The sequence below is a fragment of the Ascaphus truei genome, chromosome 2 (assembly GCF_040206685.1).
Source record: "Ascaphus truei isolate aAscTru1 chromosome 2, aAscTru1.hap1, whole genome shotgun sequence".
NCBI lineage: Eukaryota > Metazoa > Chordata > Amphibia > Anura > Ascaphidae > Ascaphus > Ascaphus truei.
In genome coordinates, this window is record NC_134484.1 from 75624820 (window position 1) to 75696908 (window position 72089).

The following is a 72089-nucleotide window of genomic DNA, read 5'->3' on the forward strand; positions in this document are numbered from 1 at the left end:
GGAATGCTCTATCTCAGTTGTTTGTATTGCGAATGTCACCCATTTTCAGGCACGCACTTGTTTGTTGCTGGAGCAAAGACAGTACAACTTTGGGGACCGTTCAGCTTTCGGATTCCACATCATACAGCTGAGTGTTACCTGGGGAACTCCCCATATTTGTGTAATCTCTAAGGAGTCATAATCTATTTACATCAGAGTTGAAACTGCAACACCCGGGTTTTTGCCTACTGGTTTAATTATTTATTGTAAAGAGTCATTTTACACAACTCTTTGGCTGCTAAGAAACCTTCCTGCCTCACAGCTTGATTCCATTTACAGGACTCAGAGTGGTAACGTTAAACAATTGCCATCAACCTCTTATTCACAATTGAGTATTTTTATCTTGTCTCTGTTTTTATCACTGTAATTATATATATTGTGCTGTGGAGCATGCACTTCTTTTTTCTTTTCTTGCTAACTACGTTTGTGGCACCGTTTGGTTCTACCTGAAGCTGCTACATCTCCATTTGATCTATATATTTTTCCTACAAGTCAATTTATATATCCTAAACAGTATATTGACTATTTGGATGCTACTCTTATTTTTTATTTTTATTTAATTTGTATGTACTGTATATATTTCAATTTGTTTTGTTATTAGATTGTTATTTTACACCATTTATTTGCACTTTATCATTACAATTCATACACATTTAATATATTTAAGAGTTAGTAATTCATTATAGTTACACACTAATTGACACATAATATTATTATATTAGCGAGCACACTGGATCACTGATTATTTTCTTCTGTTTGTGTGTGTGTATGTGTATATATATATACACATACACACACACAAAAGAAAATAATCAGCGATCCAGTGTGTGTGTATATATATTTATATATTCCTTGATAAAGGACATTCGTCTCTGAATCACGTAGGAGGGGTTTTCACCTCCTTTGGTGATGTTTGTACCTGTACTGAATAAATTGAATTTTATTTTTACACCACCTGACTCCCTGACAGTACGCTGCTTTCCTCTATTTCCTACTATTGATTCAGGTGGAAGGAAAACAAAAAAACCCAGTGTTATATCATCCAATGATATCTCATAAGGGGAAAAAAATAATTCCTTCCTGACTCCAAGAATTGGCAATCAGATTAATCCCTGGATCACCATCCTTCCCATGTTTACTTATTTGGTATATCCCTGTATAACTTTCCTTTCTAAAAAGATGACCAGCCTTTTTTGAACAGATCTACAGTATTAGAATATTAACATCCTCCACTATCCCTTAACCTGTGCTCCCCTTTCTTTTCTGTATTTCAATCAAAGTTTCCATGGCTGATGAATTCCACATTTTAAATGCCTTTATCATCACCTTTGTTGCTGGTGAAATCTCCTTTCCTCCAACCTAAAGGGATGACCTCATGTCCTTTGTACTGCCCTTGGGATAAACAGTTATTTTGAAAGCTCCTTGTACAGTCCCTGAATTTATTTGTATATAGTTATCATATCCCCTCTTAGACCCCTCTTTATAATGTAAACAAATCCAATTTAGCTCTCTTCTCCTCATAATTCAGATTATCCATCCCTTATATTAATTTGGTGTCTCTCTCTGCGCTTTCTCTAGTTCATAATGTATTTTCCAAGGAGTGGTGTTCAACATTGTACTCCATATTCAAGGTGTGGTCCTACTAATGCTTTATAAAGGGTCATGTTATGTGTTACTGAAGGAGTGGCTCAGTGAGTAATGACACTGACTTTGGCACTGAGTTCGAAGCAGGAACCTGGTTCAATTCCCGGTGACCTTGGGCAGGTCACTTTATCTTCTTTTACCTCAGGCACCAAAAAACAAACATTGTAAGCTCTACGGGGCAGGGACTGTGTCTGCAAAATGTTTCTGTACAGCGCTACGTAAAACTAGCAGCGCTATACAAGAACAAGAGATCTGGTTACCGTCGCGCTCTAGTTGTATGCTCATAAACAATGTAGTGTTAATAAATCTTGCTAGCTGTCATATAGATGGAGAGAGACAATGGAGGGGGAGAGAAAAACGCACTGCCTCAATTGAATGACCGAGGCTCTGAGGTATATTATATATTTCTTATCTCTAGAACCTGTCTTCCGATCTAGGCACAAAAAAACACAGTGTCAGTGCTTCCTTAATCCACGTAGTTGTAGGCAAGCGACTCAACCCTTGTAAAAAGAGGACTTTCTCTCCTGACAGGCATCCTGGATCAAATGGTTAAGCAGATAGAGAAGGTAGAAGAATCTGGAGCCACTGCAAGGCAACGAAAATCAGCATAAATGAACCCAAGTATATAGAGAAAAGGCTTGATTGCTGCACACACATCAATAGGTATAGCCGTGTCCTCCCTCTACGCATTTCACGCCACCAAGGGCGCTTCGTCTCAGACACCTAAATCCTTCTCATTCAAGGATTCCCCCAATTTATCCCCATGTAATTTGTAAATCGCCTGTTTATTCTTGTTTCCGAAATGCATAACCTTACATTTATCTGTATTAAACCTCATCTTCCATTTACCTGCCCATGCTTCCAGTCTCTCCAAGTACTTCTGGAGAGAAATTACACCCTGCTCTGATTCTACTACCTTACACAATTTAGTGTCGTCAGCAAAGATCGAGACTTTGCTCTCTATGCCAACCTCAAGGTCATTAAGGTCTGGGTCAACCTCAAGGTCTCTGGGTCTGGGTCTGGATTAGTGTCCATTGAGGGGCCAGCCTCTGGCAGGTTCCCTGGTTTGCTGCACCCTGGGAGAGAGGTCTGGTGCCCTTGTGCCTTGATGTCAGCACACAGTCCTCTGTGTACTCAAGAGTCTCTGTAAGCAGTTTCCAAAAGGACGCCTTTCTTCAGGGCTGATTAGCCAGGTGGAGGCTGGTTAATTGTCTTTAGCTGCAATTAACAAGCTCCCTGCTAAATTCCTCCGACCACTGAGGCTTTCTATTTAAGCCTCATTGAAACAGGGTTAATTCCCTGTTACAGTCATTGTAACAGGGACTTATCACTGTTGAGAAAAACTGTCTCTAAATCGAGCAGTGTGATGGTTAATTTCACAGGTAATCAACCAGACTCCACCTGGCTGATTATGACTGTGTTAGAAAAAGCCTGTTCTGAGAAACAGGAAGAAGATTTCTTTAGCCCACAACTATGGCTGACCAGAGAAACAGATGTCTTGAGCTGTATGCTGACAGCAAGATAAAGGGACCAGATCTCTATACATGGACACAGACATTGTCATAGCACACAAGGGGGCTGACCCAGGAGAACAGAGAAGCCTTCCCCTACAGCTACAACAAACAGATAACAAACTTTCTTCTTGGACTGTTGTTTATCTATTTGAATATATGTGTGGGGGTGGTAAGCAGCTTAGCTACCCACCAAGTTAGATAGGGCTGGAGTAAAATGTGTAATGATTTCTCCATAGGGGAATAGGTTTTTATTTATGTTTGTGTTTGAAGTGTTTAAAGGAACAAGCACAATATAGTCTTATTTTAATTTCACCTTACAAACGGTCTCCATTGCATACCTCTGCACACATCTCTTACAGTCCTATATTTTATTTTCTCATTTTTTTATTAAGGTACTTAAAGAACTTTTTAGGATTGCTCATTTGCTTGCCCTTTTGTAACATTTTTTTACATTCCTTATAATTCTAATATGATGCTTCCAACCCTTCTGACTACAAGAATCTAAACGCCTGCCTCTTCTTTTCCATTTCCTCCCTACCTGTTTATTTAGCCATATTGGTTTAGTGTTATTTCTTTTATATTTATTACACACGGGTATGCATTGATAAGTGTGCTTTTCTAACAATGTTTTAAGGACTGGCCATTCATCTCCCACATTTTTCCAGCAGAAACATCCTCCTAATTTATTCCTTGTAGATTAGTCCTCAGTTTATTAAAATCTACCTTTCTAAAGTTTAAGGTCTTTGTTGAATCCAAATAATCTGTTTTTTTTTTTATAATTTATTTAAAATGAGACCATGTTATGATCACTGTTACCAAAATGTTCCTGGACTTGAATATTTGTTATGACTTCTACATTGTTTGATATTACCAAATCCTGTATCCTCTCCTGGTTGGTTCCTTGATAATTTGGGTCATGTAATTTTCTATAAGAACCACCAAAAACCTGTTTCCTTTTGTTGTAAAGCTAATCTCATTGCCCCAGTCTATGTCTTGATAATTAAAATCAACATTATGCACCTAGTTTTGATGCCTTCTCCATTTTACCTTCCTCAATCTCACAGATATTTGGTGGTTTATAGCATATCTCTACAAACATTTTCTTTGTACTTTTACCTCCAATGCTAATTTCTATCCACAAAATCTCTACATTTTCATCATTCCCATGATCTGTTATTTGTTATTTATATGATTTTCACATGTATTACTGCTGTGAAGCGCTATGTTCATTAATGGCGCTATATGTGTAAGGAATCAGGGAACACGTCCTTTGCGACGTGTTCCGTCCTTACCTGTCATATCTCAGACCTCTGCTATGACACCAGCACGTGCGCGCACCCCTGCCTGCTTACAGAGCGTGCGCGCAGCTCTTCTAGTGGGCCACGGAGCTTAGCTCTGCCCCCCTAGACGAGCCACGCTTCTCTCACACGTGGCGCACATGTGACGATGTGCACTGCTCCCCAGCTGCATGGCAAGTACTCATTTAGCCCACTTGTCTCCTGCAGCCAATCCTTGCCTCGCGTAGGCCGCACCTCCACTCCACCTCTCTTGCTACTGGTTCCTCTTACTGTTAAATACCCTGGAGTTCCTTTCCCACATTGCTGAGCATAACTTGTTGTAGCATGAGCTCCTGCATCTGTTGTGCCTTGCTTCCTGTCCTGTGTTCTCTTGCAGTTAACTCTTCGTGTATCAACCCGGCTTGACTTTGGAACCCCTCTGGATACTGACCCCGGCTTACCCTCGACTGTGCGGATATCTCCAACCCAGACCACGGCTATACGGACTACCATGATTCTAACCTCTCCAACCCTAGACCATGGCTATATGGACTTCCACGATTTTGACCTCTCCAACCCCAGACCATGGCTAACGGACTTGACTATTCTGAACTCTCCATACCAAGACCTTGGCAAGTATCAACTAACCCACTCTCTTCAACCAAGACCCGGCTATGTTTGACAATCTGGCAGCCAGGCACGCTTCCGCTGGTGTGGGTGCATGGTTTACTACTTCCCCACCTCAGTACCGGGGTCCTGTCTTGCTCGTGGGCAGCGCATGCGTTACATTGTCAGCTATTGCTTCACACGGTCAAACGAAAGTCTTAGGAAAAATATTCAGATCGGACACTCGAGTATATATCCATGGTCACTCACCACAGTAGATCTAAGATGGCGGGGGGGTGAGCGGGGGTTGGGGGGAAGGATATGTGACATAGTCCCAGGATATTAGGTAGCTTTCTGTCTGATTTAGATCAGAAAGTGCAGCCATAGTGTTAATGTGATCCATCCCAAAGCTTCACAGTTACTGAGACCGGTGGATGGGAAAAACAGACCAGAGTTCACAATGGTTCTAATTTCTCTCACCTGCTATACTTGGTGTATTTCTATGTATGTGTTGCAGTCCCCTGCTTGGACAGAATCTAACAGGCAGACACCTGAGTAACTGAAATGTATTTCAAAGTGTTGCAGTCCCACTGCTTGGGACTAATCTGAGAGGCACAAGCCTGAGTACCTCAATGTATTTCAGTTAAAGTTGCAGTCCCCTTCTGAGATGTAATAAAGCAGGCAGAAGCCTGAATGTAACAATATTGTGCTACGTGTTCTCTTTGTTTACCCTAAAAGACTGTGTCATAAAAAGCCCGGACAAACAGCAGCGCCACACAAGGGAGCCGTTTGTCACAATATATATACAGACTGTCCTCGGTATCCATTATTTCGCTTTCACTTTACAATGAATGGCTTGTCCAACGCGTCACAATTCAATTCGCGGAACAGATTATCCGATGGTGGAATGGATTATGTGACACTTGCTGCTGTCACAGATTAACATGGGATTTGCATTGAGATGTTTCAATATCAGATGCAAGTTTCCGGAACTGTTGTATATTTGAGGTCACTTACAGATGCAGTGGCCGTTATCAGATAATTTGCCTGGGTGAATCACGCATTATAGTGCGTCGTGGTCCGATATAGTCCTCTGCAGACTAAATGGCCCATCGGATTAACACAGCAAGTGTCCCTGCTGTGTTTATCCTATCGGGTTCTACCTGTCTGTAATTGACATGCAGTAAGAGAGTGGTTGAATCAGTCACTCTACTTGCGCGCCTCTAACAGGCGATCTCGGGGGTTTTATTTAAATTTTAACACTACAGTATTGTGTCACTGTGTCCGGAGCTGAACTGCATTGATTTCATTTTCTGGAGACCCCTACTTCCCAAGTTACAGGCCCCGTTATGGGGTGCCAGTATCCCTGCCATGTAAAAATCCTGTGGGTCACGTGACCGTGGGATTTTTATACTGAAGGAGATACCGGCACCACATAATGGGGCCTGTATCTCGGGAAGTAGGGGTCCCGAGGCTGAAATCAAGTTTGTTCAGCTCAAAAGACCCCCTGCTCCCACACATTAGTATCAAACACCCCCCCCCCCATTCCCCAAAGAAAAACGAATTACCTTAGCAGATAGCTTCTAAGGTAATGAAGCTGCTTACATTTAATTTTTATTCATACTGTAGTGTGCGTGAGAAGTTGATTCCAGCCTTGGGGTGCCCCCTGCTTCCTGAAATACAGGTCCTGGTATGGGTTGGAAAAAAACAAACAAACAGCGCAAAGAGTGTCAATTAACTGCCACAAATAAAAGTGCTAAGCAATAAATGTGATGAGTGCAAAAATTAATATTAAGGGACACAATTAATCCACTTAGTTGATATAAAACATAAAAAGGTTACAGTGAGGAATCGACTTCTATCCACAAAAAGATGTCTCACATCTCAGAAAACTGGGAAGAGAAAATGCGCACAACTCATGGTGTAGTATTTAAAATATTATATTGATACAAATAAGGCCTGGGACATAGTAATTGGAAGCTCGCTGAGCCGCTCTCCTGCTCTGCCTCGCCTGCTGAAAATGGGGCTTTTTTCTGTCCTTCCAGACGAGGCAGTGAGCGCGCTCTGGGGCAGGGACGGAGGCGGGGCGGAGGCGTGTCAGGAGGCGGAGCGGGAGGCGGGGCCAGTCCCCCGCTCCCATTGGATTGGAGCGTTCACGTAACCGCTCCTCCTCTTCCTCGAGTGGCAAATTTCAAACTTCCCTGTCTGTTCCAAGTTTCTCAGCCTCCGCACGCATCAGCGCGCATGCGGAGGGGGAAACTATAGCCGCAATGATGACACATGCAGGGGCTTTGTGCATCTGCTCAGCGCGGCTCAGCCCGCCTCAGCGAGTTTAAACTTACTATGTCCCAGGCCTAAGGGTGGTTATCACATGTACAAAAATGTAGTTCTTTTAGTCATGTAATGCAATAACCAGCATAATGATACTGCCAATGTTGAGAGACTCTCGCAGGTGGGCTACGTGGTCATCGCTATCCACATCCCTTGTCTCTATATTTCTACCCCTCCCCTAGTCTTTCCCTCTCTTTCCATTCTCTCTCCCGTCCACCAATATTGCTCCCTCCCCCTCCCCCAGTGTCTCTCACCCCCCTCCCCCAAGTTTCTTTCTCTATTCCCTCCCCTAATCTCCCCCCCCTCTCCCCAGACTCTCCCTTTCTCTCTACACCTCCCCAAGTCTCACTCACTCTCTCCCCCCAGTCTCTAATTTCCTACCCAGTTTCTCTCTTTCCACCCCCCCCCAGTTTCTATCTACTTCTCTCTCTATCCCTCCCTCCCCCAAGCTTCTTTCTCTCTCCTTTTCTCCAGTCTCTCTTCTTTCCCTCAGTCTCTCTCTTTTTCCATACCCATAGGGGGCTATGCACTAAGCTCAATGCTATTGTGCCCGGATGAAAGAAAAAAGCACGTCCGTTAAAAAGTGAGGCCGGAGACGCGATTCACTAAGGCCTTGAGCCCATTTTTTAACGTACATGCTCAAAATAGCCACAGCGTGCGTGTTGCTTTTTTTCCCCCTGCTAGCGTTCTTAACCTTCACGTACGCTAGCTGATAGAAAAAAAGCTGCTTGTAACATTTGCATAGAGATTCTGTATCTCCATGCAAGGCTGTTACAGGCGATCGTACACTAAATAAATACATTTTAATAATCGTGTACATGAGCAGGGGATCTCCGGAGCTGAACCATATTGGTTTCAGGTCCGGGGGCCCCCTACTTCAGGAGATACAGGCCCTGTTATGGTGTGCTGGTATCCCCTGCACGTTCAAGCTCCCACGTCACGTGACCGGGATATTTCCATTCTGCAGGGGATACCGGCACCCCATAACGGGGCCTGTATCTCCTGAAGTAGGGGTCCCTGAGGCTGAAACCAATGCTGTTCAGCTCTGGAGACCCCCTACACATCTAAACTACTGTCAAAACACACATAACAATAAACAATAATTCCTTAGCGTAGCGGCTATCCGCTATGGTAATGAAGCTGCATTCATGTACATTTTAATAATAGTGTGCGGGAGCAGGGGGTCCCCTGAGCTTAACCGCATTGATTTCTGCCTCAGAGACCCCCTGCTTCCCGAGTTTCAGGCCCCGGTATGGGGCATCGGAGGGCAATGTCGCCGCCATCTTTATAGCATCCAAGATGCGACGTGGGCTCTATAAAGATGGCGGCGACACTGGCACCGATGCCCCAAACCGGGGCCTGTAACTCAGGAAGCAGGGGGTCCCTGAGGCAGAAATCAATGCGGTTTAGCTCAGGGGACCCCCTGCTCTCGCACACTATTAATAAAAATACATTAAAGCAGCTTCATTACCTTAGCGGCTATCCGCTAAGGTAATGAAGCATGCACAATAGCATGTTTATTGGGGACAATTGCCCCCAATAAACATAGCAATATACAACACACATCCCTCCCAACCCCTAACACATACAGTACAGTAATGGGCAAAATTACTATTATCCAGATATGGATAATAGATTATTTGCCCATTATCAAAAACATAAAACATGCATAAATCAAAACATGAATTTTTAATCTTAAAATCACCACATTGCATGTTACAATTAATTTAGCAGGACTTTTAAAAAATAAACCAACAAACCAGCAGCTACACAAATATATATGAAATGTCACACAATTGCATTGAGTGTGTACATGATGCAATTAATCTGTGCATCATGTAACACTATGCAAAATATATGTAAAAATAGAATACACTATGAACAATGTCCCCTAACCACCAATGCCATCATGAAAATCAAATAGAAACTAAGCAACATAAATACATTTACCATCAATCAATTAATCAATTTCCTAAACCAATTACAATACAATATAAATCAATTATACAATTCCCTATTCAATTCCTAAAGCCAAACCATTGCCAAAAGAATTCTAAGTGAAAGTAACCACCATCATTCCAATGTAACTACCAGAAAGAAGCCATTAAAAATAACCTGCAACTAAATACAAATTACATTATTCACACCAATGTATAAATAAATAAATGTATAAATAAAGCTGCTAAATACATTAGACATACATGAAAAGAACATAAACATTAGCAAAACAATCAATTATTATCCCTGTATAGATAGATATACATAACATACAGGGGCAATAATAGAGCATAAAAAACAATGCATTCACATCCAAAAATCACATAGAATACACCCATTCAGTGTCCGTGAATGTATGTATATCCATAGGGACATAGATACATTCAGGGGCATTAAATGGGAATGAAAAAATAAAAGACATGAATAAAAAATCACAAAAACCTGTAAAAGTAAAAATAATAAACTTTTCTTTTGTTTACTTACCATTAGATGCCCACTCACCGAAATCCAGGCGACCCGGAAGCACTGGAACCAATCCAAAGGTAACCATAAACTAATAAACCCTTACAATCCACAACGAGTCTTCTTTCTTCTATTTGTAATCCTTTACGTCAGTCTTGGGGTCATCTTTTCTTCTTTGGGGTTTTCTCCATCATCTTCCATCTTCTTACGCCACGCCCTTTTTTTTTTCTTAGGAGGGGAGGTGTTCCCTCTTCGGCGTCTGGTTTTTTTTAGTGGCTTCTTTCCGGTAGTTAGATTGGAATGATGGTGGTTACTTTCAATTAGAATTCTTTTGGCAATGGTTTGGCTTTAGAAATTGAATAGAGAATTGTATAATTGATTTGTATTGTATTGTAATTGGTTTAGGAAATTGATTAATTGATTGATGGTAAATGTATTTATGTTGCTTAGTTTCGATTTGATTTTCATGATGGCATTGGTGGTTAGGGGACATTGTTCATAGTGTATTTTATTTTTACATATATTTTGCATAGTGTTACATGATGCACAGATTAATTGCATCATGTGCACACTTAATGCAATTGTGTGACATTTCATATATATTTGTGTAGCTGCTGGTTTGTTGGTTTATTTTTAAAAGTGCTGCTGGATTAATTGTAACATGCAATGTGGTGATTTTAAGATTAAGAATTCATGTTTTGATTTATGCATGTTTTATGTGTTTCATAATGGCCAAATAATCTATTATCCATATCTGGATAATAGTTATTTTGCACATTATTGTACTGTATGTGTTGGGGGTGGGGGGGATTGATGTATTTAATGTATAGGTCAGGTTTATTTTTTTTACATACAGGGTTGGTTCCTTTTGGTCTGCGGGAGACTTCTGGAGACCACCTGAGGTCTCCTCGGGCTTTCTACAGGTAGCAGGCTGGAGGTGTCCATGGGGGATACCTGTGGGGAAGATCCGGTGGCCCCACCTGGGGGCACCGCGGATCCATAGGGACCAACCGTGGGCCCACAGACCCCCGTGGGAACCACTCGAGGCCCCTCAGACACCTGTGGGTCTGACCTTGGGCCCCCCAGACAGCCACGGGCCTACCCATGGACACCACATTGTGGACCATGGTGACCCGCGGAGACCACCTGGTGGACCAAGGCGCCTGGCGGGGACCACCCATAGGCCTCCAGACCCTGTTTGAAACCTGGTGCTGGGCTACTGTAGGTCTGTGAGGTGACCCGTCAAGCCCACAGAGACTCCCGTGGGCCTGGGGTATTAACCCTGTATGTAAAATAATAAATCATGTAATTATGGGGGGGCACGGGGCGTGGGTTATGTATAGAATAAATATAATGATGTTTATTGTAGGGCTGTGTATTGTTTTCCTTGTGTGTACTGGGGGTGGGGGAAGGGGGTATTGGCCCCAAGGGTATGTGGGAAGGCCTCCTGTCTGGGTTAGTGGGTTAGTGGGTGAGGGTGCTTAGGCCTCACGGGATGGGAAGTGGGGGAGGGTATTTACTGTAGGCCTCCCGCCTGGGTTAGTGGGTGAGGGTGGGTTACCCCTTAATGACTGTAGCGGTTAATGACCGCTAAGGTGATTAAAGGGTTAGGGGCTATTTTTATTCTTGTGTACAGTATGTTTTGCAGCACCGGAGGGACATGGGCAGGATGAAGATGAGGATGAAGATGGCCTTCATCGTGGGTACCTGGAAAACGTAAGTGTAATATGCATTTACTGTATTTATTGTAATTTCACCCCTGAAGAAGGGCGCGCATGCGCACATTGGGAAGTTATTCTTTTATTTTAAAGCTGTCTTTGGTGAAGGAGGACACTGTCTAGCAGCCGATCCAGGTCTTAGGGGAAGAAAAGAGAGGGGAGCATCGTTCTAGGATGTCCTGCGGTGTGTGATGTCACACCCGTCCGGAAGTTCCGCCTTCCAGTGACGTCATCATCCACGCTGAGCACGAGGGGACGCACGGAAAGGAGCTCCGGTCACTTCCAGACTACCAGTGCAATTTTTATCTCCATTGCCTTCTTTCAATCATTGTTTTGTAAGTAGGGTCTCAATTTTACCCCTCTGGACCTGCTGCAATTCCTTGTTAGCCTCCGGAACTCAGCATTATGTGTTGTTATTAAATAGCTTTGTGTTTATCTCCAGCCTTACGAGTGTTTGTCTTGTTTGTCTGTTATGTTTATTTAGTGTTGTTAGTATTCACTGTTTTTAGTCAACATTGATTGGCATACTGCACCATAATTTGTTTTGTTTTCTTCTCTCCACATATTGCACTGCTGCATGGTGAGAGTTATCTATCCACCCCATCTCTGCCCATTCATCTTAAGAGCATTATTGGGACTTTCCAAGGATTGGTTTGATTCTTATTGATATTCATTTATTGGACTTTATAGGCGCCGGTAATCCCTTTTTTTTCTATGCTTGTTGTTTGACTGTACTGTCATTATTTGCCAGGCTGCCTGTTTCCACTGCTATCTAGGTACACTATTTATGTGTTATTTTTCATTTATTTTATTTTATTAGCGTTGTTTTACACCGTCTTTTTTTGTTGTGGTTATTGTAATTTATATGTATTTTAAATGGACAAATGCATTATTATCCATATGTTGGATAATAGTAATTTTGCCCATTACTGTATTGTATGTGTTAGGGGGTGTATTTAGTTATAAATATTGTTTATTATTTTTGGAGGCACACCATTGGTACCGCAGGCCCGCGGGTACCCCGGGACTCCCGTGGAGACCTCAGGACCCTCTGGGACCCCCGCAGGGTCAGTCGGGGACACCCGCTGGCCTGTTGTATGGGTTTTGCGCATGCAAAAATGTAAAGCAAGACATTTTTCTAAGTCCAGCTTTTTTTGCGGCTTTCTTGAGTTGACATGTTTTCTTGAACGCAACTTTCACGTACGCTAAGGTTGCGTAGCTTAGTGCATCCCGCTTAAGGGCAGAATTTCACGCAAACAGGGTAACGAACGAGCAAAGTTAGACTTAGAAAAATTTCCAGAAAAAAAGTCACTTTTAGAACGCAAAGTGCCTCTTTGCATGGCTTAGTGAATCATGTTCAGTGCAACATCACGTTGTAAGAGCACATTGCGTTCTAAAAATGACCTATCGGAGCTTAGTGCATGACCCCCATAGTCTCCCTCTCGCTCTCTCCCAAGTCTCTCGCTCTCTCCCAAGTCTCTCGCTCTCTCGCAAGTCTCTCACTCTCTCCCAAGTCTCTCTCTCTCTCCCTCCTCCATGTTTCTCACTCTCCCCCTCCTCCATGTTTCTCACTCTCCCCCTCCTCCATATTTCTCACTCTTCCCCTTCTCCATGTTTCTCGCTGTCCCCCTCCTCCATGTTTTTCGCTCTCCCCCTCCTCCATGTTTCCCTCTCTCCCCCAAATATGTATCTCCCCACTCCCCAGTCGTATAAATGGAAACACACACTCTATCGACTTTCCTTCTCCCTCAGTCTCCATCTCCCCCCTCGTTCCAGTGTCTTTCTCCACCTCCCCGCATGCTCTTTCTAACCCTCCCCCCAATATCTCTCCCTCACTTCTCCAAGTCTTTCTCTCCTCCAATCCTCCTAGTCTTTCTCTCCCCCAGCCTTTCTCTCCCCTTCCCCCCCAGTCTTTTTCTCTCCCCCTTCCCCCCCATGTTTCCCTACTCCATCCTCCCCAATGTATGTTTCTCCCCCCTCCCCCACCCCCTTTGGGCACACACTTTCTCTTTCTCTCTTTCTTTTTCTTTCTCTCTCCTTCTCAGTGAGAGTACACTGCAGCTGGGAGAACAAGAGCTGCACAACACCCGTAATGGCCAGAGGAGACATTGTGTGCTGTAGCCCCTGCTACTCTCTGCAAAACCAGGACATTTAAAAAAATGGAATTGTTCTGGCAAAAGTGGGATATCTGGTCACCCTACATATACAGTAGGCCTAGTCTGTGGGCTGTAAGGTATCTTCCGTTGTTGGAAGGTGTTTCATGGCAGAAGTCTGCTTATTAAATATGGGTTACAGTATAATGCTTAAACCTTTCTAATTTCTACAAATTAATTTTTTGAAAGAAATTTCCAAAAAATACTAATATAAAAATGTAACATGCTTTAAGTATTAATCCCAAGAGTACCTAGCCTCTAATGCCCTGCAAAATAATGTAAAGGCTTAGTCGGGGTCCTTTGCCCAGCTAGGACATGCTCAGTCATTTATTCACATTCCTATAATGTGCTAAATTTGATTTCATTAATTTGTATTTTACCATTTATTTAAATGAAAGCTGCTGTAATTACTTCACATTTAAGAGCATTACTAGACCATTAATACCAAATATTTTAACTAAAATCTTGCTTTCTGACTGTTATCAAATATTTAATGTTTGACAATATATGTATCCATATTGAAGAATAAAAACATTTAAGTTTTTGTCAGCTTTAGCTTCTCCAGCACTCTGGACTATGATAATTCCATACCTGAAATCATCAATAGCTGAAAATATTGCAGTAGGATGACACAGAGGAAAAAACAAAGGTGTAGAAAGGCTGTAATTAAAAAGAAATGTTCCCACCTGCTTTTCCATATGAAGCTCATATTTTCCTTACCCTTTCAGGTGTAGAGCGAGCAAAGCAGCATGCGAGAGCTGACACTAATGGACTTCTTGAGTCATACATCTGGGGGGTGCCCATCAGTGATCCATCCTGCATCCAGTCAAGCCCCAGGTGGCTGAATGTATCGCTTAGATGATTTTGTTAGTCTCCACTGGTTTCAAATATGTAAATCCTACTCAATTTCCTTCTGCTCAATTAATTTATAAAAGTCAGCTACACAAAATAAAATGTTATTAACTGTAAAGTTTGTTTAAATTAAATGTACACATTCTCCCTCACACTCAGGATGTCATTTGATTGTAAACTCTTTCGGGGTAGGGATATATTGCAATTTGTTTTTTTAAACCAACATATGTAATGCTATAAACACACACACCTACACAAACAATCTTATATAGAGATATGCATGCACTTGTACAGTTAGTAGTGCTTGTCCTCTTGCAATCTGAAATCTCAGGGTTTAATTTGTATCTCCTGGTGCTGGTTCTTTCACTATCAGGTGAAGCATTCATTTAAATCTCTAATAATGACATTTCATTCCTTTAATTGGTATAAGTATACATCTGTTAATCTTCATAAAACAATATAATCAATTGATTATCATTTTGTTCATTTGTATCATGCAGCATCTCTATAACTAACTTGACTTGACAAAGATGCAGAAACTACAATACCGGTAAGTAAACAATTCTATTTATCTCTGAAAATAAACTATATATCATGCTATTTTACTTGAACTAATGCCATAGGGTTTATATGAAGCCTCCAAGATAGATACAATTAAGCCAGCAACTTTTTTGGTTCAGAAATGACCAGATTTCCCTTGTTCATGTCTCTAGAAAGAAGTCCAGCAGGGTTTTCAATAGAAGTAACTTGTCTAATGCTATCGGTAGCCACTTTTCTTCCAGTTTGTCAGATAGTTTAGTTGGGCAGGCTTGTTGTTTGCCATCATTGCAATTAAGTATATCTGTAGGCACTAACAAACACTCAGAAGTAGAAATGGGCAAATCTTTCGGCAACAAACGTATTAGCCGCAAATTTGGTTATTTTTCAAAGCTGCAGATATTCGCGGCCTTTGCCTACCTTCATGGAAATAAATAAATGTTCCGCTTCACAGTAGTAATATACGTGACAATCATATAAATAACAAATAATACAAATAACAGATCATGGGAATAAGTGCTTCAGACATAAATGTAACATTTTGGAAGAGGAGTCACTGCACTGAAGAGCTTACAATCTAATTGGTAGGAAGAATGTACAGAAACAGTAGGAGGGCATTCTGGTGAATGCGTATGCAGGGGGCCAAGCTTGATGTATCATATGTATAGTATTAGCCACAGTGCTATTCATATGTTTCTTTAAGCAAGTGTGTCTTACAGTAAGGTGGGTCTTAAAGGTGGATAGAGAGGGTGCTAGTCGGGTATTGAGGGGAAGGTCATTCCAGAGGTGTGGGGCAGTCATTGAGAAAGGTTTAAGGCGGCAGAGGGCTTTAGATACAAAGGGGGTAGAAAGAAGATATCCTTGAGCAGAACGCAAGAGTCGGGATGGTGCATTGCGAGAAATTAGGGCTGAAATGTAACAAAGGGCTAGTGAACTGCGGAAAAAACTTGCAGTAATCAAAATCAAGTGCATAACAGAGGGGAATTGTCCATCAGCATTAACACAGCAGGGATCCCTTCTTCTGAATGGGAATCCCAATGTGTTAATCCTACCAGGTCACACGAGTCTGGAAGAGCTGTGCAGTGAGAGCAGACAGAAACGGTCCCTCTCCTTGCGTATCTCTAACAGGCGATCGTGCTGCTTTTATTATTATGTAAATTACATATTATTGAAGCAGGGGGTTTCTGGAGTTGAACCACATTAATTTCAGCCCCGGTGACCCCCTGCTTCATGAGATACAGGCCCCAGTATGGAGTTACTGGTATCTCCTGCAAGTTTAATTCTCCCACGTCACGTGACCGGGACATTTAAACATGCAGGAGATACAGGAACCCCATACCGGGGCCTATAGCTCAGAAGCACGGGGTCCCCGGGGCTGAAATTAATGCAGTTCAATTCCAGAGACCCCCTGCTTCCATAACATGTAATTAAAATAAAATACAAACATTGGGATCACATGTTAGAGATGCGCAGAGAGAGGGACTGCTTCTGTCTGCTCTCACTGTGCAGCTCTTCTAGATTGGTGTGGCCGGTAGGATAAACACAGCGAGAGTCCCATTCAGAAGCAAGGACTCCCGCTGCATTAATCCTGATGGGCAATTAGTCTGGCCATGAGGAAGCCGCGAGCGGGCAGTGGTCAGGCAGCTTTCTTCTGTGGTTTTGCTGTCTGCCTTGATCTTCTGCCTGCCATCCAACTACATTAACTCTAAAGAGGACTCTGTCCCTTGGCTCTGGTAGGTTAATATTAACCCCTCCCCTAGCCCTGCGGGTTTGCTTCCTGATCTGAGGTGAGCACATTATAGTTTACTTGGCCCAAAACATAGACTCCGCTGAGGTAGGGAGGGACGTTTCTCTCCACGGACATTTAATCGGAGAACACAAAAAATGTCTCACTGTAACGTGTGCTCACCACAAACTGGACTAGACCGTGATGCTGAGGTGGGGATGTGTATAACCACCGCCCTACAACCACGAGACCAGGTCCAGATTGCAGAGTCAGGGTTCTGTAGTCGGGTCAGGATAGGAGAGTACAGGTAGGTCGTTGTACTTGCCATAGTCAGGGATTGGAGAGAGAACAGTGGTGCTGTGTGTGCTGTGTGTGCTGTGTGTGCTGTGTGTGCTGGTGCTGTGTGGTGTGCTGTGTGTGTGTGTGCAGTGTTTGCTGTGTGCTGTGTGTGCTGGTGCAGTGTGCAATGTGTGCTAGTGTGTTGTGTGTGCATTGTGCAGTGTGTGTTGGTGCTGTGTGGTGTGCGTGGTGTGTGCAGTGTGCAGTGTATGTGCAGTGTGTGTGCAAAAAATATTACATTCGGGGTCCACGCTTAAACCACGTTATAAGCAGATCCGCATTATAGCGATCGGGGTTGAGCTGTACAATGTATCTGTGATGTTTAACCTAGCTATGAAATAAAAAGTTATACAATTATTAAAAGGAAGACTGAATTGAATAATAAAAGAAAATAAGTTATAAAAAGCACAAGATCAAACCACAATGTGTACTGGTCCTAGTAGTGAGACCTACTACTTAGTAGTAATTTGAACAAAATGATAAGCAATGAACAAAGCCTGTATATTTATAGTTACTGAACAAAAGACTCCTGATTTAGAACTTGATTGAGAATGCAGATTGAAAAATTAAAAGAGCAATCAGAGTGACTTGGGCCCCAACCCTTACGGGTGAGGAAGAGGAAAGTCCCGGTCTCATAAACACCCCAGGACGGTCTCGGCCGAATGCAGCAAGCAGCAGGAAAGCGTCTTCTTGGCGTGGTGGGGAGCGTTCAGAGTCCAGAGCTTCCGCTTCCACCCCCACCAGGGACGAGTCAGTCTCCAGAGCAGGGATGGCCGGGTCATCAGAAGCAAAAACGTTGGAGATGTCGCACTCATATTGAACTGCTGGGATGATGTACCTTCAGTTCACTCGTGAAGATCCCCCGCATCCTCAGATGGGTTCCGCTCGGCCAGGGCTACCAAGGAGGTCGGTGATGTTTCCTGCAGAAGCATCTCTGCACCCCACTTGATGTTGCTGGCCAAAGAGAGGGGACCTCCAACTTTGATATCCCCTCCAGATAAAACAACTCCGGAAGCAGGGCTTGCCTCGTAATATTTTCCACACAGGTCGGCCTCCTGAGCTCTCAGAGTCAGGTGGAAAATATCGTAGATCATGTCCATGTATACTTGCTCCGCAGTGGCAGGAGCATTGTCCATCAACATTTATAGTCACCGGAGCAATGGGTAAGAGCTTGACCCACCATCCGGGTTTAAGGCAAACATAGGCTGATTCCAGGCTTCCCGTACCGGCCGAAGGTAGGGCACATCACATCGCCGACAGAGACGTGACATCCAGCTTCCATTCGGGTCCATGGCACCACGGACACAGGAGCTGTAATGAATCTTGACCATGAAGCTGGGTCAGCAAGAGCACTCCCGGCAGCTCAAAAAATTGGACCAGTGGTTCCGCCATAGGAACGGTCGAAGTAACCAGGAGCCAATTAGACACAGCTCTTGCCTGGGTGGTTACAACGTGTGTCTGCTGGGCATGGTAGCTGCATCCAGCTACACAACACGTGGCAGCAGTTAGGTCTTCGTCTCCTTCCCCTGGTGGATCCAGTAGTCCCAGGCATTGTAAAAGTGCGCAGCTATGGCTTTAGCGTCAAGCCATGTTTTGTAATTGCAGGGCTTGCATTCTGCAAACCATGCACCCAGTTCAGCCGATGTTGGCTGGAACCGTGCTCCGACTTCAGGATCCTCCTTAGGGACTCTAAATTCTCCTCTGTGCATGCTTGGAGTTCAATCTTGGGGGTGCTATATTGCAAGCGGCCACACCTGTTGGCATACTCTACATGCACTGTTATCTCCCCCAACTGCAGGTCGGTAGTCCCATCTTGGGGATTTTGTCTTTCAAGCTGCCACAATGTTGAGCATACTACTGCCCCCTGCGCATTCTAAGACATTATTTGAGCACACGCTGCAGTCCCATTCTCGGGGGTGCTATCTTTCAAGCGGTCCACACCATGGGCAGCCTGCAACATGTACTCGGCAGATACCATGGGTTTCAAGCTCATCTCAACCCTGGAACATGTAACAATAAGAGTACCCCGCAGATAATTCGAAGTTGGGAGGTGATGTCTTTCAAACAATCCCCACTGTAGGCATATTATCCACGTGCACTCGGCTGATACCATCGGTTTCAAGCACATCTCAGCCTCTGAAAGTTCAGGGACCCGGCTCTGAAATAGTGAGTTCAAGCACCTTTCAGAAATGCAAATTTTCCCAGACCAGGTAACGAATGGCCCTGATACAGTGAGTGCCCACATTCACTTCTCAGTCAGGCAGCGGTAGGCTTGCAGTCATGAGCGGGATACTTCCCTCTGAGAGAGCACCCACACTTGCAGTTGGAATACTTGGCCTGGTTACAGTGACTGGCCCTCACTTCTCTTTCAGAATATATTCCCTTCTTGACTGTCCCAGTTGCTGATCTCAGCAGCGCCTCCAAATGTAACACCCTTTCCCCCCTCCCTCACCCCTTACAGGAGATCTGCATGTTACGTGTACTGTAGTCTTCTGCTGTGTAGCTCACCTGCTATAGGCCAGGAAGCCTGAGTCTCCGCGGTTGTAGTGAGAATAGCAACAGGACATATCGGTACTTCCTCGGTACAGTGCCTCCATTCTGCAGTGTAGCTGCCGGAGGCTGGTAGTATCTCCTGCAGGAACCCCCTTTTCCAGTAATGACACAGAGAAGTGGAACCATTTACCTTTTATTTGGTGGGCCAGCACCCACACCCACTCCTGACAAACACTCCCTTTCGTCACAGTATTATTGTTGCAAATACAGCAGCATACATCCGTGTCTGAGTTGCATTCACTAAAACTCAGTGATTAATGGTGGAAACATTTACCAAGACAGCATTATATGTCATATAACATCAAATATAGGCTCTCTGCCATAGTGTTGCAATATATAATGGAGGAACTACTATAATAGACATGTTATAAATTAGTACGCATAGATCAGTCACTAGACAAAGAACTAGAAAAATCAGAAACGGCTGCTAATTATATCCAATATAGCCATGATGTGCGTTAGCGGAAAATGTGATAGACATTATGTACAGTAGAAAAGAACGAGGATTTAGAAGTGCCACAGAATAGAAGAGGAAATTACTAAATTTACTTTTTTACTAAAAGAATAATCAAGAAAATTGTGTCATAATTAAAACTGTTTCCAACAGAATTGAATTTTTGTTAATCTAGCTCTCTAAATACTGAGGGCTTGTTTCAGGGATGTCCAACTACAAATAAATCAGAAAATCCAAGTAATATGGAAACATTACAGCAATTAGTAAAAAAAAAGATCTGTTATATATTTCAGTCAATGAAAAAAAAATGGCATCAAACCCACTGTGTTTCATTGTCATGAATATTGTATGATAGAGGATAGCGATGGCAAACTTGTGGTATATTGTATGTGCCACTTCTGGTATGTAAAGGCATCTGAACTAACACATTGGCTGTCCAACCTTCCCACTCCTGTTCTATCCATCCTGGAAAAAGAGACCCAGTGGTGGATTCTGGGTAAAGTAATTATTTGTGAATGATGGGTGAAATGGGTGATGAAACAACTCAGTGAGGAAACCACAGTAGGTTTAGCGTGTACAGTATTTAAGTAATAATCCCAGAAGAACAGGGCATTACTGGCCAATAATGCCATGGCTGGAAGTGTTGAAGGCCCGAGGCGAAGCTTAGGGACTTTAACCAGCCAGGGCATTATTGGCTAGTAATACCCTGTTCTGAGGGGATTATTACTATAGGCTAAATGTAGGCTTATTTAATAAATAATAGACACTTTTGGATAGTTATATAGATTTTTATTAAAATAAAATGGTAAATACTTTAAAGCACCTCTATATACACTTACACTGCAGCTATCTATATCCACACACTGCTGCCCCCTCTGTTTTACGCACACACACACACTCTGTAGCTACATCCAAACTCTGCTGCTACACACACACAACACAACAGCACCACACACACTGCAGCTCTACACACACACACACACACGCTGCTGCTACACACACAATTAGGCACAAACTCTGCAGCTACATACATACACACAAACTGCAGCTACACGCACACACACACACAAACTGCAGCTGCACACACACTGCAGCTACACACACACACACACACACTGCAGATACACACACACGCACATACACAAACTGCAGTTACACACACCACACACACACACACACACACTGCAGCTACACACACACACACACACACACACTGCAGTTATACACACACACTGTAGTTACACACACACACACTTCAGCTACACACACACACACACTGCAGCTACACACACACACAATCTGCAGCTACACACACACACACAAACTGCAGCTACACACACACACACACACACTGCAGCTACACACGCTGCAGCTACACACACATACAAACTGCAGCTACACACATATTCAACACACAAACTACACCTACACAAACATCAGCTACACACACACACACACTCACAAACTGCAGCTACACACACACTAGACAGACAGAAACTGCAGCTACACACACAGTGCAGACACACTTACTTTGCAGCTACACACACACTGCAGACACACTTAGGCCGTGCGTATAGTGGCCTCGACGGCAAAGCGACGTCGCCCAAAAAACAAATACATTGCCGCCGCGTGCGCTTCTAGTAAGCGCGACAGCGACAATGCGACGGAGCAACGTCGCGTCGCCAAATTTGGAAGCAGCCAATATTTGATATTTCATGGGCTGTCGTCTCATGTGACAGCCCCTGAACCAATCAAATGCCAGAAAGTCTGCGACGCCGCTGAAAAGCAAAATATAACTTTCGCTAGCAGCGACGGCGATGGGTGATGCCACCAGTCCCGTCGCGTTGCCCATTGCGGGCACTATACACGTGGCCTTACTTTGCAGCTACACACACACTGTAGACACACTTACTTTGCAGCTACAAACATTCTCTCCCTCCCTCCTTAACTCAACTAAGTCTGTCAGCTCTGTTCACGGAGGAAGGGCGAGGAGTCACAGCATGCTGCTTCTTCCTGACCAATCCCCTGCCCTGTCTCAGAGATGTTCTGAAAGCTGATTGGCTGGAAATAAAAACATTGGCAATAAACACATTGCAAGCTGCAAACATTCTGGGCATTACTGATTAGATAATGCTCGGAATTCTTTTTTTTTTTATAACTTAAATTTTATTAAATATTTCAAACAGGAGATACAATATACAATACAGGCAATTCTGAAAGTGTTCTCAGCTGTAAACAGTAATATAAATCATAAGATGATTCCCGACCTTTCGGGCCCTACTTAGCCGGGTTATTCCGGATGGAATAGAAATAATAATAATAACGTAAATAAAAAAATAAAAAAGAGGGGAGGAGGGAGAGATAGGGTGGGGACTGGATATGGAGAGGACATCAATCCGGGTAACAGATCGACGCTTGTCTCGCATCTTGCTGGACAGATCGCCTCTGTGGTATTCCTATTTGTGTATCTGTATACTCAACCTACTTTGTGTTCCCGCTCCTAAAGGAGAACGCATCTATATCTATCATAGCCAGACTGTGTTACTCTCAACCCCGGGGATATCTGTCTGCGCTAACCAAGGTGTCCAGACGTTTAAGAAATTGGTGCCAGTGTTGTTAACTAAACTCGTCAACTTTTCCATCTGGCAGATAAACCACATTTGATTCCGAATCTTTGGGATGCTTGGAATATGAGGGTGTTTCCATAATGCTGCGATCTCGCTCCGCGTTGCTATTGCAAAATGTGCTATTAATTTATTGTGTGCTTTGGACAGACCCGTTAATGGTCTGTTCAAGAGGAACAGCCATGGGTCCGGGGGAATAGTGAGGTCAAATATCCTCTGTATCCAATTTCTAATTTCGTCCCACAGTGGGGAGATCCGCGGGCAGGACCACAGCATATGTAACAGGTCGGCCGATCCCCCGCACTGCCTAGGGCATAGCGGGGAGGATCCCGGCACGAACTTGGCTAATTTCATTGGGGTGAGGTACCACCGCATTAAAACCTTATATGCGTTCTCCTTTAGTGTGGTGCATATAGAGCTTTTTGCTGTAGCTAGGTATATGGCTTTCCATTCCTTATCTTCTAGGGTCTCTCCCAGATACTTCTCCCATTGGGTCCTAAATGACGGAGGTTGCCGTCTAGAGCCTGCAGAATCGATCACCTCTCTGTACAGCTGTGATGTGAGTCCCCTAGTGTCGGTCTCTGCCAAACAGAGCTTTTTAAAAGTCGTCAAGGGGGGATATGGGGCAAATTTATTGTAGAATGCTCGGAGCTGGAGGTATCTAAAAAATTCCGAATGGGGCATATCTTTTTCTAACCTGACGTGGTCAAATGTTTTAATCTTTCTATTGTAACCCTCCAGGTCTTTGATCCGTATAAATCCTTTTTGTTTCCAAATTGATGCATCTCCCCCTAGCAGGCCCGGAGCGAATTTGGGATTATTCCATAATTAATAAGTCTAATTACCTGTTGTGAGGGAGTATTTGATTTTAGCGGCCTCCTAGACAGACAACGAGTTGGTCATCGAGGAGAGCGGCGTGTCAGCGAATTGTCGCGTTGTTTTAGGTAGCCAAATCAAGCTGCTGAGTTTTAATGGAGCACAAGCAGCACTCTCTAGCTCCACCCATCTTTTCAATTGCGGATTGTATTGCCAGTGTATAATTTGGCTTAATTGAGCCGCTTTGTAGTATGAAAGCAGGCAGGGTACTGCTAGGCCACCCGCCAGGACAGGTCTTTTCATATTTAATTTGTTGATTCTCGGCTTTTTCCCTCCCCAGAAAAAAGTGGAGATTTCAGACTGAAGTGAGAGCAGATCCTTCAGTCTGAGTGGCACTGGTAACGTCTGGAAAAGGTATAGGATACGGGGGAGTAGATTCATTTTGACGCTATATATCCTACCTATCCAGGATATCCGTATGGCAGACCACTTATGTAGGTCAGATATCAATGTCCGAATTAGGTTGGGGTTATTTGCATTATAGATGTCTTTGGAGTCTTTGGTTATGTAGACTCTTATATATTTTATGTATTTCTGTTGCCAATTGAATTTAAAGTTTAGTTGTATCATCTTCTCTACATGTCTAGGGAGATTGATGTTGAGGGCTTCATATTTAGATTGATTTATTTTGAATCCCGAAATGACAGAGAATCTGTTTAATAAGTCTAAGAGGTTTGGGAGGGATGTGAGAGGTTTTGAGATAATTAAAAGGATATCATCTGCGTACAGGGCCGCTTTATGTGATTGAGAATATGCGTTTAACCCTGAGATGTCCGGATTTCCTCTAATTTGCGCCGTCAGTGGTTCAATACACAGGGCGAACAGAAGAGGGGATAATGGTCACCCCTGTCTCGTGCCGCTTTTAATTTGAAAGGGAAGTGACGGGAAGCCCTGATGTATCACACTGGCGGTAGGTCCTGAGTATAGCGATAGAATCGCCCTACTCACCCAATCCCCAAAGCCAAATGCCGCAAGCGTCTCCCTCAGGTACGGCCAGTCTATCCTGTCAAAAGCCTTTAATGCATCCAGACTTAACAGCATACTTTGTGTGTTATTTGTATTAGCTAATTCTACCAGATCAATAAATCGCCGGGTATTGTCCGCTGCTTGTCTTCCCTTAATGAATCCGACCTGATCTGGGTGTATAAGTCTGGGTAGGATTAGACATAATCTATTAGCCAATACTTTAGCATATATTTTAATATCAGTATTAATTAGGGATATGGGACTATAACTTTTGCAATCCAGCGGATCCTTACCGGGTTTATGAATGAATGATATAGACGCCTGTAACATCTCTCTGGGGATGGGGGCTCCTGCTAATATCGCATTAAACACATGGAGCAACCTAGGGGCTAGTAATTTGGCAAATTTCTTATAATATAGCCCTGAAAAGCCATCTGGCCCCCGGGGCCTTTGAGGGCTTGAGTTCATTGATGGCCTGAGACACTTCTTCGATAGAGAAATCAGCGCCCATAGCCTCCCTCTCCACTTTCGTCAATCTCCCCAGGTTTGAGCTGGCTAAGTAATCTCTCAGCGACTCGCTCGTTTTAACAGTGTGTGCCACTTTCTCTCCATTGTATAATGTTTCGTAAAACGAACCAAATTCCTCCACTCTTTTCTTAGGGTTGGCTGTGGGTGTGCCTGATTTTAAGCGTATAGCTTGGATGTTAAACTTCGCTTGCCTATCTCTTAGTGCTCGGGCTAGCATAGTATCCGGCCTGTTTGCTTTTTCGTAAAATTTCCTCTTAGACCAACTCAGTGAATTATCTGCCCTGGAGGTCAACAGTATATTCAGTTCAATTTTGGTACCCTTCAATCCTTGCAGTAATTGAGAGTCTGGATTACTCTTATGTTTTGATGTGAGGGAATGTAATTTCGTTTGGAGCGCAACAATTTTGGAGTCTCTTTCGTGTTTTCTCCTAGCTGTGGTGCTGATTAAAATGCCCCTCAGCGTTGCTTTGTGAGCCTCCCATAATACAAACTGGGATTCCACAGAGCCTGTGTTTGTGTGGAAGAATTGGTCAATTTTATTGCCTATAGCCTCACAAATCTCAGGGACTTTTAGGATTGATTCGTTGAGCTTCCAGTTTGCCCCTGGTCTGCCCGTTCGGATGTGTTCACACCTTAGCTCTATCGGTGCATGGTCAGAACATGAAATGTCATGGATCCCAGCTCAGGAGACCACAGGGACCAGTTGGCAGGAGACAAAAAAGTAATCGATTCTGCTGTAGGAGCTATGAGGGTGGGAATAGAACGTATAGTCCCTATCCGTCGAATGCCCGGAATTCTAACCAATCAGAGAGCAGGGATCTAAATAATGCCCGGAATTTTACTGCTTTAGCCTATAATGTGATTTATAATATGGCATACTCTTCAGGAGAACTTAAAACAATACAGCAGATAAATGAAATAAGCAACTAACCCACAAGAAAAAAAGTTTAACAAACTCATCTGGCACACAACTTAAGATAATCTTAACTTTTCTCCACACATCATTTAAAAAGTTGCTTCCAGAGGCATAGGATGCGATTATACACTAATTCTAATTCAGAAGGGCAGCTTTGGTAGCTCAAATATAGTGAGGTTGAATATGAACTACAGTAGTTATTGCACCACTGTGCATATAATCTTACAGTAACAGTACCTGCTATCATAGGGACAGATTCATCAAGCTCTGATGTGTGCTATCGCACCCTGTTCCAGTGTTAACTGTAATTGAAATCTTTGGTAGTTAATACTTGTTCTGGGTGTAATACCCTGCATCTGAGGTTAACGAATGTGGGTGCATTTTTGGTGCCCAAGGCCAGGGAGATAAAGTTATTTGCACAAGGTCACAGGGTGCTGACACCAGGATTTGAATGAGACTTCTCTGCTTCTTAAGTCAGTGTCACTATTATAAGAGGGATTGCCTTTACTTACAGAGCCACTCCTTCAGCACTGAGGAATACATTTGGTAGAAGGCGGATAATAACATAGCAAGGAATAAAGTTACTGTACCGTTATTTGAATGTTCATGTGAACAGCTGAGATACCCATAACCCAGCATGACGACTGGACCTATCTAATATTCAGTATTCTAACACTCCAGCATACAAAAGGTTGATTTGAGCTAGCAGTTACTGTACATCTTAAAATACATGTTTTGTTTTATGAGGGTCAGGTCACAATGACTCAGCCTGTTTTCTGTGCTTATGTGTAGAAGTGGGGTTATCTGACGTGGTGTGGAATTGCGGGGGGATTAAAACCATAGACCCACAACCCTTCTTGACAGTGAAAGTAACCATGACCTATTGAAGAGAATTCAAGGGGATCCCAATATGTTCTGGGCAGGGTGTGGCCAAGAGAGAATGCCCAGGCCCTTACACATTTACTAAACATGAAATAATTGGGCATACACAGTTATGTATGTATATCTTTATTTATATATTGCCATCCAGGTACAAAGCGTTTTACAATACAGGTGACATAATATAACACAACTGGAATAAGCGTCTAAGACAAAACAATAGAAAAAGGTGTACCTGCCCCAAAGAGCTGACAATCTAAGTGGTAATTTGGGTGAACTTACAGAAACAGTAGGAGGGTATTCTGTGAGTGTCAGTGGATGTTTGAACTGGGGCGCTCCCTGGAATGTGTGGCTAAAAAATGCTACAACGCCTTTGATATATTAAAATATATAAAAAAATAAAAAATTGTGTTTTGTGGTGTAAAAGAGTATAAAAATATATACTGGCCCTTTTGATGATTTTTGGTTGCTGCTTGACCTTGAAGAAGGGAACCCCGTGTCCTTCTTAACGTGGCAATGGGAGTGTGAAGACGGTCAGCGCAAAACTCATGGACCTCACGATGTTGATGGAACAGGATGAAGTTGAATAAAAATGGAATAAAACACAGTATTAGTGCATGACATCCACATATGTGGGGGATGAGGGGGTGGGGGGGGGGTGGGTGTGGATGAAGGATACGATGGAAGGGGTGATGGTGATAAACAATCAATGAAACATAAACATATAGTTTCAGTGACTCACACGGGCTTGTGTGAGACTTCGCCCTCAACGCAGACTGTAGTGGGTAAATGCAGACTCCTATTATGCTTGTTTATGCTCATGTCTTAACTGTTACCAAATAAAGACCTGTTATATTGCTAACCCTGGTTTGCACACATTTTTTGGTCTTTTGGGCAACGGGGAGAGGAGACACTCACACACTATACCTATTGGGGGATATTTTGCTGAGACGACTCCACACCACCTATACAGGCTGACATCACCCTCTGAGGGCAAGAACTCACATTAGGCCGTGTGAGTTTTATGTTTATTTGGACTCCACCATAGGAGTCTGCATTTACCCACTACAGTCTGCGTTGAGGGCGAAGTCTCACACAAGCCCGTGTGAGTCACTGAAACTATATGTTTATGTTTCATTGATTGTCTATTTAGTGGAATTCCACCATCAACCCTTCCATCGTATCCTCCATCCACACCTCATCCCCCACATATGTGGATGTCATGCACTAATACTGTGTTTTATTCCATTTTTATTCAACTTCATCCTGTTCCATCAACATCGTGAGGTCCATGAGTTTTGCGCTGACCTTATTCTGTAAGTGTGTCTGCAAGAGGTCAAGGTCAGTGCATATGAGATGTATTGTATCAGCCAGTGGAGCTACCTATATGCTTCATTAAAGAGGTGTGTTTTAGGAAAGGTGATAAAGGTTGAAAGAGAGTGTGCAAGTCGGATATTGAGGCGAAGGGCATTAGTTTACAAGAAGATGAAAGATATATTTCTGACAGCACGTTCAGCTGTTCCTTGAGAGGGCGCAGCTAGGTGTGAAACGTGTAGGGGGATTTTCTATGTTTTTCGGTTATCAACGATGTTTTCAATAAAGTAATTTTCATAATTTCATAAGTCTATCGAGTTCCCATGCAATCCTTCATTTGCTGTGACTTCACTTACCTTTAATTTTTGTTTGTTTAGCTGTTTCAATTAAGTTCAAAGATTCTAAACTAGTAAGGTTGCATAGGGAAGATATCAATTTGTCCATCAAATATGGAAATAGGCTTACCAAAATAAGGTAGATGTCCAAATGTACATCTTGATCAGCCAAACACATTAACACAGGTCCCATAATTGTAGGAAATATGAGAAAAGAGCTATATGACCTTTTATTCTCGTAGGCATTTTCAATTAGAAAAACAATTGTTTCCATCGTAAATTTCACAGGAGATGGATGAATGGAATTAAGGACACACCCACAAAGGTAGGGATCATCTTTGTGACAGAGGCAAAGTTAGGCTAAAAACCATTCATTTGTATTATGAACCTAGAATTCAACAAGACGTGTGTTTTTATGTCAACAAATCACATGAATTCTCATATTCCAAACTCAAACAACTTCTGTTGGGAGGGAACTGATGTTGTGCATTGGTAACATATAAGTTCTCTGTGTTACTCTGTTATTTTATTGAACTGTCTGCATTAACTATATTGTATGTTGTTGTAATATTTTTTTTTCTGTAACCAAGCGCTGTACTATTTTACTATATTAAATCTAAAATGTTATAAGTACTATTTTGGGGATCTAAATGAATCTAACGCTTTTGGAGAGATTAACCTCTATTTTAGGACATTTTGCTACATTGGGTTTTGGGTTAATTACATATTCTTTCTTAATTAATAGGGGGCTGAGGACTCTGGAGGTAAGTCTTAAACTATCCTTGGTGGTGGCAGTGAATTGAGGTATAGTATAAAGGATTAGGGGGAGATATCGCTCCTTTCAGGCACCCTGTGGTAAGTGAATCAGCTGGATAGCTGGGGGTTTTAACTCATTTTGCATACACAAGTCACGTGTTCACAGATGTGCCATTCGTGACACCCAGTATAACTACTGTAATATCACAACTTGTCTGAAGAAATTAATAATGTGTTGGAGCACAATATCACAACATATCTCAAAATATCACACCAGACAGAACAATGAAGTTTACTTTATCTGTAGGTAATTATTCAACAAGATCCGAGACCACAATGTCCAACTCAATTCCTTCTATTCTTTCAGTAGACATGCTTAAGACAAAAAAACTATTCTATCCTCCTTCTTGAGCTTTCAGCAATCTTGAAGGAAAGTAACATGGGGAGTTATCCAATCTAGTTCTAACTCTGGCTTTTGAAATTCCAGCTCATTTAATACGGTATATGGATGCCTCTTATTAATTATTCTGGTCCATCCTCAACCATTTTTAGTGATTCCAAAAAGTGAATTGATCCTTCATCCATTGGCTACCCTTTATCTGTCTCCTGTATCACCAACTGTTAATTGCCACTTCGATCTCAATACAATTTCTCCACTTCATTTTGTTTTCAATACAGCCTAATGCAGTTGTGCAGACCTCTGGCCCTCCTGCAGCACTGCTTCTTTAGACACACTATCAAAACTACAGTGTCTGCGCCTGTCCCACAAATGAAGAATCTCAGAGGCAATCTGTCTAGATTTTCTCAGTTGAAATCCTCTGGAAGTTGTAAAGACTGGGATGGTACTATAGTTAGTTAAGTCTCCTGATTATTACTTACAGAGTGAAGTAGACACAAGTATTGCTTTATTTCAAATCTTTCATGGTAGTCAGCATATGTAAAACGTTCAAAGATCCATGCTAATTTTTGTTTATCCTTCTAAGCACCACCAGGTTCTTCCTTGAAGGAGGTTTATCCATAAGCTCCTTATACAGGGTCTATACTGCTTGGCGTTTCACACATTTTTGGAATACAGAGACAGGCAGTTCAAAGTTGAATACTTCTGACAAGGTTGGCAATATAGTGGTTCTGGATAAGGCTACTAATGCTAAAGTATTGTTCGCTTTCTATTAGATGCCAAATGTTATAACATTTTAAAGTCTGACCTTAAATGGAGTTTCAGAAAGATCTAAAGATCTAAGAAACAAGGAGTTTCAGAAAGATCTAACATTGATTCTGTAGGAGGGCCTCGAACAGAAGGTTATTTAAAAAAATAAATGTAATTTTACTTCAATTAAAACACCAATAACAGCCACTTTCCATCAGCTGCCAAAAATTCATAAGGGGGGTTCTCCCCCTCCTGGCAGGCCGATAGTGGCAGGAATTGATAACCTTACTTCTAAGGCCAGTGTTTATCTTCATAAATTCCATTCGTTACATCTTTGCCCTCTTACCTCAGAGATACAGAGGACATCTCCTTAAAAACCTACCTCTACTCATCCCCCTTCTGCCTTTCTCTCTCACTTTGAATCCTGGCTCTCGTTCTTTCTCTCCTCAGACTCCCCTGTTCTTCTCCTTTTGGGACATCAACTGCCACATTGATGACCACTCTCTCCCTTGGGCTTCCCGCTTTCTCTTTCTAACCTCTTCATTTGGACTTCAACAGTGGACTGCAGCCAGTACCCACAAAGATAGCCACTACCTATATAAAACACCTTATTTGGAGTTGGTACTTATTTAGTTATCACTCTCGGATTTCACAGTGGTTTATATTTAGATTGACCATGTACAGTATATCAGGATGGTTATGGAAGGTGACTATACATCCTAAATCCCAATACAGCTCAACCCCGTTATAGCGCGATCCGCTATAACGCGGATCCGCTTATAACGCGGATCCGCTTATAACGCGGTTTGAGCGTGGACCCCGAAATAAAAAAATAAAAAAATTAAGTTTTTTTTTTGCACACACACTGCACACACTCACAGCACACTGCACACACTCACAGCACACTGCACACACACACACTGAGACACACACAGCACACTGCACAGCACACTGCATACACTCACAGCACACTGCCCACACTCACAGCACACTGCACACACTGCAAAAAAAAAAAAATATATATATATATTTTGCCGGCCATTTTTTTCCCGCGACCCCGTTTATAACGCGGTGGTCGTGGGTGGCCCCCGAGGACCGCGATATAATGGGGTTAAGCTGTATATATTAAAGGGGTATTTATTTTTCACTATTGGTCATTGTACCAGAGGTTGTTAAGTATTTATAAATAATAACAACCCTCATTTACTTAAAAATCCTAACACCCACAACAGGTGTTGAAGGATACAGCTTTGCATCGTTATTTCACCATGTATATATTATAAGGATTCATTTAATAAAGTTATTTTTAATAATGCCATAATAGGGGAAAGAGTACCCAAAACTGGGTTTACTTTAATTCATACAGTATAATGGCCACTACCTAGACCTGGTTTTCACTAATAACTTTTCGCTCTCTGATTTCTTCTTTTTCCCCCTTTCCTCTCTCTGACCATCACCTCATCTCATTTTCTCTCCCTCGCTTCTCCCCTTCTCCATCTCCACCTGCTCCTCATTTCTGCAGAGGCCTGCGCTCTATTAACCTATCAGCTTTTGATTCCACTTTACGCTCCTCCCTCTCCTCTCTCAGCCCTTCTCCAGACTGACAACCTGGTCAGCAACTCTGCCCTGTCCTCCTCTCTTGATCTACATGCCACGCTTTCTCTCTGCCGTTCTCGCCCTTCTAACACCAGACCCTGGCTAAATTCCCACATGTGCATGCTGTGTTACTGCACTCGTTTCTCTGAGTGCCTCTGGAGAAAATCTCACACTCTCGCAGGCTTCCTTCACTACAAATGGATGCTATCCTGTTTCAACTCCGCCCTCTCTCAGGCTAGACAAACCTACTTTTCTTCACTAATCCACACGCACAAGTCTAAGTCACGCCGACTCTTCTCTGTCTTTGACTCTCTACTCAAACTACCGTCAACTGCCTCTTCTTTTTCCTCCATCTCACCTCAGGACTTTGCTGACTATTTTAAGGAAAGGTAGACTCCATACGTCAGAACATCCCCTCTGTTTCCTCCTCCCACCCTGCACTACTTCCTAACTCTCCTCCTGCCTTCCTTTACTCTTTTTCTGCTGTCAAAGAGGAGGTTGTGTCACTATTGATCTCATTTTCTCCTTCTACCATTTGCCCTCTTGACCCCATTCCCTCCCATCTCCTAAAACCTCTTGCTCCTACTATAATCCTTATGCTCACACAGATTTTTAGCTCCTCCCTCTACTCGGGTACCTTTCCCTCCTCCTTCAAACATGCAACTGTCATACCATTACTCAAAAACAGCAAGCTTGACCCTACTTGTCTTTCTAACTATCGACCTGTCTCCCTCCTGCCTTTTGCCAGTTTAGAACTCCTTGAATGTCTTGTAGTCTCTCGCCTGCTCCCTTTTCTCAACACCTATTCTCTCCTAGACCCTCTACAATCTGGCTTCCGCACTGCTCACTCCACTGAAACAGCCCTCACTAAAATAACTAATGACCTCCATGCTGCCAAAGACAAAGGTCAAATTACTCAATCTCTCTGCAGCATTTGATACTGTGGACCACCCTCTCCTCCTTCACATTCTCCATACACTTGGTATTCGTAACAAAGCTCTATTCTGGATCTCCTCTTAACTCTCCCATCGTACTTTCAGTGTCTCTTCTGCTAACACTTCCTCCTCCTCTATCCATTTCTCTGTGGGGTACCCCAGGGCTCGGTGCTGGGACCTCTCCTCTTTTCTCTGTACACACTCTCTCTAGGTGACCTAATCACATCTCTTGGGTTCAAAAATCATGTATATGCTGACGACACACATTTACTTATAAACCCCTGACCTTACACCTGCTGTACAGACCAAAGTTTCTGTCTCTCTGCTATTATCATCCTGGATGGCCCTCCGCCGACTTAAACTCAACCAGTCAAAAAAAGAGTTCCTCATATTTCATCCTAGACCTGGCCCCACTACCACCTTCCCCATTACTGTTGGAGGTTCTGTCATACACCCAGTAGCGCAAGCACGCTGCCTAGGGCTCACACTCGACTCCTCTCTCACATTATCCTCTCACATTCAAAACGTATCTAAAACCTGTTGCTTTTTCCTCTGCAATATTAACAAGATACGTCCTTTCCTCTGTTGCTCCAATGCTAAAACTCTGACACAGGCCCTCATTCTCTCCCGTCTTGATTAGTGTAACCTCCTGCTGTCTGGCCTTCCTGCCTCTCACCAGTCTCCCCTATAATCTATCCTAACCACTGCTGCCAGAATCACTCTACTCCTTCCTAAATCTGTCTCAGCGCCTCTCCTGCTGAAATCACTTTCCTGGCTTCCTATCAAATCCTGCATCTCAAACTCAATTCTTCTCACTTTTAAAGCTTTACACTCTTCTGCCCCTCCTTACATTGCAGCCCTAATTTCTCGCCATGCACCAAACCGACTCTTGCGTTCCACTCAAGGATGTCTTCTCTCTATCCCCTTTGTATCTAAAGCCCTCGCCCGCCTTAAACCTTTCTCACTGACTGCTCCACACCTCTGGAATGCCCTTCCCCTCAATACCCAACTTGCACCCTCTCTATCCACCTTTAAGACCCACCTTAATACAGACCTGCTTAACGAAGTATATGAGTAGCTCCACGGCTAATGCTATACACCTGATACATAAATCTTGGCTCCTTGCAGACGCACTTACCAGAATGCCCTCCTACTGTCTCCATATGTTCTTTCTACCTACAAATTAGATTGTAAGCTCTTCTGAGCAGGGACTCCTCTTCCTAAATGTTAATATTTATGTCTGAAGCACTTATTCCCATGTTCTGTTATTTGTATTATTTATTTGATTGTTGCGTGTATTACTACTGTGAAGCGCTATGTATATTAATGGCGCTATATAAATAAAGACATACATACATACAAATTAGAGGACGTCTTTATCGACAATGAAACTCATATGGCAGGCCTGAATGTAGAAAATCTATACACCAGCATACCCCATGACATAAGTATGCTGGTAGGAAAACATTTTCTATGGTCAAGGAATGACCACTCTTAAATTCGCAATGACTTTCTACTTAACCTATTGAACTTTACTCTCACCAGGAATTACTTCCTATTTAACTGTAAATATTACCATCAGGTCCAAGGGACCGCCATGGGGACCACGGTTGCACCCACCTATACCAATCTCTACCTGGGTTGGTGGGAGGAGACCATGGTCTTCATGGAGGAAATGGAATCCTATACCACATGTGGAATTGTGGATTCATTAAATAGATTATATTTTCCTTTTGTGGAGAGGCACCTAAGTTCTATTGAATTAATGTATCCAAATTCTAAATACTAATCAGCACTACCTGAGATTGACACATCAATCAAACTCCATAAGTATGGACTTTCGAAATGTGACTATCACAAAAAACATATATAGATTGGAGAATGAACTCCAAAAAACGATGCTCTAAAGTATGCAAAGGGAACTGTAGATAGCAATGAATAAAGTCTAAATCCTGCCACTGATCTAGCCAAGTTAGCCATAAAAGCATATAAGAAAGGTTCACTGTGTGCGTAATGGACTTAACATCAGGACGGGGGCTAGAATGTGGTAGGGAGATGCAGGTGAACCGGTGAGCCCACTAGATAAATAGTGTGACCCACGGTATCCAAACTATGAACTCCACAAGAAAAATTGGTGTATATAGCGCTAAAAATCAAGTGCAGTGACAGTTATAGTAATGTAATGTGACAGTGCAAATATTAATAATAATATTATATACTGTAGTGATAAACATAGGCTGACAGGTGACACCAACTCCAGGACATAGTTGGAAAAACAAGACAAATATAAACTATACAGACCGGCGCCAATTAGTCCAAGGTGGAAATATGTCCAGCAATGAAAGAGTCTTTAAATTGCAGATAGCTGCAGAGGTATCTTCACAGCTTTACTTCAGTTAGTAGAACTCCGTGGACATAATGCATGGAAGAAAAAACAAACAAAGAGAACAGATCATAGTGCAGTTGCAAAATACTATACATACAAGACTAACAGGACAAGACAGACACTACAGGCATCCAATTTAAAATCAAGGCTGGCACCTAGTTGTCCCCTGGATCATGGTGAATCTGTGTCAGCAAATGTAATAAAAGTTTTTTTTAAATGTACCAGGTGTACCACTTGTTCTTATAGTGATAATGCTAAAACATTTAGATCCAATGTGATTTTAAAAACGTATAACATCAAGTCTCAAATTAATTGTCACACTTCATTTGTGATCTATCTACTCGAGTGCCCCTGCGGCCTTCAGTATGTAGGCCGCACAGGGAGGTGCTATCAGAGGAGAGTATATGAGCATATATATATAATATAAAGAGAGGTCTCATTACACATAGTGTTTCACACCATTTTTTAATTCATCATAATAAAAATCCGGTTGGGCTTAAGTGCAAGGCCATCGAAAAGGAGCTGGCCAGTTGGAGGGGGGGGGGGCGATAAGCTCAATCAGATCAGTAGATGGGAGTCATACTGGATCTATGAGCTGAAAACCCTCTCTCCGAATGGCTTGAACATTGATTTTGACCTGGGAGCTTTTTTAAAATTAATATTAATTGTCTTTTATATCAGTATCTGTCTTAGAATTAAATTATCTATTTATATTTTTAATCTTATATTTATGCATCAGTATTTTTTAATGTGTAATTATGTGATAATATCTGTTTGATTGATATGTTGTGTCTAGTTTAGGATTTGTGCTTATTTAAGTAGTTAACATCTTCTACTGCAGTTTTAATATATATTAGGTTTGTTGTCATTGTTAGTTTTGTATGTATTAGTGAGGCTGATTGTTTTTAAAGGGCATGACTGACAATAGCTTTGACCAATCATGTATTAGGTTTTAACATCCAATTGAAACAGTTGTGTCAGTATTTAAGTACTCCATGTCCAGTATCCATTACCCCTGAAGAAGTGCGCATGCGCACGAAACGCGTTGGGCCGATTTGTCATTTGAGAGTAGCAGAGGACTGGCAAGCACTGCGTGAGTTGTTTGGTGCAGAGAGAGGACACTCGGCGATTTCACCCGCCCCCTGTCAGCGTATTTCCGGATCCGGCTTGACAGACAGCTCTAGGAGCTCCACGAGGGCCGTCAAGCCGCGCGGTGTGACGCGCTTCCGGACACGGAGCAGAAGAAAGCCCTGGAGGTTTGAAGAACCGACGGAGCTGTGGCCGGTCACCTCATATCCCTGCACCCCTGCTTATGTTCTGTGGCAGTCCTGTAAGTAGGATTCCGGTTTTACCCACCGGATCCCACGTTTGCTACCTCATTTTATATTGTGATTAATAAATACAGTTTTAAGGAATAGTCAGCCTTGCCTGTTACATGTAGTGTCTGTCTTGTCCTGTTAGTCTTGTATGTATAGTATTTTGCAACTGCACTATGATCTGTTCTCTTTGTTTGTTTTTTCTTCCATGCATTATGTCCACGGAGTTCTACTAACTGAAGTAAAGCTGTGAAGATACCTCTGCAGCTATCTGCAATTTAAAGACTCTTTCATTGCTGGACATATTTCCACCTTGGACTAATTGGCGCCGGTCTGTATTGTTTATATCAAACTATGAACTCCGCCACTACCCTCACTAAATCCTAGCGTCCTAAGCACAATCAGAAAGCCCCTGAAGGCATCGTACTCACAAACTTGACACGTCGGTAACGCCATTCAGCGCTGTATCCGGAGGCTTGTAATCAGAGTGCAGCATCTGCGTGCTCCAGCCCGGGATCCGTGTAGAAAAAAATGCTGAAATGGCGGTTCACAGCTATCCGTAGGGAGAAAATCGAAAACCAAGCACAATTAGTAAAAAAAAAGTAAATTTTAATGTGCACTAGAAGACTATAAACATGCCACAAAGTAGCTCTGATGAATTTTGTCCCGCCCAACTTCTCCCCACGGATGCCTGTGAACCGCCATTTCAGCATTTTTTTCCTATCACAAAGAACAGCGAGGGTAGGCTTGAAACAACAATATATAGAAAAGTCACATCTACCAATAGTTTATTAATGGCCGATAGTAATCGTCCACGCTACATAATTGACAACATCGTTATACTGTTGGTCAGTATCTCAGACTGAGAAGAAACTGCTCAACAGTCAGAGAATATAAAGCAGAAGCTGCTGACATGACCCATCGCTTTCGAGAACGAGGACACAGTCAGAGAAATATCCAAAAATGCTTATCATAGAGCTTTAGTCACCCCAAGACCTAAACTTCTGACTCCCACCAGTACAATAAAAGATTCCAATGACAGTATGATCAGATTCATTTGGACATACAGTAACCAATGGAGCGCTATTCGTGACATACTAAACAAACATTGGCACATACTAATGGATGATGATGATTTGAAACAGGTTCCCCCGGATGGTCCCCGTGGGTGTCAGGGGTCCTCGGGTTGCTCCCGTGGGCATCCTGGAGTCCTCAGTTGTTCCCTGTGTGTGTCCGGGGGTCCTCGGGTGGTCCCCGTAAGCATCCAGGGGTCCTCAGGTGGTTCCCGTGGGCCTCAGGGGTCCTCGGTTGGTCCCCGTGTGTGTCCGGGGACCGATTGGTTTTAGTAGACATGTGACAGAGTCAACTTTTGGTAAGGATGTGACGTCATCCAAAGGGAGTTGTGTTTACTGTTTATTTTTGTTTATTTGGTGATTGTTTGAATTGCATTGGATATTGTTGGTGACTGATATTTTTCTAGGTTGACCATTGACTGGCATAGTGTTAAATCATGCACACATTATATGGGCATGATGTACCCACTGTGCCAATCAATTGGTTTATTGGCATTTGTAATGTGTTGATTTTTATATGAAATGTGCTTTATTTTGGGCCTGTTTTTTTAGCTACACCATTTATTGCTATAGTGTTAAAATATTGCCCATATTATATGGGCATGATATACCCACTGTATCAATGAATGGTGGAAGGTGGTGGTAGGTGCCTGGGGAGGGTGGTTAAGCCTCCTGGGTGGGTAATGGGGGAGGGTGGATTAACCCCTTAATTACTATAGCTGTTATTAACCGCTAAGATGATTAAGGTGTTAGGTGCCATTAGATTATATTTTTGTATGTAGTCTTGCTGGCATCAGAGGACATGGCTTTGCAGTATGCTGATGAGGACACCCTTCATGATGGCAAGGGTAAGTAGAATGGTTTTTATTTACTTTATTTATACTGCCTGGCTAATATTTGATTTAATAATGGACAAATGAGCTATTATCCATATCTGGATAATATTTATTTTGCCCATTACTGTACTGTATGTGTTTGGTGGGGTGGGGGGAGGTGTATTATTGAAATGTATGTCATCTTTATTTATTTTACAACAGGGTTGGTACTTAAGGCCAGATGGGACTCGCAGGGACCACAGAGGACCCACAGATGCCCAAAGGAACCACCCAAGAAACCCCGGACACCCACGGGGATGTCTTGGGGACCCCTGTGGGGCCCCCAGACACCTGTGGGTATCACCCAAGAGTCCCCAGACACCTCTGGGAACCACCCGAGGACCCTCAAACACCTGTGGGAACCACCCATGGGCCCCCAGACAACCGTGGGGATGACCCGGGACCCCCAGAAACCTTTGGGGACACCAAGGGGACCCCTGGTAGGACCCACAGACATCCGTGGGGACCACCTGGGGACCCCCAGGAGACCACCTGAGGGCCCACAAACACCCCTGGGGACCACCTGAGGACCCATAGACACCCATGCGGACCACCCGGGGACATCTGCCAGCCTATGTTGTCAATCCTGTGTTAAAATAAATTAAAATGATTTTATGTGAGGGTACATGGGGTGGGTTATTTTTTTGTGCTTATTACATATTGTAATGTTTATTGGGGCAGAGAGGGTGAGTGAAAGGCCATAGTACCCCCTTCACTCACCCCCTCTGCCACCAATAAAGCTGCTGTTATCCCTTAACCCGTTCATTGCCTTCGCGGTTAGCCGCTAAGGTAATGAAGATGACTGTAAATGCATTTTTATTGCATGGGATTGATGCCGGGGGTTGCCGGTGCTGATATTTATGGGTAACACTGCCGTATAGCTATAACTGTGTCCTGCTGCGTTTTTATACCTCCGCAGCAATATAGATGCAGCAGCCATTATTCGAGGTTGTATACCTTGGAAAACCCACGTCATGGCTGTTGGTTGACATGGCATGACATGGTTGTTCAGGAAAGCAAGGAATTTAAAAAATAAACTGGCACCTAGTGCACTCAGACAAAAGGAAGCAAGCCAAAACAACTGGCTGAGTCATAACAAAGGATTCTATGGGTGCAAAACTTGTAGGGCATGCCAGTTTAAGTCTCCTAATATCACGAGTTTCAGCTCTGACGTCACAGGTGAAAGCTTTAACATTAAAACCTGCCTTACCTGTAGATCGGATCATGTTATATACTTACTTGAATGCCCTTGTAAACTTCAATACGTGGGCAAAACTGAACAGGTCCAACAACATTGGAGAGGGGGTGACAGAGAGCTAGAATTATTGAAGAGAGAATCTTTTTGGATCCATTGATTGGGTAGTCTTACACCCAGAGGACTTAATATGGAATTGGACATTGTCCCATTTCTAAAGTGAATTATTCTAATTTTGGTTTTATGTCTCCCCTCCAGGCTCTATATCTCAAACTGTGCTCATTCCCTTGAGTCTTAGGGATTGTTTATTTCCATGTGTTAATTGTATCCATTTTCACTAATTAGAGTTTACTACCCACTCCAGTCCAACAAATAGTATATTTTGTATCTGTATTATATATGTATTTTATTACCACCGTACCAGTTATGTTTATTAATCATTCATTTTTTGTAAATGATATGCCTGAAATCACTGTCTAGTATAATATTTTATAAATAATTTGTATAATAAAATATGTGTTGTATCTTGTTCTGATCTCCCTCAATTAGAATCCATTGTATTAGGATTTTATTATATGTGTATAATTGCCATCAATCTGAGTCTTTTTGACTTTATTAGTACCTGAATTCTCTTATATTCCCTTATCAAACTCTCTTGTACTGATTTTTCATATATGTATATTGATAAATGTGTTATCGAGCGAATTACCATTATCCCTCATGATGTAGGTTATAGATCCAGCATATAATATTAACCCCCATAGCATAGTTAGAACATCTGTTCCATATGAATGAATTAGCAACCAAGCTATATATAGAGACACAGTGAAACTTTAGACTTCACACTCCTGATGAAGCCGACGTGATTACGTAGCGAAACGCGTAGAGTGGGAGTCTTCTTTCTTGTGGAGCAGTCTGGAGAGGGATCACGGAAGGTCCAGCCCCCAGCGAAAGGCAAAAATCGGATCTGACATCAGACGCCAAGCCGTGCGGTCACGCAGCAGAGCAGAGGCAGAGACGGCCGTGCATGGAGAGTCACGGGACGTGAGCCAGCTGGCTGATGATCTCCCCATACACTTATTAAGTGTGACATGCCCGTTTTTAATTTAAACATTGTGAGTGCATTTTTACTTAGATTAAATTATTTTATACCTTGGTTAATCTGCGCTATGCAAGTTTTTCCTCCCTCTCCACATTCCTGGGATATACCCTCCTGAGTACCTGAGCCACCTTGATGACTTCTTTCTTGACATCCACCACTGACTGATTGTCCACATTGCTGTTTTTAATCTTACATCTTGTAAGTAGCCATTCTACAGGAGCCAAGATTTTAGAAACTCATTTCCTCATTGCCCATTTCCACTGCACTTAGATCTGTTTTGCTTGTGTTTTCACCCCTATGCTCCCCCTGGATTTCGTGTTTACCACAATACAATTCATTCATTTCATTGCACACAAAGAAACAGAATTCATGAAATTCAAACAAAGCAACCGCGATTAACACGGTGCCTGGGGCGATTGGCCGCGTCAATGCCGCGTGGAGTATAGCACAGCACACGAAAATGGCTCCGTGATTTGTTCGAATAATGGCCGCTGCATCTGTATAATGCTTAGAAGAATGCTCTAAAGTTATGCTGCTATATAGGCTCTACATATTACTTTATAGAGGTTATTCTGCTTCATATGGCATACTATAGTAATTATATATATATATATATATTGTAGATACCAAAATAGCTATTTTTGGTAAAATTGTTTATTCAGCTCAACAATCAAGGAGGTCTAGATTTGTGATACTTTGAAACATTATTATAATAGCCTCCACATGATCACTATTCTATATCTTTAAAGAGAAATACTTTGTTTGGATAAAGCTGTGTTCCCTCTTTTCTATATTATAATAGACCTCTTGTATACGCATTGGACCGAATATCAAGGTTTAAACTTAGGACGCGAATATCTTTAATTCTAAATAGTACTTAACTAGCTGATTCCTTTCCGATACATAGGGGCCTATGCACTAAAGATTCATAAAAAAAATCGCTTTCCATTTAAATCGACGTTTTTATGAGCATTGCTATCACGGTATTCAGAAAGCCTTGATTACCTGTCATAGCAAAATTCACAAAATTAGCCGTGATCTGATGAACGACCCTCTGAAAAGGCCTTATCCGGCGAGTTGTATCTACTGCAGAGAGAGCTGCTCTGAGAGAGCCGTCTCTCCCTGTGCAAATCTTGCCCGAAATGTATGTGTATAAATTTTAATATTGCTAATAGTGTAGCTGTGCAGGGTCTCCTGAGCTTAACTGCATTGGTTTCAGCCTCGGGGACCCCCTACATCCCGAGATACAGGCTCCGTTATGGGGTGCCGGTATCTCCTATGCATTTTAGTCCAACGGTCACGTGACGCAGACATTTGAATGCACAGGAGATACCGGCACCCCATAACGGGGCCTGTATCTCGAGAAGTAGGGGGTCCCGAGGCTATCCGCTATGGTAATGAAGTTTACTGTAAATGCATTTTTATTGCATAGGATTCATGCCAGGGGTCTCTGGTGTTAATATTAATGGATATCAGCTCCAGAGATTCCCGGCATCAATCCTATGCAGGAAAAATTCATTTTTTTTCTAAGTCCCATCTCTTCGCTTCTCTGCAGGTTTCCAACACCTTTACGACGACTTTTTCTGGCATGAGGATTTTGTGATAAAATCAAAATTCTAGAGCGGCGATAGGTGTTCATAGCCTAATCACTGCTACTAGAATTGCGCGAGTTTATGAACATGCCAAAAAGCGGCGATAAGTGGCTTATCACCACTCCCTCGTGATTTTTTTAATGAGCAATTTTTTTGGGGGGGGCGATTCAGTCTTTTAACGCCCACTTACCACCGCTTACTGAAAAGCAGTAGGCATTTTTGTCGCTAAGTGCTCGATAAGTGTCTTATGGATGCTTACTTGATAGGCCCCATAGTGTTACTACCATAATCTATTTAAATACTTAACTTACTGGTTGGTAGTAGACAGCGGTCTCACCAATGGGGATTTTTAATCATCACTGTAAATAAATTATCACTTGCGTCGATGTCTTTGCAATAAACCTTTATTATTTTTTCAACGTATAAAGTGGGAGATTTAGCATTTTTCCATATGTCAAATTCGTTGTTAGCGATACATGTGAGGTATATATTGATACTTCTCATCTCAGGAATATTGCGATTCCGTGATTATTAAATCACCCCGTTATATTTACCATATGTACTTTGAGTGCAATTTGTAGGGACCATTTGTAAGCTCTCTATCTTACATATAAGTGTTTTTTTTTGTCTAAATTGCTATATCCCTGTGCACCCTAGTGTTTCTATTTTATACTAACTCTAGAGCGGCTTTGGGTTTGAGCGGGTAGTCAACTTTAGTGACATATACATTTATTTAAGGAGGCAGAAACAGAAACTTTAACACAAACTTCATCTCAGTGATAACAACAGCTTCATTTCCACTTCTCACAGAGCATACCCTGCCCTGATAGCTTACATTTCCTAGGTGTCATTACCTGCATGGCCACATGGTGGCAAATAGTTTGATTAATTTGAACAGAAGCAGTACTTTGCAATTTCACATATAATATTTTGCTTCTCCTTCTCAAGAGATGTGTTATTTAATCCCTTTTTCCGCACAAAATCCTGAAAATTATCTCCGCTCTGCAGTTGTATTTTGGGCAGTTAATATCTCACTCTACAACACAATAGTGTTGAAGTGTGAAAAGTACACAATACTATCACCTAAAGCTCCAATATGACCAAATTAAATTAGGAGCAGGTGATTGGCTTTAAAGGGTACTAAACCTATAGTATTTTTAATTTAATGTATCTAAAAACTGTTTTTGCTTTTCCTTTGGTCAATGGGGACATTTTTGTAGAAGAGAATCACATAAGTACAGAACGTAGTGTACAGACAAACACAGGCCATTTATTTATTTATAAAATGTTTTACCAGAAAGTAATATGTTGATAGTTACTTCTTATTTGTAAGTATGTTTTGGGCACAGAGTTAATAATGATAACAATACATGGTTACATTAAAAGAACAGAGGTTGTACATTCACTTCACAAACATTTTATGGACAGTTAGAGATATGATTATTGGCATATTTAACATTTAAAGACAAAATGAAAATTGTGTTAGGAGAGGTTGGATAGGCCTGCAATGTGTTAGGAGCGGCTCTGCCTCAAGGAGCTTACAATCTATAGGTAGGGTCAGTTGAAACATTGGGTAAAAGGGATAAAAGGGCTGGTGAGTTTCAGATTGAAATAGGGCAACTTTAACATTGCCAAACATCAGCAAATGGTTCACACCCTTTGGCTGCCCTTTGGCTGTGCCTAAGGCTGTCCGCCTTTGGGGTGAGGCAGATGTAGACTGAAGGGCTTCAGATTGAAGGCTGCTGTGGTTTCAGAGTCCTTAATATCATCTCTATATATTACACTTTCATGATGATAGGTTTGGAGTTGGTATATAAACAGCTTTGATAAGGCTTTATCCGTATACAGGATGTTTGTATTTCTTTTCAGTAAGCTTCATGTAAGTACTGTATTTCAGGTGATAAAATGCATGTAAAGTACTAGACAATTTTGTAGCTGTTCTCACGGTAACATTAATGAGTTTTATTTCTTTGCACTAGAATATGTTCCAATTCCCAGTAGGAAGGGTAATCACCAGAACATCCTCAACCAGAGAGAGATGTTCTGGATTTTAACCCTAAATACTTTGAGCCCGGCTGTGATCAACGCTGATTGGGAATTAAAAAAAAATTTTATCATGAAATAATGGGACACTTCCAGTTGAACTTCAAAATGTAGTCTTAGTATATTGATTGATGTTAAATATTCAGATATTAATTTTAATTCTGAATGTTATTCAACCACAACTTTCCTCTCAATATTACCTTATGTACTCTGGATTAATTTACAATATTGATTTATATTATTCACTAGCTGAGACACCCGGCGTTGCCCGGGCGTGGAAGGGCAGGGGCCATGGAGTGGAAGGGAAGGAGGGGGGGCATGGAGTGGAAGGGGGGAGGGGCATGGAAGGGCGTGGAAGGGCGGAGGGGGGGGCCAAGGGGCGTGGAAGGGCGGGGAGGGCAAAGGGCAGGGGGGCAAAGGGCAGGGAGGGGCAGGGGAGCAAAGGGCAGGGAGGGGCGGGGGGCAAAGGGCAGGGAGGGGCAAAGAGCAGAAGGCAGGGAGGGGCGGGGGGCAAAGGGCAGGAGGGAAGGGAGGGGCGGGGGGGCAAAGGGCAGGAGGGGCAAAGGGCAGGGGGGGCAAAGGGCAGGGGGAGTCAGGGACGCATTAAATAACCCATTCCCCTGCATTTACTCACCTTGCACACGGCCGCGCTCCTCTTCCTCCGGGTACCTGCCGCCCTCCTCCTCAACCTCGGGCTCCTCAGCGGAAAGGCTGAGATGCTCTGGTGAGGAGGTGCTGTGCCTTTCGCGGGGAGAGGCGGAGACAGCCGGAGGAGCGCCCTCGGGGATGGGGAGCGGCCTGTGTGAGGGGAGAGCCGCACAGTGCGTGCTCTGTGTGTGTGTGTGGGGGGGGGTAACCGGGGGGGTGTAGGAGAGCGCCGGGGAGCTATGTCATTGGCCTGAGGTGGAGTGATGGGCCAAAGCTCCAATGCGATTGCCCCTAGGGACAGAGGACACGCAGACAGACATACAGTGCTTTCAGAAATATATAGTAGATATATACACACACCCACATCTATATACTCATACTCCTGTATACCCACATATACATATCTATATACATACCCATAAATACCCACATATAAATACACATATATATATATATATATATATATATATATATATATATATATATATATATATATATATATCTACACATATATATACCTACCTACAAACACACATCCACATATATAAATACCCACATCTACTTTAATGCTAACACATGAATCCACACCTCTATCCCCTACATAAATCCCTATATAGATTTACCAATATCTACCCAGTGCACCCCTCCTCGCATCTAAGTGCAAATATTCCCAACGACCCCCCGTAATCGAAAGGTGTGGAAAGGGAGAGCGCGGGAGCAGCTTCCACTCCAGCCCATGTCTGGACGCATGGCTGGACCGCCGCTATGCGCCTTTAACTCCACCGTGAAAGGAGCGCAAGCGCCGCATGCCCCTTGGCTGCGGGAAACCCCGTGGGTACCGGGAGGGGGACCTGACCGTGTCCCGTAGGTCACTTGTGTGCCTCCCGCGCGGGCCGCACACGATGGCAACCAGTCCCACACCTACCCGGCACTGCCTGTGTGGGTCGCGTGCTTCCACCGGACCCCCCCCCCACGCACACAAAAACCTCTGCCCTGAGACCACTAATCCTGCCGGGCATCCGCCGTGGCCCCAAAAGGGTAGGAGGGGGGGGGGGCTCTGCCCCACGCTATGCTCCCACTCGGGAGAAGGATGCCCCCCCGGGGGAGAAGCTGTACTTACGTGGCCTCGGGTCCAGGAGAGTGCGGGTAGAGCTCCAAAGCAATTAGCTGGCGGGTGGCAAAGAGGACTTGCCCCCGCCAGCTTGGCCTTAAAAAGGAGGGGGGGAGGAAAAAGCGTGGGGAGAGGAGAAGGTGCGCGCGGGTCCGTGTGTCCGTGTGTGTGTGTGTGTGTGTTTGGACCTTTGGCCTGTCACTCCGCCTCAGGCCAATGAGAGGTGTGCGGGGGCGGGCGGGCCAAGGGACCAATGAGATTGCCGCTAGGGACAGTGTGTGTGTGTGTGTGTGTGTGTGTGTGTGTGTGTGTGTATTAGCTTATATTGACTCTTCCAGAGTACATCCACATCATCTATAATACTTGTAGCCACACAAGACTTATATATATATTTGAGTTTCAGTTTTGATGATATTCATGCACTTGTATACTGTATATATACTTGTCTTGATGAATATAAATGTGTTATCACATAGAGCTTTCATTCATTATATATTGAATGTCATGTAGTTCAAATTATGTATTTGATCAACAGTAATCATCATCCTTATTTTTAATGATACATTGTTATTTAAGTGTTTTTATCCATTTGTTTATACAGTATATAGATATATATTTTTATTTCCAATTTTTGGTCAATTATACAGTGATAATGTCTTATGACATTATCTTCACTTATGGGTTGTTAGGATTTATCACACATTAGACGGGTGACTTGTTTATTTTTTATTTTTTTGTCATTTCCTTTTTTCTCTGTATTCTATTGTTGTCCGGTAGTGGGCTCTGTCATAATTGAGGTAGATGCCATCCATTACCCTCGTATGTCCTCCTCCATTCTTTGTACACCTGGGGAGGACCTTAGTAGTGTTTCTGGTGGGCGGACCTTCCGGTGTGCTGTTACAACTAAATTGGGCACCTTGAGAGGAACATTACTCTTTGACAAAGCTCACGCATGCGTGAAACACATCAGATTTTCCTCTCAAGACTCCTGTGTGCTAATATTTTGTTGCATGATCCAATAAATCAAATCTTATAGTGTACTCAGCCTCCATTTTTTGCCGGCTTATTGGAAACGCAGTGCAACGCCTCCACTCTCCCCCTCTGGAAGATCACTTCCGATATATACAGTACTTTACTGTATGCAGGGTTGACACCAAAATACTGCATGCCCATGTCCACAAAATATGACCTAATTGTCACGGGAGACTAGTGCTTATACCACAAAAATACCTGGATCCTTTGATTGAACAAAACGTGAGATAAAATACATTGTTATTTATTCACACAAGAAACACACAGCTTGATTTACAAAATAACATGAAATAACACTTACGAGAATGAGGTAAAAGGAAATAAATGGTTTCCAGAACGAAAGTAAACAAAATGCAGTCTCTCGGTATCAATTCCCAGGAGCGGGGTTGATACGCATACAAGAGACGCAAACTCGTCTTTGGCTAGGGGCGCCACTTGCAGTCCATGTTTCTCCGCCAAAAGAAATATCTTCGTTCTGCCCTTGAAGAATTCGTTTACAAGTCCTTAGTTCTAACGAACAATCGTAGCGGGTTACAATCCTTGTTGCAATGGAATTGTCTCTGTACCGCACGCTATTCCTTTAGATGGATCAAAGAAGAACACTGTTGAATACACACCTGCACGGGCTTATAACACCCTCACAAGCCTATCCAGGTAATACACAGCCAATCTTGGCGTGGGAGGCAAATTTCCACCCAATGGCAAGTTTGCCAACTGTCACGGGAGACTCCTGTGGCGGGTAGGATCTCGGTGGCCAGAACAGCACGAGCGTAGTAGGGGTCACAAGCAGGGGTCCGAGGCAGGCGGCAGGTAGCAAAGTCAGGTACAAGCAGAGGTCCGACGCAGGCGGCAGGTAGCGAAGTCAGGAAACAAGCAGAGGTCCGAGGCAGGCGGCAGGTAGCGAAGTCAGGTAACAAGCAGAGGTCAGCAACGAGGAGATTGGAACAGGACAGGGGAGCAAGGACAGGTCTGGGGGCAGGGACAAGCCAGATTACCAGCAAGGGCTTTTACTGTGAACAGACTTCTATAATACAGGTACAGGTACAGAAAACAGATCAGGATCAGAAGCATGTGCATAAGGAGTCTGACTTCAAGCAAAGGCAAAAACAACAGACAGGAAGCAAGCTATAAAGGACAGAGACAGGAGCAACAAGAAGACAGACAGACAGAGGAACCCAGATCCAACAGAAGGCAGCAGCACACCCAGTGGACAAGGAAGCTATGGCTAGGCAGAAGGTCTAGGCAATCCTGACATTACTCCCCCTCTCAAGAGCGTTCTCCGGACGATCCTCCAGGCTCTTCCCGGAGGCCTTGATGAAAAGTGGACTCAAGGTGACCCACCTCTGGTGGTTTGTCAGCGGGCAGAGAGTACTCCACAGGTACAGACTGAAAAAGTCCATCAGAAAGCCGACAGAGGAATTCAATTCTCTCTCGGAACAGTTGAATGTCAGGATGCATCAACCCAAACGCCAGAGAATCTGTGAGCAGTAAGCTTGACTTTGCAGAGTAGGTCACAGGCTCAGCAGAGGACGCATCAGATATTCGTAGATAAACGGAAGAACGTGCGCTTGTCTTCACAGCAGGAGCAGAGGAGCCAGTAGATCCTCCTGACAAGCCTCCAGGTTTAGCAAGGTGTCCCTGATGAAAGGCCGACTCACGATGGCCTTCGGACAACACTCCATGTTTTGCAGGAACACATGGATCAGCAACAACTCCGGACAACCCTCCAGGCTCTTCAGGGAAATCTTGATGGAAGGCCAACTTAATGTGTACGTCAAGTGCTGATGGGAAATCTGTGAGAGGTGCATTTATCCTCATCGCAAGAGCGTTGGCATCAGCATCAAGAATATTAGGCATAGCAAGGAACTTCACCAGGGATCCGTCTAACGTCATAACAGGGGCATCGGGAACAGATACATCAGGCTCTTCACATGCGGCAGAGGGGACATATTCACTTTCCGTTGTCTCTTTTTGCGACTGCCGTTTCGTGGCATCACCCAATGAAAAACCAGCTATTCGAGTTTTCAGCTCTTCCTCCAGCGAGGCTCTGGTTATGCTCAGTGTGGCCTTCAGCTCCTCATGCTGTTCTTTGGGGACACACTAGGTACTCATAATCTTGCAGCATCTTTATTTTGTAGGCAGTCTGGAAACTTTCTTCCTGCAGAACTCGCTGCTTTTCTTCAGCATTCACCCATTTCTCCTTGGTGTCCTGCAGATGTGTACGCAGTTCTCGCAGCTGACTCTGCAGCATATTTTCTGCTTGTGTGCGCCGCTCCAGGGAGACACGTTCTTCTTGCAGCACTCTCTCTGCATTCTGCAGTGCTGTCTGCACGTCTAACTTTTCCTGGGCCAACTGTTTCTTCTCCTCTCCTAATTTATGAAGTTTCTTATCTCCTTCACTGACTTGGACATAGAGATTCTTGCACTCTTGTGTTACAGTTTCAAAACTGATATTTAACCCTTTGAAGATTTCTCTCAATGAACCTAGTTCTGTGTTGAAGTGGCAACTCTTCTCTTTAGAGGCTTCCAGCTCTGTAGTAAGCCTGTGAACCTCTTTCTGAGATGCTTCCAGTGCTGCGTCAACTTGAGCCATGAAAGTCTGGTACTGGGCAGAATCAGCGTAGGCCTTCTCCAGCTTACTTGACAAGATCAACCTGTCATTCTCCAACTGATATTTTTCTTTTTCCCAGTCACCCTCTGCTTTTTCCAGCGCTAATTGCATCCTTGATTTTTCTTCTATCAATAGTCTCTTCTCCTCTTCTGATTCATGGAGTCTTTTATCTCCTTCACTGGCTTGGACAGAGAAGTTCTTACTCATTTGGTTTATAATTTCCAACCTACTATTTAACTCTTCGGAGGCGTCTCTCATAGAACGTATCTCTGTTTTCAAGTAGCATCTCTCCTCCCGAACGACTTCCATCTCTTTTTTGAAGTAGCAAACCTCCTCCTGGGTGACTTTAAGCTCTGTATTAAGCCTGTCAATTTCCTTCATAGAGATTTCCAGGAATTCGTTACTTTTAGAAGCGAGGCGCCGATTCTCAGCAGCATCAGTATATGCCTTCTCCAGCTCAGCTGAAATGCCATCCAGGTCACTCTCCAACTGCTCTTTTTCTTTCTCCTGTAGAACACACTTAGCAATTGCTGAGGATAGACAGTTTTGTAGTGCAGAATTAGCTTCTTGCTCCTTATCTAAACGTCCATACAGACAATCAATCGCTTTCTGTGCAGCTTGAAGCGTCTGAGTAGGAGCATCTTTCTTCTCTTCCACTATTCTTGCTATACGTCTGTGAGTTGCCTTAATCTGCAGCATATCTCTTTCATCAAATGCAGACTCTGAGGTTAAATTTTCATTCTTAATTCCTTCTGCAACTTCCACAGTAATGCCTCCCTTCTTTTTCTTCTTCTTCCTTGCTTTGAGAAGTTCTGAAGAATCAGTGGTACTGTGTTCACATTTACTGCTCAAGACTGTTTGAGTGGGAGCCATAATTAAACCACACTTCCCAAGAAACCAGTAAAGAGGAAATGTGTTTTTAAAACAGAAGCATTAGAATGAACAACAGGAATATTAGACACAGAGAGACACAAGATAGGAGAGCTGACCCTTTGAGACTTTAGCATCAGTCACAGAGATTTATAAATGCAAGGAAAAAACATAGACAGAGAAACCTGTAGTTATATCTGAATCTTTAGGCATCAGGTGTAGGGATATCATATAGACAGAGAGAACCTGCAGTTACATCTGAATCTTTAGGCATCAGGCGTAGGGAGATGATATAGACAAAGAAAACCTGCAGTTGAATCTGAAACTTTAGATATCAGGCATAGAAATATCATAGACAGCAGGAAACTAATACAGAGAAAACTTGTAGTTAGATCTGAAACTTTTGACATCGGACATAGGAATATCAGACAGAGAACCCTGCAGTCAAATCTGAAACCTTTGATATCAGGCGTAGGGATATCATATGTTGCAGAGAAACAAACTTTAGGGTAACTTGCAGGTAAATCTGAAACCTTAGAACCAATCATATGAAAAACTACAGATTGCAGTGATTTTTCCTGCATGCAGTAACAAAATAATGGAAGCACTCTTGTCTTTTGAAATGGGAACCCTGTGAACAGCAATGGTCCAACCAGGGATGCAGAGACAAGCCTTATCCAGGAAATGAAAAGTCAGAGTCTAAAAAGGTGACAACAGGTACTGCAAGGGTTAACCCAGGCACTGCACAAAACAAAAAATCTCAAAGAAAGCTGCAATAGTCTCTGCAGCAACAGTTCTAGGGCCTCATGCAGTAAGCATCGATTATGTGAAATCGGCAATCTTACCGATTAGTCATGTTATTGGCGATTTTTCCTCTCCGTATGCAGTAAGTGCCGAATACATTCAAAATCAACCCGAAAACAAATCCGCCCACTCTCACGATGATTAGCCGATCACACACAGGTGTATCGGCGTGCGTGGCGCGGTGCTGTTAGGTTGCCCAATCACAAATCTTGCTGAATCAGGCGAAACAAGCATGTTTTTGATTGCGCGCCATATTTAAAGGCAACGTGTACTGCTAATCATTCTCTGTGTTGTTGGGAGTGAGAGAGAGAGAGACGCACAGAGCTGGACGATTGAAGATTTGCATATTGACTGAGAGACTTGTTGTGTATTGGGTGAGCTTTGTCCTTTGTTGTTTTGTTTACATCTTTGTCTTGTTTTATATGTGGAAGTGTTTCGTGTGATTGCCTGTACATTTCTTGTCTGTTTTTTGTGAGTGCTGGAAGTATGCCCGCAAAGCGTGGGAAGAGTGATGCCGGTGGGAGTGGGAGTGCTACTCGTGCGAGTATGCGTCGGAGTGAACGTACTGTTCAGGGGAGTGATGTTGCTGAGAGTGAGAGTGGTGTTGCAGGGAGTGGGAGTGCTGGTGCTGCGAGTGGTGTTGCTGGGAGTGGGAGTGCTGTTGCTGGGAGTGGGAGTGCTGTTGCTGGGAGTGGGAGTGCTGTTGCTGGGAGTGGGAGTGCTGGGAGTGCTGGTGCTAGGAGTGTGAGTGCTGTTGCTAGGAGTGGGAGTGCTGGTGCTAGGAGTGGGAGTGCTGGTGCTAGGAGTGGGAGTGCTGGTGCTAGGAGTGGGAGTGCTGGTGCTGGGAGTGCTGCTGGTGGCGCAGTTGCAGATGGGGTGGATGGTGGTGGCGTGCTTGCTGGTGGGCAGCTTTTGGAGGCTCTTCCATTGGAAGAAGGAGAGTCCAGTCAGCACCAGCCAAGCTCTGACCCTAAACCTGCTCGGAAGAAACGTGTGGAGAAGCCACGTAATCCTCGCTTCAATGACCAGGAAAATACAGCTCTTGTCACTGGCATTCTGGAGCACTATGACAGTATATATGGACATTTACTAGGTAAGTGTACCTTTACATTTATTATTCAAATACATGTGATCCTAGGTCATCTGAGTTTTGTTCATATGCAAATATGGGTTCACAATATCTTTCTATGTTAATTAGTCTGGAAACACAGCTTTTTATCATGCCTTACAAGGACAACTAAACACAGGCGGTCAATTTGCCATAACTGCATACAATATGAATGCAAGCTTGCTTACATGTATAGGTTTAGTAGTGAATGCTCATGTGCTTCACATATTACACCTAAAACAGCATGTTTGCTATCTCTTGGAACAGCTAGCAGTGTAGGAAACTGGTGCTTATATTATTATTAATTTACCTCATATATTTTATATGTTTTTCAAGGGCGGACAAGTTCAGCAAGCAGAAAAGAGATGTGGGACACAATAGTCATTGGTGTCAATGCGTGTGGGAATCATGTGAGGGACAAGCGGAGTTGTCACAAGAGATTTGATGATATTAGGTCCAAATTGAAAAAGAAAATACAACACCAACGCGTGCATGCTACTGGCACTGGAGGTGGGCCCACACCACAACGTCTCATATTAAGTCCATTGGAGGAGCTGCTTCGGGCAAAATTACTTCCCGTCGTCGTGGAAGGCTTACCTGGTGACCGTGATATAGGAATTTACCCCTCACAATTTCCACCAGGTGAGAAATATTACTGTACTAGGCGTGTCGTTGCTTACAGTTATTTTGCATAGTTACACTGCTTTTTATACTGTCTTCACAATATAAGCATACCTGCATCTATATATGTATATGTCTGATTCTGTATATATATATATCTCAAAATAGACATATATGTTGTAGTCCTACTAAAAGCAGTAACTAATATAGCACGTGCCATTGCGTGCTCATTTACATGTGAATTCCCAAAATGCATTGCTGCAGTGGAAGCAATTGATGGTGGGCGAAGATGGGGAACAACAGGGTAGTACACATGTGTAACACATGTTAATGAGAAATTATTACTAGCTACAGGTACAGAACAGAAATATGTAGAATATTATTGTGTATTTTATTTATTTTACTCCGACAAACATGACATTACTGCCTATTTTAAGCATGCATCAAATATATTGCATGCAACGGCCTACAAACATCACTTGCACTAACACATCTATAGTTGTTTATGAAAAGGTCCATTTTTACTTTAACTCATATACAGACAGCATAATGAGGCACACGTATCATATTTTATGTCATTGTTTTCATAACTTAAAAACTGCACACGACTATTTAGCTCATCTACCATTGTGTTAAAGCAGCTGCAATTAATATCTCATCACAGCATACACTTCAACAGAGGGGGTGGGGTTCAGCACACACACTAATTACAGCCTCATTTTAGGGTCAACTTAGTTCACACTATTTTCACCTGTTTCAAGTCATTGAAAGGTGTGGCTGATTAGGCTTTTTGGGGAAGGGAATACCGTTCTTACAACCTGACTAGCACAACTGAAGTTAATCACACTCATTTGAAAGCTTCACTTTAGCTACTAAATGCCCCAACAACTCATTACTTATCAAACCGTACGTCACACATTAGTTCACTCATATCTATAGTTGAACTACTACTATCAACGACACATTATCACACACTGCATGTGTTGTCTTGTTTAGTCACAGCCACATTCATGTGTGCCACATCTTATATTAATGTACCACACATATCCTCTACCAAAAACAACACTTTGTGCAATATGACCACCTTCATGATAACCATTGTGAATGGTCATCTCATGATAGTTATGTACATTATGATACTGATATCACTACACAACATATGATTTTTATGTTCAAATTTAATCTATTTATCCTCACGCATTACTGCAGGAACATAGTATGTTTTATGTTAGGGAACTCAAAAGTTCTAAGTACACAGGCATGTACATTGTTATTACAACTATTTATGTTCACTTTCACACACACATTTTGGGTTAAGGAAATGATGCTGTTAGGTACTCATAAATACAGAACATACAATAACTGTTTGTTCAATATTTACACATGTAAATGTAAAACTTATGTTATTGTTATATATAGTTGCCCCTGAAGGACATGTGTCACCTGAGACTGAACAAGTGTCTTCACCTGGGTCAGCCAGCTCAACACACCTAGAAGGTGAGTGTATCAGTTGGTGGCCATATAATATGTGCTCTTCTATATGTTATGTTGTCATGTTCATTATTTGTTTTGCACATCTTCTTTAAATAGGATTACTTAGTGTCAGTGAAAATGAAGTGTAAGCCAACTTGTATTGTGTTAGTGATGTTAACTATCATGTAGGAGTTGTGAGTTTACAGCAAGTTTTCATTCACTCATATTTCATACTGAGTCCAAACATTATTCTTAAGTCAAGGTAGTTTTTAATGTGAGGTTATAAAACGTATGGAAACATGTTAGTTGTTACTTATGACACAGTACAATTACATAGTAACACAGCAGAGATTAACATGCCATTTAATAATGTGTACATTTATTTGTAGAACATGATGAAGAGGATTTTGATGATGATGATGATGATGATGATGATGCCGCCGCCGCCGCCGCCATAGACACACAAATACAAGCAACTGACCATGAAGAGGTTCCAATTGAAACTGTTTTACCGCCAAAACGTCCAGCAAATACCACATATGATGCAATTGTAGCTTCTGAGGGAAAAATTGTGGAAGCAGAAAATCGTCGCCATTCTGACCTGATGACAGTGCTGGAAAGGATGATTGCACTGCAGGAAGAAACAGTTTCACAATTGGCACATCTCCACAGAGTCTTCATTGAAGTGCCTAAACAGTTGCAAAAAATCAACACCTCATTCGAAGCATTAGTTGTTCAGCAAACACAAGCTAATTACTGGAGAATGACTAATGTACCACAATTCAACACCTCACAGCCAGGATCTGTTCATGCAGGTCAGTTTTCACCACATTCATCTGATATTCATTCACCAGGCCCAAATGTTACCGGTCAAGTAGCAGACATTGCTGTGCAGGTTCCTGACGACATCCTACCGCTGCCATCTGTACAAATTCAGTAGCTGACACCTACAAAGGAGGCCACAAAAAGAAAACACAAGCAGTTACTACTGACCAGTTTTTGGTCAAAAACAACAAAAGACACACATGAAACAGACCAACCAGTGTCTACCAACTTGCTCACATGTGTCAGTGGGCACAAGCCCTGTCCGTGAACAGTCACTACCCAAAAGCCCTGTAGGTGAGTCACTGCCCAAAAGCCCTGTAGGTGAATCGCTGCCCAAAAGCCCGGTAGGTGAATCGCTGCCCAAAAGCCCTGTAGGTGAATCGCTGCCCAAAAGCCCTGTAGGTGAATCACTGCCCAAAAGCCCTGTAGGTGAGTCACTGGCCACAAGCCCTGTAGGTGAGTCACTGGCCACAAGCCCCGTAGGTGAACAGTCACTGCCCAAAAGCCCTGTAGGTGAGTCACTGGCCACAAGCCCTGCCCGTGAAGTGCCAGAGGCCACTCAAAGTGGCTCTGTTGTGCCTAAAGTTGGTGGCAAAAGAAAAAGGAAAATTCAAGAGACAACAAGCAGGCCTGTTACTCGCTCGCAAAAGGAACAAAAAAAATAAATGTTATAATTCAGAAAATATGTCTTTGGCCTTGTTTTGTTGACTTCAGATTATCTAATTACTATTGTATGTATGCTGAGGACTGTGTTGTTTCCAAACTTTCAAGTATGTTTTTGTACACGTGAAGTTTTGGAAATGTTAACACTCCTAATTAATGAATAGTGTTATAAATATTTATGTTTTAATCGTCTGTTCAGTAATGGTCCACCAGGAACCAGTTGCTAAGTTTAGAGAAGCTGCCATTGACTTTGCAGAAAAACATTGCATTTGGGTGTGTTAATTGATGTAATCATTGCATGTGCATATTATTTTCATGCAATTATTAAAGCACCTATTTAACTGCAAACATCTTTCTTGTACGTGTACAGCAGGATTTTGTGTTAAATATTACTTACCTTTGGTGGCCATTGTAATGTTGTCCTTTAATCATTTATGTGTTCTTGTTTCAAGAACATCTCTGAATTGATACTAATATATATGTAGTATGTATTGATATATGCACACACACACACACACACACAGACACACACTGTGTGTGTGTGTGTGTGTGTGTGTGTGTATATATAGTACTATCTAAACTGGTATAGATGTATTTACAAAAAACATACACTTCATGCTTCCTTGTGAAAACACACTATTTTAATAATACAGGCCTAATGTTTGACAACTATACTAAGTGTGAGCCTCTAACATTATTGGGTGCAAACAAATGTTTATTACTTAATTCACTCATGTTTATCACCATTTAAATAGGTTTCATACAAGGCCTACTTACTGCCATCAATATGTTGTGTGTACTCCAGCAATATTTAAAAAAAAAAAAAAAAACATTTTTTATATATATATATATATATATAATATATATATATAAAAAAAAATTTTTTTTAATTTTTTATATATATATAATATATATATATATATATATATATATATATATATATACACATACACATACACATACACATACACACAATATACATATAGTACAATATACACTTTATATATATATATATTTATGAGAGAGATATATTTATATATATATATATATAGATACACACGTATTTAAACTCATGCAGACAGGGACTTAACCAGACTTTCAAATACACACAGAAATGTATGTGGGAACAAAACATTTCATTTTGCAGGTGTGTGTATTTACTGATATGGCTGTCTAAGCACTATTTTCACACAGTGCTCATTGTTATTTTGCAAGAAAACTCAATGTTACTGAATGAAAAGTGTAGTAATGTTTTCAGAAACGAGATAAAAAAAGGATACATGTTTGTCCCACATGCGGCTATCACAAACCACAAATGTTCAAGCAATTATAACTAGAAATCCAATTGGCGTTTGAAATAAGGAGTTACAGTTTATACTTTTGTTGACCTTGAAAAGGAAACACAGCAATTTGTTAGCCATTGAGCAGTTTCATTTTGATGAGCAAAGAACAGATACCTGCACACATCTTTTGTGCTACTCTGCAATGGCTGATGAATTGGTGACAATTATGAATCCGAATTTAGGTTATAAATACATGATTTCAGAAGCAATTTTATCAACTTGCGGACACCAAGCAAGCACACGCCAAATCTATGATTTGATTCGAGCAAAATATCCTTATTACCAAAACCGTCGGCATGCGCGCAATTTTAATTCCTCAATAACATTCACTTTATCAACTAATGACTTTTTTGAATGTGTGCAGGATAAGCTAGAACACAACTATGGTTTCTGGAAGATTGCCAAAGAAAAACATTTCACCGTGAAAGAAGGCACATATATTGTGGTTAAAGGCATATTTATTCCTAATGCCAATAGCAATGGATCCGCTACTACTGTTCCGTGTGAATCGATACCTGCTGCAATATCTGCACCCTCCATTCCTGAAACCCACATTGTACAAGAACATAACTACAATGATTATGTACCAAGCCTTTCAGCTGAAAATGCATTGGAATGGGTACCCGAAGAAATGAACATACCTCCCGACCAATTGTTTGAAGAAAGCAGTGGCGATTCCTATGAGCGCTTCATGGAGGAGATGTGTGTCATACTGGATTCAGCGGGTGGGTCAAGCGTGGATGAAAAAGCCTTGCATTTCTGGAGCGACCAGTTGCAGCCAGACGAAGAGTTAATTCTAGAAGAATGGTAAATATAACAACCGTTATGAGTTGACTCTGCGTTTAAATATTTTTTTTTTTTCTAACCACCATTTTCCCTTTCAATGCGTGGATACAGCGTAACATAGCAGACTGCATAACATGTAGCGATCACAAACAAATTGTTTCCGAATACAATATAGTAGAACCTGAAAGAGTAGTACACATTGCTGACGGAATAAATATACGTACTTTCCTATCACTTTAAACATATTAGCAACATTTTACCATAACTCTAACACATACCTGTTTTGTTATCATGCTACATCTACAACATTTAAAAGCGGGTCCACCACGTATGACGTGGGACCCTTGTCATGGCCCAAGGAGTCCTTAAAAAGGATTACGGATGTAAGTCCCGCCCCCAAGCGACGTGCGCGCCTCAAAGCCTATTGGCTGTCATGTTTTGTTATAGTAACGGTAACTGCAGTGTGTCATACAGTGGGGGCGTACACTGGGCGTTAGCCGAATGTTAATTGAGTGGGAGGAGTGTTAGCGTGCGTTTCACGCTGGTTTAACATGACGTCACACGTATTGCATTTGCGCATTGTGTTATCGGCCGTCCTTTCTGTCCAAACACGTCTGTTTAAAAAGAATACAGATGTACTCGTTTAGAACGAATGTAGTTTCGTATTCATTGTATTTGAAATAAAGATTTTATGTTTAATGGTATTTTCAAGATGTATTGAACGCACAACGTACGCTTTGTTTTGCGCATGCGCTAACAGTTAGTGCAGCCAAGCGTGAAGTGCGTGCGCACACTAAGATGTGCGCGCACAATTTTCAGTATACAGGCAACGTTCACATCATATACATAGTTATGCCTGCTACAAATTTAAAGAAACATTACATACTGATGTACACTTGTACTTCTAACATATAAGTGAGTGTATTGTGTATGTACACAATCATATAGAGCTGTGTAATGCGTTGTCACGGATACATATATAGTAAGGTGCCATCTTTGACCATCATGTGTTTGCTGTATTTCAGAGATGTCGGGGAAGATACAATCGGATCAATGTATGATTTCAGAAGAGTCTACCTTTATATGAGATGATTGTGAGGAGGAGCCACCGACTACTATACTACATATGGAACTAATTTTATATTGCTTGCAGCGCTTATTAACAAACAATTAAAAATGTGATACCCTTATGCCTATATTGCATAAGCACTTAATTAACATAATGATGTTGCAAAATTGTGCCTCATGAATTTTTATTGAGTGTTCTTTAATGACTACTATCATTTTATGGCATGGTGTGTTTTATATATAACAACCATTCCCACTCTGCTAACACATTTGTGAATTCTATTGTGTAATGGAACGTATGACTGTCGAAACTATGTAACAATAATAATAAGAATAATAATAATAATTATAATATGAGCATGTTCATGTATAGCGCTGCTAGTTGTACACAGCGCTTTACAGACACATTTTTCAGGCTGAGGTCCCTGGCCCGTGGAACTTACAATGTATTTTTTGCCGCCTGAGGCACAGGGAGATAAAGTGACTTGCCCAAGGTCACAAGGAGCCGACACCGGGAATTGAACCAGACTCCCCTGCTTCAAAATCTCAGTGCCAGTGTGTGTCTTTACTCACTGAGCCACTCCTTCTCCCAATGTAAAGGACACTTACAACCAACTAGCCATTTCTTGTTAAAAATCTCTTGTTACATGGGTATGTTGATAAAATGGTTTGGGACTGTAGCAAATAATGTTATTGGCCAGATGTTGTGGTCCCCTACAATGCATGATGTTCTGATTATGACATCAACATCATGTAATGAAGTACGTTTCTGTGTATATTTCATTAATCTAACTAACTATAGTTTACTGTGTTTATTAAACGTTCTAAAAATACATAGTATAGTCAATATGATGATATAAGCTACCATAATAAAGCTGGTGTTATCATTTGTCGGTGTTATACATGGATCCTACACAAATTGATACAGACACAAACAGTTGTCTTACAAAGTGTGTCTATGCTAATGTGCACGTGATTGACGTTACAATTGTGACAATACTTGATAATTATCATCATGATAATGATGAAGTGACGTGATTTATATTGCAAAAATATTACCAACATTGTCATATTGGTAAATTATAAATGCTAAATGACAGTAACATTAGTGACAAATTTGTCTTCTCTGTTAACAGTTTAACACTTGGTACATGTAGGACACATCCACACACGTGTGACTTATACATACACATGTCACAAATTTAAATTAATGTTGACTATTAATTCCTAGCATTACAAAACACCAACATTGCTAAATATAAGATGTAGTACGCATTGTTGTGATTTCAGGCATTCATGCATGGAGTTTTATGATCAGTCAATTTCATCCGTGATGAATGATCTCCCGTAAGTAAAGAAATAACTACAGTTATCCCCTTGTCTCCAAACACCTCTATATTACATTAATGGAATTTATAAGGAAACATACATAAAATGTGATGAAATGGGAGTAATCATTTTCTAATACAATGCACATGAAAGCTCAAGAGTAGCTAAATGCATATACATGATACAGAAAGTACATATATGTAACATTTGTGTTTAAACCAATATGTTGGGTTTTGACTTCAAATAATTATAGGAAGATTGATGTAGGCACATCTTATGAGAGATGTCAGCAAATATACATAACATGATCAGTCATACTGGAGATATACCTATAATGCAAAGGAACAATATATAAATTGCAAACATTGACATGCCATCTTCAGTACCGTAAACAACACAGCAAAGTGTGTATTTGGTGTTAAATGTGCAACACCGTGTATATTTCATGACATTCAAAATGTAAATCAGGCTGGTGTACACATCATATGGATGTACATGTTACACTGCACCAATAACATTGTATGTAAGCATACTAGAAGCATGAATGAGTATGGGCATAATATGTGTATTGTGTTAGCATAAGGAACAACACAATGCTAAAATATTAGTGCTTTGTTACCCCAGTTGTATTCACATACACACAACTAAAGTAAAATTGAAGAGGGATTATATAACCTGTGCAACAATAACATACCGGTGCCACATCCCTTTGTGCACACAGCAGAGAGAAGAAAGGTGTGCAACCCATATTCATCTGTGTCCTACCAGAAGGGTATATAAAAAAACATTATTGTTAAGATAACATAATGTAAGTATAAAAGTAGAACTTGGAACATATATGTTTGTACTTACAAGAAAAAAATGAATTGATGAGATTCTGGCGTGTCTGGCCACCACTGGCTGTTTGTTCATTTTCAGCAGCTACATGGGTGGGATGCTCGTCTACCACAGGCTCAGCTAGGTCTGACTGTACATTGTGCCTCAGTGCAACATTGTGCAAAATGCAACAGGCAAGGATAATATCAGACACTTTTTGAGGCTTGTATAGAAGAGCCCCACCAGTTCTGTCCAGACACCTAAATCTGGTCTTGAGTAGGCCAAATGTCCTCTCTATAACAGATCTTGTAGATATATGGGCTGCATTGTACCTGTCCTCTGCTTCAGTTTGAGGGTTTAGCACCGGAGTCAAGAGCCACGGCCTAATTCCGTATCCTGAGTCACCTATAATGAATGGAGCACACATAAGCTGACATTAGTGATCAAATTGTACAATGCCAACATTCCTAAATAAAAATGTGTTTTGTGTTAGAACATGTAAATGTGTACTCACCCAGCAGCCAACCATGTTCAAAATGTCCCTCTTCGAACGCATGGAAGACTGAAGAGTTCCTCAGGATGGAGGAATCGTGACTGGAACCAGGGAATTTGGGTACCACATGCATTATCCTCATCGTCGCATCACATACCACCTGTACATTGAGTGAATGGTAGTGCTTACGATTGCGGTACACATGCTCACTCTGACTAGGTGCAATCAAAGCAACATGTGTGCAATCGATTGCACCCAGCACACATGGTATCCCTGCTATATTATAAAAGCCAGTCCTGACTTCCAGCCACTCTGTCGCCTCTGTAGGAAAATGAATATAATTCCTAGCGCGTCTATTGAGTGCATAGAGAAACTGGGTCAAGGCCCGCGAGAATGTAGATTGCGAGACCCCGCCCACTATGCCCACAGTTGTCTGGTATGACGCGGAAGCAAGATAATGTAATGAGCACAGCATTTTAACAAGCCCAGGGACTGCACGACCTCTGGCTGTGAAAAAATCTAAATCTCCCCTTATCTCCTGATAAAGAGCTAAGATTGCTGCTGAACTCAAACGATAGCGACTTACAATCTCCTCCTCACTCATCCCATCTAAAAGGGTTCTCTCCCTGTACAGACGCGGACGAGGCACAACTTGTCTCCTCTGTCTTCTCCTCTGATCTCCTGTCCCTCTCCCTGTCTCTGTCGTATCCGCGTGACTGTCCCTGTCACTGTCACTGTCCCGCGGTGTGTCCCTCCCTTGCCCTATATGATTGTCTTCATCATCAAGCATGTCATAGAAAAGAATGTTCCTCCGTCTCCTAAACAATCTCAACATTTTGAAATGAGTAGCTCTGAATGATCAGGTAATGGGCGTCCTTTAAATAGGTATGTGATGATGTCAGGTGACATAGTAAAATGCAAGGTGTTACATTAACATAATAAAGTACTTCTGTGGCAAGCTGTGTGCAGTTCTTGTTATAAGTATTTGTTGTGTGTATTCTGCAGGGAATGATGATATTTGGCAATGATGTGACGTGAACCTTTGTAGAAACATTGCTTGCAAATAAATAGTTGCATGTGCAATGCATGTAGTAGGTCAAATAAACTTTATTAATTATGTAAGCGTGTAGTTAAAACAGTATATAGTACAATACCATATTCTGGAATAAAAAGTAGACTCCTAAAGGTCTATTCAAACTCTGCCAAGCGTCTCGCTTAGCTCCAGGGCAATTGTCTATGTGGTGCCGTAACTACATAGGGTATCTAATAACCTCCCAGTCACAAGGTCCACAAACAGGGTAGGTATATGTATTCAAAAGTTAATGATGTATAAACGAAGGGATCACTTAGAATAATTCCCCTAAGTCTCTAATAGATGTATAGAGTATGTAATGGGGTTAAGCGATCTTTATAGGTACATTGGGCGTCCGAGTCCCTTGGCAATACCTAAATGACCCTGATTGTATATTAAGCACGTCACGTTGTCCCCCTTAGGATATATAGATGTTCATGTTCCTAAGATAGCTTTATAGAGGAGGTAATGTAATATCTGAACTTCTGTTACCAAACGGGGGGTGTCTATTAACCTCTCAGTCACTTGGTCCGTATACAAGGTAGGTATATACAGATAGTGAAGTTAGTATACATAATCTGATCACTTCTGATGGTTCCCCTAGGTATAGTGGACGGTGGGGTGTGTGATCTATATTAGTACATTAGATCTTTGTGTCCCTGTGCAGAGGGTAATTTAGTTCTTTAGAATGTGTAATGAGGGACTGGTTTTCACGTATCTAAAATGCTCAGAGAGGGGGGGGGGGGAGGTGTATGGGGCCTTGGTACTGGAAAAACCGTGTTTAGTTCATTATCATACAGCCTGTATTTATTGATGCTGCTTATTGACCTTGAGTTTATAATGAAAAAACCTGTCCTGTTGTTTTCCTTGGAAAAATATAAGTAGGTGCTCCTAGTATGACCTAACAGAGCGAGCCATGGTCTGTCAGTGTTTTTGTTGCCAGTGTTTAGCTCTACCCGCACTCACAGTGCTTCAAGTTAGCACAGTCACGCAGTGTGTAGACTGCGCATGCGTCACGTGTTGCGCTGTGTGTGTCACGGAGATACCCTTGCGGACATACGTTGCGAATGCGCCAAGACTGGGCTCAGTTTTGACCGCTTTCGGCGGCTAGTTTGAAGGTGAGTAGTGGACGCACAGAGACACTTAGTGTGTTAGGGTGAGTTTGATGATTCTCTGGCGCATTGGTATAGTCATAACGTAATGTCTAGAAGTCACAATGCAGTTCCTAGTATGTTCCGGGCCGCGCACGCGTCACTGACAGAGCTGTAAATGCCCCGGATGAAGTCACAGGAAGTGACGAAACATGCGGCATGTCGGGTCTTTTGCCGACTTATTACTAACTCTGTCAGCTATCTCTAGCAGCTCTCTGAGGGCCTAGCTCTCTTGAATATCACCATTGACTTGTTACACCCAATTAAAGAGGTGTTAGTACTGCCGCAGGGCAGCACTCGCTATCTAGGCAATATGTATCCTCAGCCTACACCACTATGTGAATAACTGCAGCAAGCTCCACGAGTCAATATCTACACTGCTTTCCTCAGGCAAAACTGCTCGTATCATTACAGCACATTGCGCAACATATGCACAACTAACAGCTGAGTCCTTTTGCTGAGAGCGGCCGGGACTTTTCCCTGCGCAATATCTCCATCTCTAGCAGCTGTGCTGTCACTTGGATATAACCTTATCCTACTCTATATCGCTGTAACTGCGCCTCTGATTACTCACAATATCACTGTTGTTAACCTATATAGCATATACGTAACCCAGCCCTGGCACATGCGCACTTGGCACTTACTGAAATACCACTAGAGCATTTACAGCTCTGTCAGTGACGCGTGCGCGGCCCGGAACATACTAGGAACTGCATTGTGACTTCTAGACATTACGTTATGACTATACCAATGCGCCAGAGAATCATCAAACTCACCCTAACACACTAAGTGTCTCTGTGCGTCCACTACTCACCTTCAAACTAGCCGCCAAAAGCGGTCAAAACTGAGCCCAGTCTTGGCGCATTCGCAACGTATGTCCGCAAGAGTATCTCCGTGACACACACAGCGCAACACGTGACGCATGCGCAGTCTACACTCTGCGTGACTGTGCTAACTTGAAGCACTGTGAGTGCGGGTAGAGCTAAACACTGGCAACAAAAACACTGACAGACCATGGCTCGCTCTGTTAGGTCATACTAGGAGCACCTACTTATATTTTTCCAAGGAAAACAACAGGACAGGTTTTTTCATTATAAACTCAAGGTCAATAAGCAGCATCAATAAATACAGGCTGTATGATAATGAACTAAACACGGTTTTTCCAGTACCAAGGCCCCATACACCTCCCCCCCCCCCCTCTCTGAGCATTTTAGATACGTGAAAACCAGTCCCTCATTACACATTCTAAAGAACTAAATTACCCTCTGCACAGGGACACAAAGATCTAATGTACTAATATAGATCACACACCCCACCGTCCACTATACCTAGGGGAACCATCAGAAGTGATCAGATTATGTATACTAACTTCACTATCTGTATATACCTACCTTGTATACGGACCAAGTGACTGAGAGGTTAATAGACACCCCCCGTTTGGTAACAGAAGTTCAGATATTACATTACCTCCTCTATAAAGCTATCTTAGGAACATGAACATCTATATATCCTAAGGGGGACAACGTGACGGGCTTAATATACAATCAGGGTCATTTAGGTATTGCCAAGGGACTCGGACGCCCAATGTACCTATAAAGATCGCTTAACCCCATTACATACTCTATACATCTATTAGAGACTTAGGGGAATTATTCTAAGTGATCCCTTCGTTTATACCAACATTAACTTTTGAATACATATACCTACCCTGTTTGTGGACCTTGTGACTGGGAGGTTATTAGATACCCTATGTAGTTACGGCACCACATAGACAATTGCCCTGGAGCTAAGCGAGACGCTTGGCAGAGTTTGAATAGACCTTTAGGAGTCTACTTTTTATTCCAGAATATGGTATTGTACTATATACTGTTTTAACTACACGCTTACATAATTAATAAAGTTTATTTGACCTACTACATCCACCCCTGACCGTCTATACTATTAGGTCTGCGGTGCGCCTATAAGGGGATTTTTTGATGTACCCTCCTTGGTACACACCTTTTGTCCGTTCAGTATATCCCTAGGCAGCACGCAATCACCAACTAGGGGTTAGAGCGAGGTTTCTCTCTATAGTATGTGCAATGCATGTAACACTTGTGAACGCAACAGTCAGTCATGTAATTTGACAAAAAGGTTGAGATTGACGTGGGAAAAGTTTTGTGTAACATGTGTAATTAGGCATGTTATTGTGACATGTTGACAACAATGAATAGTCGTGTGCATATGCATGCATTTCTGTAAGGAGGATAGTTGGTATAGATTGAGTTAACAAGGTGTCCCAATGCTGAATTACTGTACTTGTGTGTATAAGTTAGGTTGAAGTGCTTGTAATGCTACGGTTACAATGTAAACATGCAATGTGATTGAGCGTCCAATAAGTGACGTCATGAAAATAGGGAGGACCCAAAAGTATATGTAAACATGAGAAGACAGATGTACATGAACGTTTAAAGATGCGTGTCACATTACAAGCATTGTGTAATGTAAAGGAAGATGAATGTACTGTGTATGTGTGACATGTGTGACATGTGTAACATCATGTAAATAATTGTCGCTCAGTTCATTAAAATGTGTGATACTGTATGATGTGAGGTTCTCCTTTAAGAGTTGAGTATAGTATTTTCCCTTGGCACATCATCACATGATGAGTAATGTGACCCGCAAATGCTGCAAACATGTAAAAGTATAATGTTATGCAAATAATACACGTCAGCTGTGACACAATGCAGGGAATGCCCCCACACTGTAATGCAAATGACGTTTGTATTGTGAGCAATGAAACGTAAACAGTACTATACTGTTATACGTCCCCGCTCCATTGACTCCATTGATGTACAGAAGTTTTTTTTTTCTAAGTGCCGTTGCGGCAGCCTTAGCGATCGTTCTCCCCTCCAAACTGCCAACTTTAGTTGGCGGGAGAAATTGGCCATAACATCTCAATTTCGTAGTGCCGATCAGGCCCGATAAGCTGTTTTTTTTTGTTGAATCCAGCCGATTTAAAAAAGTGGCGATCAGTGGCGAAAACAGGCTTATCGGCAGCCGACTGGCCATAACAAAATAATCGGCTCCGAAACCTGGCGAAATCAAGCACTTATCGGCGCTTACTGAATCTCAAACCCAATTTTGGCTATAAAATGGTGATAATTCCCTTATCAACGCTTACTGCATGAGGCCCCTAGTCTCAGAAAAAATGTTTTTTCGTTATGAACGCAATAATTCTTGCAGAACACTTAACAGCAACAAAAAAAAAACCTTTCAAAATCCCAACTTGGATTTCCAAAAAAGAAACGAAAGTACTTATCTTCAACCATGCGGATGTGGTCTGCTGCAGCAGGCAGGAAAGGGTGCAGGCAGAAGAAGAATCTGTTCCAGCGAGATCCAGAAGTGGCCTTTTCTTTCTGTCACGGGAGACTCCTGTGGTGGGTAGGATCTCGGTGGCCGGAACAGCACGAGCGTAGTGGGGTCACAAGCAGGGGTCTGAGGCAGGCGGCAGGTAGCGAAGTCAGGTACAAGCAGAGGTCCGACGCAGGCGGCAGGTAGCGAAGTCAGGAAACAAGCAGAGGTCCGAGGCAGGCGGCAGGTAGCGAAGTAAGGTAACAAGCAGAGGTCGGCAACGAGGAGACTGGAACAGGACAGGGGAGCAAGGACAGGTCTGGGGGCAGGGACTGAGAACAGGAACAAACAGGGACAAGCCAGATTACCAGCAAGGGCTTTTACTGTGAACAGACTTCTATAATACAGGTACAGGTACAGAAAACAGATCAGGATCAGAAGCATGTGCATAAGGAGTCTGACTTCAAGCAAAGGCAAAAACAACAGACAGGAAGCAAGCTATAAAGGACAGAGACAGGAGCAACAAGAAGACAGACAGGCAGAGGAACCCAGAGCCAACAGAAGGCAGCAGCACACCCAGTGGACAAGGAAGCTATGGCTAGGCAGGAGGTCTAGACGATCCTGACACCAACAGTTCCTGCAGTCGGGCAAAAGGCTTCATGGTATACCAAGGGTCATGCGCTAACCTCACACTTAACCCGCTTAGCATACCTGACCAAGCCCCCTTGCACGGCGGCAGAATGTCTACCTTTCTCCAGGATGCCCAGACATCTTCTAGGCAAACTGTTTATATACATTTCCTGACATTTAGCACTTTCACCAGGTCGGTACCTTTTGAAGCCCCGTACTTTTGCAGACACTCTGGAGTCACCTCCACAGGGAATCTGAGAAGTCCGGACTTACATTATGCATGACTCATCTCTAGCCTGGCTGACCATAAAGGCCAATAATGAATTCCTACTGTATCCGCTGTCCTGCCTTGCAGAAATGTAAATGTCCCGGTTCCTATAACTTTAAAATACTAAATTCAGGGCTACTTCTGATTTATGCCTTTAAATAAATGTTAGAGTCAACAAACTATACCTGATTACATGTTTATCCCATAGCCCTCTGCATACAAAAAATTAGAAAGCAGGACCTTCCTATCAAAAGTTAGCTAAAAGTTAGCTAGTTAATTATGTGTGGGCTATGATGTGGTTTGTAGTTTCACTTTTCCCCGGTCTGCGGTTTGGGGCCGGGATGCAATGTTACAATGCCAGAACTCAATCGATAACCGCAGACGCACTTCCCCAATTGACCTTAATTGAATGATAAAACCACATTATACAATGTTGCCAGCCGGCAGACCACAACCAATTTACCTCACGGTTAAGGCTTCCCTTGCTTGTCTGCGGTTACACAATAATACAGGGTTGTAATGCTGGGCCTCAACACATAACCACAGGCACGCTTATCCAATTAACCCTTTACACAGTGATAGAAGCCCCTTATTCCTAGCGGGCGCAGTTTAGACATGTTATTACATATTAATAGGACTGAGCCAGCCCTGGGCTGCAGAACGGACACTCTATAGTCACTTTATCTGACTAAGGGGAACCCAGCTGAGCAGAATGCCTTTATTTCATGGCCTGGGTACCCCTTCACCATCACACGTGTGTATTTGTAATATTTGTTTGATTAACATTCATTGTCATGTACAGTATTTACAGTATAACACGTGCTACACTCACAATCCCATTGGTTCCTTAAAGATGATGTCACATTCTTTTAAAAAAATGGAACATGTCACATGGAACTTCAACCAATCGGATTTCCCCAATTTGATTGGCTGTAGTACCATGTGACTTCAGCCATGTGGTTTTAAGGATGTGACGTACCTCCCTTGAAGATGACGTCACATCCTTCAAAAAAAAAAGCCTGTTGCATGGTACAGCATCCAATCTGGCCCTAAAATGTAATGTCACAGGCCTTATATAAGGCCTGTTCCTTCATTTTAGCTTAAGAAGCCGATAAAACAACATCTCCCGATAGATTACAATGGATTACAAAGAAAGAACATTGAAGAAAGAAGGTTTTATCTGATGCTGATGATGGCAGAGGATCGCTGAGGATGGCATCGCGATTGATTTCTTTTAATGTTGTGTTGTTTAGAAGTTTGATTTCTTTAATTGTTTTGTTGTTTAGAGATTTGATTTCTTTTAATGTTCTGGTAATTAGGTGCTTGGGTATTTTTTATTATTATATCAGTAAATGTATTTTTATTTCATTGGATTGATGGGTCTCCGGAGCTGATATGAATGTGTATCAACTCCGGAGACTCCAGCATCAATCTGATGCAGTAAAAATGCATTTTTTTAATCTAAGTTCTGCTCTCAGATCACATCTTGCCAGCCTTGAGCTGGTGAGATAAATCTTTGATAAACTCGCAATTGCAGATTTCCAATAATCTTATCAGAGCTTTTAGATTAGCCACTTTTGAGCAAAAATGCGAGTTTGAGCTTTTTTGCATCTGCCATGCAATGTGTTTGGCCAAGACCCAGAAAATGGGGAAAAATGCCTTCATGATTTACCTAACTCATCGAGGCTTTCTGATTAGCTAACAAGTAAAATGTTACGATAGCTGCTCAAAATCCTTGATGAGTTGGTTATGGAAGCTACTACAATAGGCCCCAATGAGTTCTCTAATCAATACTAATTAATTTGTCACACATGCTGCAGCTCTATCCCCTGCCCACACACAAAAATAAAAGTAAGCCAAGTCGCGGATCCGTAGGTGGTGTTGGCGCTACATCGCTGTGGCAGGGGGGGGGTGGTGTCATGCTTCTGAATCGTACCACTCACAGAGATTATCCTTCCCGGTCCTGGTGCCTGGAGCAATTGGTTGTGCTACATCTGTAGAATTGTGATTTCATGCCCACCATGCACAACAATGGTTTATTTATTTTAGAATGTGAATGATTGGCAGGGTGAGGTTCTGTAAGGTTGGGAATAGCTCTGGTGTATTGAGTTGTGCATGGAGTGTTTAGCCTTTTCCTGGAAGTTTTCACAGAGGGCTTAAACAGCTACCATGGTTTATACTTTAAAATGTTGCATATTTTTCAAGGAAAGTGGTTGCGGTGGAATGAATGCCCTCCATCTCTCACATCCCAATCTCTAATTCCCTCCTCTCTCTCTCCCTCACTCGCCCACACCTCTCTCCTTATCTCTCTCACCCCCATCTTTCTCTCTCCCTCTCTCTTCCCCATCTCTTCCTCTCTCAGCCCCACCTATCTCCCTCTCTAGTTCCCATCTCTCTCACTCTCTCTCACCGATCTCCAATCCAACCCAATTTTCCCCCCTCCTCCAATCCAACACAATAACCCCCAATCCAACAAAATAGCCCTCCAAGTCAACACAATACCACTCCATTGTCATGATAGAGAGGGTTTGGCCTGGGATTAAAGGGGTTACACCCCATTTTTCCACCCTCTACTCTTCCCTGGGAAGCAAGGGGTTTACTGGACAAAGGTCCAGCCATGTGTTTTTTACCTTGCTTCAGTATCCAAATGTTTATTCCCCTGTATAACTATATTGTGTTATCCTGGTGTTTGCACTCACACCTACACTACAGTTGATGCGGGAGGGAAGGGGTTAATGTTACTTTAGTGATTATAGCCCTTTGTTCCCTTTTCCCACCTTTTCAGGCTCCATTTTGCAGCCGTCCATAGGTCGCCATTGAGCCTCCATGCTTTCTAATGGCAGAAGTAGCGGTTTTGGACCTGTTTTCCAGCGACGACCAGCAGGTGGCGTCCGAGAGGAGGAGCGGCGGTTTCCCATTGTAAGTCAATGGGCTCATAGACTTCAATGGAGATTCCTCAACGCCGGCCTCGAGGAACTGGTTGGTAGCCATCCAAACCGCAGACCGCAAAAGCGGATACGTCTGTGAAAAGAGTTTAATCACTACGGTCAAGTTCAAAGACAATTGGCATGGGAATCTTAAATTCTAGGGCCCCTGGGAATAAAGTTCTTTTTGTCCCCAAACTCCTAGGAACCCCAACAAACGATCCACACCGGGTCCAGGAATGAGAGACCCCGTAAGCGGTCGAGCGGAGAAGGAGGGTCGCGCCATTGACTTCAATGGCGGAGCGGAGGTCCCATTGAATCTAATGGCGGCTTGTGCCATGCATTGTCTATGGCGGTGCCGGCCATTGATTCCAATGGGGAACAGCCCCGTGGCGTAAAAACGACTAAGTGTAAAATGATGAAAAATGTAAGTCCATATCTCCGGTTGTGGAA

At 42.5% G+C, this 72089-nt stretch overlaps 1 protein-coding gene across 1 annotated transcript; it reads left to right on the top strand.

Annotated features, from left to right (window-relative positions):
* The first annotated feature begins 18525 nt into the window (after positions 1 to 18525).
* LOC142488106 (uncharacterized) lies at positions 18526 to 55972 on the top strand. The gene is made up of 3 exons (XM_075588479.1): positions 18526 to 18700; positions 54882 to 54959; positions 55325 to 55972. The coding sequence occupies exons 1-3, from the start codon at positions 18526 to 18528 to the stop codon at positions 55873 to 55875; spliced, it is 804 nt and encodes a 267-aa protein (XP_075444594.1). The 3' UTR covers positions 55876 to 55972.
* The last annotated feature ends 16117 nt before the right edge of the window (positions 55973 to 72089 follow it).

Coding starts and splice junctions, on each gene's coding strand:
- LOC142488106 (XM_075588479.1), top strand. CDS start 18,526: ATGAAGCTGGGTCAGCAAGAGCACTCCCGGCAGCTCAAAAAATTGGAC. Junction 18,701..54,881: donor CTACACAACACGTGGCAGCA/GTTAGGTCTTCG, acceptor TGTTATATATAG/TTGCCCCTGAAGGACATGTG. Junction 54,960..55,324: donor CAGCTCAACACACCTAGAAG/GTGAGTGTATCA, acceptor ATTTATTTGTAG/AACATGATGAAGAGGATTTT.